The sequence below is a fragment of the Sceloporus undulatus genome, chromosome 1, assembly GCF_019175285.1.
Source record: "Sceloporus undulatus isolate JIND9_A2432 ecotype Alabama chromosome 1, SceUnd_v1.1, whole genome shotgun sequence".
Taxonomy (NCBI): domain Eukaryota; kingdom Metazoa; phylum Chordata; class Lepidosauria; order Squamata; family Phrynosomatidae; genus Sceloporus; species Sceloporus undulatus.
The window spans coordinates 248,064,081-248,115,628 of NC_056522.1; the positions used below are offsets into that span (position 1 = coordinate 248,064,081).

Sequence of the window (51,548 nt, forward strand, 5' to 3'; positions counted from 1 at the left end):
AAAAAATTTTCGTAACCCAAAAAACTTACGTAACCGGAACAGTTTTTTGAAAGGGATTTTTTTCGTAACCCGAAATTAGAGGTCGAAGCGGCCGCATCATATCCCGGGGACCACTGTAATAGATTTCTGAAGTTAAAAGGAATTTAATTTTTTAATGTTTCTGTCTTTTCTATATTTCCCTCCAGTATCCTTTGGCCTTCTAACACTTCCACCCATATGGTAGAAAGGCCATTTGTTTGCTCACTTTCTTGTTTTTGGCTTATTATATTTTTGGCTGGCTCATTAGTGTTAAATGCTGTCTATAAAGAGCTTTATAATAATTTTTCTTTAAGGTCATGGTTTCTGAGAGAATTTGTTTCTAGGCCCAGTATAGACGGCGCAGAAGCTGGGGCCAAAAGTAGGGATGGGGAGTGCGCAGCAACTGCATGCCACCACCCTCTTACGTATAGAGGCCCATCTTGGCAATGGCGCCGTCCAATACTCAGCAAGAGATTGATGCCTTCACACACGCGCGCATGTCAAAGGCCCGGCACGCACCCTGACATCATTGCACCACTGGAGGGTGCTTAGAAGGCCCGTATTTTCGGACGAGAAGGGCTCCGAATGGAGGTGCCCTTGTTTCCCATGGCAACTAGATGGCGGGAAGAAGCCAGGGAGAAAGTGGCCCGAGCGCGACTCCTTTCTCCGCTGGCTGCGCTGTCAGGGTGTCCATGGGCATGAAGCCCCATGGGACACCCCTTCCAGGCCACAGAGAAGCGGCGTTTTGTGCTGCTTCTCAGTGGCCTGAAAAAGCAGCAGATTGGGGCGTCTGGGGCTGCCATATGGCTGCCCTGGTCCCAATCGCACGTGGAAAGATGTGCTGGACCGCCCCTTTTCTGGGGTATGTACCAGGCCTTAGTCCTTCATGATTTCATCCATTGGCTAAATGTATGGATGGCCAATGTCTTGTGCCTGTGTGTTACTATATGTTGCTTATTGTTTCTATTCCTCATTTCATATGACATTAATAGGTTATAGAATATTTTTTTGATAATTTGTTCATTTTATGAGCCGAGTATTTGTTCCATTCGGATTTTTTTTGTCTCAATGCCTTCAAGTTTCTCATCTCTTTAAATCTTTCTTTAGTCGAATGGCATAAAAATCAGTGGCAGATTTTATCTCTTCGTCGAGCTCTTTTCCATAGTTTTCATTTGGTGTTCCCTTTTTGTAAATAGTATTTGTTAATTTTAGCCACTTATCCTATATAGGTTTTTCTTTTTTATGGATTGTATCATGTGGGGAGGTCCAGAGTGGTATGTATTGGACACAACTTTTTTTATAACATCATCGATACTACATACCAATTTCCTATATAATGGTTCCAAATTCTTTGTTTGATTTCATTTTGTTATGCATAGGAAGGCATGCTATCTGAGATGTATATTGAAACCTTCCAATTGCAGCAGTCTTTTGTTATCTAACATTATCCATTCTCTTACCAGACATTCCACACACGTGGTATAAATGTTTCACGATGGTAGTCCCCATACTTCCTCTTTCCCTTTTTGTCCTGTAATACTTTGAATTTAATACGGGGGTTTCTTCCGTTGCAAAGAAATTTAGATATTCCTTATTAATTGAACAAATGGCTTATCATACAATTATTGGCAAATTCTGGAAGAGGTTGGGGATCTTGATAACACGTTCATTTGAACTGTTGAAAACTTGTCCCATAAATGATAAGTTAATTTAATCGATTTATTGAGATCTCTTTTAACTGTGTTCCAAGTCTCTATAATTTGTTACCAGATAATTCAGGAGTTCATTTTTTGTTATTATTAATCCCAGGTATTTTTTATTTTCCATTTTGGAAGCCAGATTTTTTGCCCTAGTTCTTCGTCCCTCTTTTGTCATGTTTTTCATTAATAAACTCCTCTTAGATGGTTTAATTCTGAGGCCATGAAAGATCACCAGATCCCTAATAGTTTATCAGATTGGTTATACCTTTGTTTGGATCATCCAGGAATGACACCATGTCATCTGTGAGAGGCTCTTATCTAAACGATGCACTTGTATCGTTAAACCTGTTTGTCTTTCCTGATCTTTCTTGCCAATACCTCCAAAACGCTTAAAGAGCAAAGGGAGAGTGGGTCCTTGACACATGCCTTTGTTTAATCACAGTTTTTTTTTCTCCATTAACTAGAATCTGTGTATTTGACTTTCATAATATTGTATCAAACTAAAAAGGCTTACCTAAGTTCAGTGCTACAACACTCCTTCATAAAACCCCTCTACCATTATCAAAATGCTTTTTCCATGTCGAGTAATGCCCACCCATTTCCTTTCTTTAGGTTTCTCATAAATTCGATTACATCCAATACTGTTCTTACATCTCCTTTGTAAGAACTGTTTGTGCAAGGATTCGGTTTGATCTTCATTATCTTATAATCTAGTGCATAGAGAGATCAGTCTTTAATGGCCACTTCTTTTGGGTCCGGTCTTCTTTAGGATTACGTGATACCACACTTTTTCCATGTATTGGGGATGATCCTTTGTCTGCTTCTTTTATTGTTTATAGAATGGTAAGGCAATTCGACCTCAATGTTTCACTGAATTAGGCTGCGAGTCCTCACGGTCCTGGTGCCTTCCCTGTTTTCATCTTGCAATTACTTGGTTTATTTCATGCATTGATATTGGTTGGTTCAATTCTTTCTTTGTTCTTCAGTTTTGTGGGATTTCCTTTTTTAGGTATCATATGGTTTGTCTGTGGCTTCTGACATTACGGTATAGTTTTTTTTTGAATAATTTTGAATAAAATTTTTGGAAAACGTCCTTATTGATCTATTGTGTTTGATAGTTTCTTGTGTAGTAACAACCGAATATTATTTTTCTTTCTTTCCTTTCTTAGCCGTGGAGAAGAAGCACTTTTCGTAGTTTATTAGCATTTTCGAAATACTTTTGTAATAAAGTTATTTCTTTGCAATTTTTGTGACTTGTCTTGGGAAGAGATTTTGTGTAGAATCTCGATCTCTTTTTTAAACTTTGCATATCTGGGTGTTGTTTTAAAATCTTGTGCTTTGTTGCTTAGTTCTCCACTATCCTTCTCTTTTTTTCTTTTTTTTATTTTTCATTTTCTTTCTTGTTGAAGTAAGAACCTCTAACCATGGCTTTACTTGCATCTCAAACTACAGTTGTTGGGGTGCCTCTATCCAATTTTCCTAGAAATACGTTTTAACTGTCTCTCATTTTGTGGACTATTTCTTCATTGTCTAGTAATATATCATTAATTTCCATGAATACTCCTGCTTCTTTGCTTTTAAAGTGAGTATAATGGTTGTGTCTGACATTACTCTCAGCAGTGATTCCATTTTTTATTTTTTGTTTTGGCTCCTCATACAGGATTGTGAGTCAGGAAAAACATATATGTCTACAGCCATTCAATATCTCTCTGAGAAAAAGGTATAGTCTTTCTCCTTGTTGTTTTTCTGTATGTCACCATATAGCTACCAGATTAAACCTTGGTATTAAATCAAATGTTTGTTGGGCTAATTTCTCTTGATTCTTCTTGTTTCTATTTTTGTAGTTTGATCTAGGTTTGGTTCAGTGACTAAGTCCAGGTTCCCTGTGATGATTATTTTCCTTAGATCAATTCTATATTGTCTTAAATAGGTGTTTGTAAAAGAATGCTTGTTTCTCTGTTGATGCATATATTCTGATTAAGAGTGTTTTCCTTTCTTGCAATTGCAGTTCAACTGCTACATTGACCCTTCTGTATCCTGAAAATTTCTTAGCCCAATCCATTATTTACGTGTATAGAGACTCCTTTTTTATGTTCTCATTTGCTCGCTATAAATACTTCTAGTTTGTTATTCTCAAATATTTTATTCTTTTGTTTTAATATGTGTCTCTTGTGACAACTGTGTTCAATTAGTTTTTCTAAATGGTGGAATATTTTCCTTCTTTAATTTGGAGTTCCATTTACATTCCAGAGAAATTTTTATTGATCATTGTCTTATTTTGATTTGTTCTCCCACTTTTTTGTCTACTCATACAAGATAGATGGTCTTTCTCTGAGTTGTACTCTCTTTCTTCTTCCTTTTTCAAGTCTTAGCGTTTTTCTTGTTCTCTTGTCTTTCTTTCCCTTCTTCATTTTGTTTAGAAGTGGGGTGGAGGACATTTAGCCTAAGGCAGAAGAAAACAAGTTGGACTCCTTTCTGTTCGTCAGTCCATCCATTCTTCTTTCTTTTCCCTAATTGGGACTGGGAACGAAATGGAACTTTAGCGGGGTTCTCTGGACCTCTTTTCATCAAAGAGATATTGCCCTGTAGAATAGAAGATTTCTCTTACCAAGGATTACACAGGTTCTAACCCGTTTCCGTGGTTACAGTCACATCTCCATTCGCCACCCTAAATCACCTACTTTGCTGTGACTGCTGGTACGAAAAAGGGCTGATTTGATGCCTCTCCGTCTGAGCTCTCTCTGCCTCTGCTGTGGCTGTGGGTTGGGGAGAGGCTGGTTTAAAGTCTTCTCTTCTGAGCTTCCTTCCTCTGCTGTGGCGGCTATGTTGGGGAGAGGCTACTTTGATGGCCTTCTTTCTGAGCTCTCTCTGCGCTCTGGGTGGCTGCTGGTATTGAGGTATGGGTGCTTTGAAGCCTTTCTCCTTCTGAGCTCTCGTACTTGCATATGTTTGTGAAATGTGTGGCAACATCTATACTTATTGTGTGAATGTATATAACCCTAGGGCATGCCTAACAAAGAGCAAGTCACTGAAACCAGTAACACTTATTTTGAGGCAACTAGCTAGGACACAATCAGTCTAAAGAAACAATTCTTCATGAGAACATCAGGAAAGGATTACCTTAATGTGGAACATGTACTTGTAACAGGTACTTGCGATCCTTAAGGTGGAAAATATGGCCTTCCAGATATTCAAATGGACTACAATTCATCCAGAAATTAGATAGCTGAGTCTGTGGAGCAGATGATGAGAGATGCTTTCCAGTACCCATGGGCAGTTGAAAGTTGCCCATCTCGCTCAAGTACTGTTTTGACCGAGATCATCCTTTAACACCAGGCGTGCTATGTATCTCCTATGTAGAGAGAGAGCATCATTTACTGTTGTTCCTCAAATCATAGACCATAGAGCTTCCCGGCAGCAGAGCTTACGGCATGAAGACAATGAAGAGAACGCAAAGAGCTGTTTCCTCTGGAGTTCGAGGAGACTTATGAAAACGCCAAGCCATGAACAACAGCTGAGTCATGCGAGCTGGTAATAAAATAGGTGGCAGGATGCCAGGTCAGTTGTCAGAAATAATCTGAGTTTGCTGGTGAAAGCATGCTGTCTCTCACCTTTTCTTTGTCTCCTGACTGAACCTTGACCCCAGACTGCTTATTCCATCTTGACTATCTGAAACCCTGTGACCTTGGACTGCCTTGTTTAATCTACTCATCATAATCTAGACCTTGAGACTGCGTTGACTATTCTCTGGCTAGAACTTTGCTTTAATCCTATTTTATTTGGCAATGGATTTTGCTTTGCTTTAAAACTGCACCAGCCTCCATGAGCAGTTTTCTCTTGTTTAAGCAGGCTATCAGCATTCTTGGCTGCTTTTCTGGACAATGTCCTAGTCCTGGAACAGCAGAAACAAGCTTTCCACCCTCAGTATGGCATCCCTTCAATATGACATGGATTGGTCTAGCTCTGATAGTAGATCTTCAGCTACAGCCTTGTCCATCTAGTCACAGCCTACCTAACATGGGACCAGTTTTATCCCTAATGCCTCGAGGACCACATCTCCCACACCAAGCCCAAATACCTTAGATTTCTTCTGCAGTCCCCTCAAAATGGTGTGAGAGGAAGTGAAAATGAGTGACTCATCTCACCATGGAGAGGGACTGGCAAGGAGTACTGAAGTAGTTGAGTGTTGCAAGTGGGTTCTAGGGAGTTTGTAGGAGTGGGGTGGGAATGTGTGTGTGTGTGTGTTTTGCCATACATTTGGAGCTTTCTTTTTTATTTAAAGGCAAAACTTGCCTAAGAGCTAGAATACCCACTTCTACTTCCCATCCTATACTACCTGCGGTGGTGGCCCGCGCCTCCACAGAGTAAGGTGTGCTCTACCCACCCACTCAACTGCAGAAAGGTTCTCTGAAGTTAGCAAAGGGTTTGAGGTGGAACTATTCCTGCCAAACTGGGACACTTGGAGGGCAGGGATGGAATAGTCTGTCTTTTCCATGGAGGAGTAAGAAGGTTCTCTGAAACCATGCGCTCTATTTCCTATCACCCCATGCCTCTATAGTTTCATAACTGGAACCTTAAGAACCTTACCTTAAGAATCATGCAAGTGGTAGTAAAAGTCTGTCTTCGCAGTGGAGAAAGAAGAAGCCCATACACTACAGCATTTCACAGAGACAACCAGGACACATGTGGCCAAGTACATCAGATTGCTATCAAGATAGCATAAATTAGGAATGATGAAGATGTACAAGCTAGGAAGGCAGCAGTTTGGCAGCAGTTTGCTTTTGCCTTAGTCTACGGGAGGGCAAGGTTCCAGCTCTCTTCACTCCTCTCCCCCTTGCTATTTATTTGAGTGCAAACCTTTCAATTTTGAATACAGTTTTGCACCAATGAGTAAGAGGGGAAGTGGGAGGAGAAGAGGGAACCCAGTTAGTAGAGCAGCTGAAAAAAGTGGGAAGGCAGAGGGTTATTTGGAACTGTCCCGCCAAAATGGGACAGTTGGAGGGTATGCGCTAGTGATCGGAGGGAAGAGTCTGTTTTTTTTCCAGTGGAGAAATAAGAAGCTTCTCGGAAGTTAGCATCCCCCAAGGTCTTAGCACTGCAAAAAGTGCCAACCACAAACATTAATTTCAAATGTCATGCTGACAAGCTTACCTATAAGTTCCACAGCAAAAACATTTCAGTCCTTTGTTTCTCATTTTCACATTTTCATCTCTCGTGGTAGAACGGCTTTAGTTCCAGTTCGTAATCAGAACACTGTTGAAAAGCTCATGAGATGACTGATTACAGGCTATTTTGATTTCCTAATGAAACTTTTGTTTCTCCTCTCAGAAAACAAATAGAACATTGGAACATTGGGACTTCATCTGAGATGTTAGTCAGTCAACCTTCAGATTGCTGTTGAGCCTGATATATATTTGGAACTGGCTCTCAGAATGAAATGAAGGAAATGTGTCACTTTCCTATTAGTAGGAAATGAAGTCCTCACGAAGACCTGCATGGAGAAATGATATGTATAACAGATGTTTGAACAGAGGGAGTGGGTAGAAACAAGCTGGCTCGTGCAAACACAACAAAAACACAAGAAAAATGTTAAAAACCGTGTTCTCTTTGACATTTTACTCAGCTGCCTCCCAAATCTTCAAGGAAAACATTTTTTTTTCTAATTTAGTTTATTCGGACTAATCTTGATTTGCTGTTTATCTCAAATTATGTGCATTTTAACAATCTGCACTTTATTTTGGAAACACACTTACATGTTGTTGCTTGGGGGAAACTCAAATCACTTTGGAGAAGTCGTGTCATGGCTGTGGAGAGGCTTCTAAGAATCTTGTGCTGGGAGAATTGTGATCCTTCAAGGTTATGCAACTGGCATGGTTTTAAGTGAGTGGAATTGGTGTGTTCCCAACTTAGTGGGGGGGGGGAGGATGCAAAGCATCTCAAAGTAAGAAGTTGGAGAGGCCGTGAAAGCAGCCTGCAATAGCATGGATGTAGAGCTTGCCACTTTAGAAGGCAAGATATATGACATTGACATGCATAGCGTTAAAGGCAAGTTGTTGTTTTGTTTAACTTATCTGTGCAAGAAAACAAGTGGGTTCAGGGAGGTTCTTAAGTTTCTACTCTATTCCGGTGTCAATTAGAATCTGCATCCCCTAGGGTTATGGTACATCCAGGCATCGCCTTCAACTTTGGCTGATTTCTTTATTCGGAGCCTTCACACAGGCCTTCTCTGCACAGGCAAGGGTACTCCTGAGGCAGCCCCGATAATTAGGCCCCATGGCTGCCCTCACTTGACCCAATTACCTTGGCCCCATTCCATACCCTCTGTTCCATACAGCCTTCATTAGGCCTCAGTTCCCATATCGCCATTACTGTGTGTATGTGCTATAATGTAAAGTCTTTGTGATCACCCAGTAATCAACAACTAGAGCCACTGCTCTGCCAGCATCCCTACAAAAATTAGTCAAACAGGTCATGCTGTCATTGTCATGGCTATCACACAGGGCTATCACACATGGCCATCATACTTTCCACAGGGCCTTGCCCTTAATGGCTTCCAAACTCCTCCTGGCCTTAGAAAAGAGGAAGTAAATGAACTCTCCTTCTGGGATGCTCCTCTCCAGAAAATGTGCCAGCCAGGACAAACCACCACATTTGGCTGGTATCTCCCCTCATACAAAATGATGCAATGCTTTTAGACTTCCTCTCATTTTATGCTGGGCAGAGGCCAGGTTTTCCATCAAGATACTGGCAGTAATGACATCAGGTCCAGGCTGAAAGAGGGCATTTTTCCCTCGTGCAGTGAGCCCATGAGTTCCTTGATATCTGATGGTAAGACTGGAAGAATGTTCCCAGCACAAATAAAATGGAAACATTTGAGACATTCTTTGATCTGGTTTGCCATCTGGTTTATTCCAGAACTTAATTTCCTCACTCAAAACCACCTGTCCAGAAGATGCAAATCAAGAAGGAATGTGCTATTTTACCACCTTTTGCTTTCACCAATTCCACGTGTTTTTGAATATTCAGGTATTGGGCAGGTGTGGAGAATGATCTGGCAATATGAAGTATGATGGAAACAGAGGAAATGTGGGGATGCAAGTTCAGCAATGGTGATGATGCATTTTGGTTGGGAGGGATGGTCTGACTTGAGACCATCCCTGGGAAGAAAAGAAAGAATGAAACGCTAATCTTTGTCTGCACAGACCAAAAGGCCCATTTCCCCCCTACCTTCGGCTGTCATTTAGAACTATAGGTGGTTGGTGAGGAGTGTCATGATTCATGGTAGTCCCTGCCAAGGATGCATCATAAAATTATAGTGTCTAGATCAGGGGTAGGCAACCCTTTTTGAGCCGGGGGCCGGGTTGCTGTCCCTCAGACAACCGGGGGCGAAGCCAAAAAATAAATAATTAAATATTTTTTAAAAAAATTAAATAACTAAATAAACCGGGACAAATGTAGGACAAAATTTTCAAATGGAGGGCACTTTTTAAATAAAAATGGAGGACACGTGAAAAATTGCTGATTTTAAAAAATGTTAAGATAATGCATGTTTCTGAGGCTTCTATAGACATTGCCCCCAAAGGCCCTGGCGGCATTGGCGGCGGACCGGGCTGGGCCGTCCCAAGGCTCACCGGGCCGCATTCGGCCCACGGGCCGAGTTTGCCTACCCCTGGTCTAGATCAAGGAAGTAATGTGCCACCCTATTCTGCTTTGGTCAGCCCCCACCTGGAATACTATGTCCAGTTCTGGGCACCAATCCAAGGATTGTATAACTGGACGTGTCCAAAGGAGGGTGACTAAAATGGTAGGGTCTAGGAACCAGGCCCTATGAGGAAGACTTAGGGCTGGTGGTTTAGCCTGTTAAGAAGGTTAAAAGGTGATAATAGCCCTGTTGAAATTTTGAAGGGATGTCTACGAGGAGGGAGAAAGCTTGTTTTCTGCTGCTCCAGAGAGCAGGACCCGGACAATGGATGCAAGCAACAGGAAAAGAGATTCCACTCAACATTAGGAGGAACTTCCTGTCAGTAAGGGCTGTTCGACACTGGTACACATTCTCCAAGATTTTGGTGGAGTCTCCATCCTTGGTGGTCCTAACAGAGGCTGGATGGCCATTTGTCGGGATGCTTTGATTAGATTTCCTGCATAGCAAGGGGTTTGCCTGGATGGCCCTTGTGGTCTCTTCCAACTCTACGATTCTATGATTCTAAGGCATGGCCCCTGAGGAATGTTTCACCAAGCCAGTCAACAATGACGAGCCTGCCTAATGGAGCTATCATAGAGATCAGTAGGTTCTGTAATCTGAATGGGTGGTGGTAGGGGGGAGAGACAGAATATGCTCACTTTTCTAGCTGCACTTCACTTTAGACAATGAATGAGAAGACTTCACTTGCCCGGCCAAAGGCCCTAGTGCTAAAAGGGTCTGCCAAGAGTGCATGGGGGAAATGGGAGGAGGAAACAGATGTTAGTGTGCAAGTGCAGATGTGAGGATCAAGATCAAGGCCAGATGGGCCATTCAGGAACTTGGACAAACACCGGACAAAGATCAGCTTCTGGAACATTAATCAAAGATTTCAGTCCTAAAATACATGCCCTTTAGGGTCTCCTTAAGTGCCTTTGCAGACTGTGGGATTTTTCTCAGTCTGTTCCAGAATAAACTGGTTGAGGATCTTAGCCAAAGGCATCAAATAATGCATCCTTGAAAGCAAATACAGAGTTAATTACGTAATAAGAGGGTTTGATTTTCAGATAAAGAGTAATCAGTCTAACGCCTTTGTTACTTGTTTCCATATGGAATTGGAGGGATTTCATCTGTAGGTGTTTGTAGAGATCAAAAGAATTTCTGTAATAGTTTTTACAGTCGAAAAGAAAGCAATGATGGATTATACTTGGAGCCAGGATGTAACTAGGGACTGGCCTAGACCCCTTAAGAATTAAGCATTTCCATCCTGTATTGCGGTACAAAGATCAGACTTGATCCAACGTCTACAGCTAATCCAGCCAGCCCTGGGCAACATGAATCTTTCATATGCTTTAACATATAGTTTAGAGGCCACATAATTGTTCAGACCTGTTGAGCCTCAGAATTATGTGGGGTTTAATAAAATGGCAGTGGGCTGTCTGTCCTTGTGGTTTAATCTGGAACCTCGCATCTATCGCGCTAAGGAAATGAAGCGTTAAGGAGGAAATCCAGGCACAATGGAGAATGTGTGAAGACATAGTCAGGGAATGGCTGTCCTAGGTAAATAGACAAAAGCAATTTGGAGATAAAAGAAGAGTTAACGCTGAAACAAAATTATTTATACCTTATTCTTGAAAAATGTTTGTTCATTGTTTGTGGTTCAAAGAAAGCTCCTGAGAATCATGGAAAGAGTCAACAGGTCCTAAAGATGCAAAGAAATCTTAAATCCATCAGCTCTCTTGCATCCAATCTGGGTAGACATCTGTCAAGTAGTGAAAATTGATCCTGGAACGTTCTTGTTTTCTTGTACTGGGAGTCTGTTTTGTTTTGTTTGTTTGTTTTGCTGTAGCTTTAGTTTTTATCGTGCAAAACCACCATGGCAAAAAAGGTAATTTACAGAATTTTTCAATTTCTTTCAAAGTCGAAGCCAGCATTCTGATACTTTTGATGTATCGGATTCCTATGCATGGTCTGGTTAGGGAAATCACAACAAGAGAAAAAAAACTTTCTGAACTACAACTCTCAGAATATTCATATTGGCAAGGGAATTCAAAAGATATAGTCAGTTAAAGTGGCTGTTTTAAGCTGGTGGGGCAACACAACTCTGGGCAATGTGTTCTTTTATGTAATTATTTATGCCATTATTACCAGCTAAAGCAGAAGATAATATTCCAAGAGAGGAGGAGATTCACCCAGAATGGTAGTGAGCCCTTGTATCCTCTGGTTCATGGAACCAAAATCCATGAATGCTGAAGTTCCATTATAGAGTAGGTAGGTAGGTAGTAGGTAGAATCAAATTTGATTTTTTTAAATTTTGTTGTTATTGTTGAATATTTTTCAGTCATGGATGGCGGACTCCATGGGTGGAGAATCCGACTAATTTTAATTTCAAATACTAGTTGCTATGAGTGACAAAAAGGAATTCAAACATCTCTCCTGGTAACTCAGTACCTTGTGGTTTGCACAAACTCTACATCACCACCTGTTAGAGAACCTCTCGACTGCAGACTGATTCAGCCCATTCTGCTCTTCATCTGACTCATGAAGACCTAACCTTCCACCCATCCCTTCCCTCACAAAAAAAAAGTGGACAGAAAATAGCAGCCTTCAAGACACCAAGAGTTCTGCTATATGCTTGGTTGGTATAATCCAGGGGGCCATGCTTTGGAGTGACTGGAAATGATCAATGTTATCCCAAGTGCCTTTGGGGCCCTTTGACATATGTAGAGGTGGTTTGTTGTAAACATTTTTAAGCAACATAGAACTTTTTTGAGCCCCAAAGTTTGGGTATGTGTATGATTGCCATATCTTGGTTTTGGCCAGGAATCCTGGTTTTCCAGCCTTTGAGAACATCCAGGCCAGTTTTAGAAGATTGTCCTGATGGCTGCCACCCGCTTTGGCAAAGCAGCTTGGCCTTCGATGCCTGGTAAGGCCACCAGGCCTCACTGGGGGGGGGGGGGTTGGGCCTCCTCAGCTGCTGCCACCACCTTCCTAATCCTGATGCACAGTGCAGCAAGGCCAGGGAAATCATAGAATATAGAGTGTAGGGACCGCAAAGGCTATCCAGTCCAACTCCCTGCCATGGGAAATCTAAATCAAAGCATCCCCGACAGATGGCCATCCGGCTCTGTTTAAAGACCTCCAAGGAAGGAGACTCCACTAAACTCGGAGGGAGTTGTTCCACTGTCGAACAGCCCTTACTGGTCAGAAAGTTTCCTCCTAAGTGTTGAGGTGGAATCTCTTTTCCGGAGCTTGCATCCAGTATTCTGGGTCTTAACCTTCTCTTCTCCAGGCTAAACACCCCATCTTCCTAAGTCATTCCTCATAGGGAATGTGTTCAGACCCTTCACCATCTGGCCTCCTTTGGACATGCTCAACATCCTTTTAAATTGTGGGTGCCCAGAAACCCAGAACTGGACACAATATTCTAGGTGGGGCCTGACCAGAGCAGAATAGAGTGGCACTATTACTTCTCTTGATCTAGACACTATACTTCTATTGATGCAGCCTAAAATCGTATTGGCCTTGTTAGCTGCTGCCTCCTGGGCCTGAGGCACTGGTGGTGCTGCAAGGCCTCTCTGGGGCTGGAGGTGAGGCGCAGCATAGATTTGTCTTAATGTTTTTATTTCATAATGTTTTTTATTAAGGTTTTTGGGTTTTACTTGGTCATGTCCTCCATCTTTCTTGAATGTCCTACACTTTTTCCTACATTTTGGAATTATGGCAACCCTAGGTTTGTGTGTTGGGATTGTAGAGTCAGTGTGAAAGATCCAATGGACCATATTACATTCCCTCAAAGGTTGCCCACAGCCCAGAGGCTGCACAATTCCTACTCCAATAATTGGGACTGTAAACTGGATTGTATGTATGATGAACTGACCCTGGATCCTTCAAAGTCTAATAAGCTATTCAGGATATGGCATATGCTGATCTGTGAAATAAAGGAGTCATGTCTCAAGATGCTGATGAATGATGTTCACATATTACAAAGTCCAATATGTTTTGGCCTTGAGATATTTTAAAGCCCTCTTGAGTGACTGAAGGAAAAAAATTTGTCAAAAATTTTGATCTGAAAAACTACAGCATTGTATGCTGACAAGCTTTTTAGTCACCAGCATATGCTATTGGACAGATTTTAGGTCCCAGGATATGATATCAGATCAAAAAATTCCTTAACCCCCTAAAGAAGGCCTTAAAATATCTACAGACCAAAACATGTATGTATGTATGTATATCCCACCTTTCTCAAGAGAAACTCAAGGAAGCTCATAGCAAATTTAAAACCATGGAAATTAAAACCAATACAAAGACATTAACAAATATAAATATAACATTTAAAAACATTAAACAATGTATAATATTAAAAACATTAAATAATAAAATGTTATATATATATATATATATATATATATATAAAACATAAAACTCCATAGAAAACTTTGAATTGCACAGCCTTAAAAGCCCCACCATCATCAATATGAAAAAGCCTTATGGAACAAAAATCTTTTTACCTGCCACAGAAAGGAGAGCAGGGATGGGGCCATCCTGGCTTCTCTAGGGAATGATTCCAAAATCTATGAGCAGCCACTGAGAAGGCCCTCTCTCTTGTTTCCACCAAATGAACCTGAAAGGATGGTGGGAGAGTAAGAAGGGCCTCTACAGAAAATCTTAGGTGTTGGGCTTTCCATTGATCAAACATGATTTTCAGTCCTCTTGACACACCTCTCCTTATATGCTCATCTCTAAGATCTCTTCAACTTCAGGCACATAAAGGAATAGAAACATAGAGATGATGATGATCGATGATGATGATGATGATGATGATGATGATGATGATGATGATGATGATATTTATAGCCCACTTTTTCAAAAAAAAATGGGACACAAAGCAGCTCACAATCTTTTTTTTAAATACATTTAAAAAGGATATTAATGCCTGAGATCAGCAAGCTGTATGAAGCTTCGGATTGGCTATATAGAAGTGTTATTTGTTTGATCTTTTCTTGTTTGGTCAACAGAAGAGACAACTCCAACTTTTATATTCAAGCCCCAGGAACTTGATATGCACACTTTGATTTTAAGAATTTATATTCTTGACTTTGTATCACTGGAAATGTTATTTTTTGGAGGCTACAACTCCTAGGCACTATGGCCAGTTCATCTGTTCCAGACATAGCTGCTCATAGGCCAGGTTGATTTTAGTAGTGACCTTCAGTATGATAGAAAATGTGACCATATGCAATTTTCCTAATTAGACCAGTCAGATATCTGTTATTGTCCCTTGGGAAACTTAGTGAGACAGAAAAGCCATGTCCTCATTATGTAGTCACCAGCACTCCTTCCCACTTGAAGGAGCATATTATGGAGTCAAACTATAGCCTAGTTTCTAGTTTTTCTATTATAAGTTGAATATTATAAATTAAGTGAAATGTTCAGATTTCAATCAAGTTCTCCCCACCCCCCACACACATATCTGGGCACAGAAAAGACATAAATAGGAAATAAATCAGGGGTATGAACTTTACCACTCTTGTTTTTTGTTCTACAGTTGGTTTCCTTACCCTGCTTCTTGAAATAAGGCAGCACACTCTTTTACTGCAGAAGTTGGTTTTTTTTTTTTATTATTATTACTACACATGGCCATGCCCCATCACTGTAAAAGCTGTGTGGTCTAGGAGTTCAGTGGGGAAATAAAGCAGGAAGGAAAATACTGATTTATAATTCCACAGATGCTATGTGCAACCTCAAGCAACCCATATTACCTCTTTTTGACCTGTTCCCTCTGATCTGGGGAAATGCAAGATAGCCTTAATTCCACAACAGTTTTTTCCCCCCAAGAGATCTCACAAGTGAATTGGCCCTGCTAGAGCATACAGTTTATTGTGTTCCCTTAGATGCTGGAGTTAGTAAATGCAGTGTTGTGCTTTTACAAGTCACTTCCTTGCCAAACAACTGGGACTTAATTGAAGAGAATTGGCAGTAGAGCTATACCACACAACCAGAACTTATGGATGAACCATGAAGATGCAAGTACACTAAATACTCAGGCAGAAGGGGCAGACAGGTAGCCCCAAGACTTTGAAACATTTCCATCACCCTCTACATGTAAGGAAGCCATATGTTAAGGGAGCCCTAGTGGTGCAGTGGTTAAATGCCTGTACTGCAAGCCACAAAGTTGAGAGTTCGATCCCAGGGGCTCCAAGGTTCACTCAGCCTTGCATCCTTCCATAGGTCACTAAAATGAGTACCCAGCTTGTTGTGGGCAATTAGCTTACACACTGTAAACTGCTTAAGGAATGCTTAGTTCACTGATAAGCAATATAGAAATGTACTTGCTATTGATATTGCTATAATAATAATAATAATAATAATAATAATAAGTTTTATTTATAGACCGCTATTCCACAATGATCATAGTGGTGTACAATAAAAATTGCAATACAAAATTAGCCCCTACCCACCCCTCACTCCCTCCAGGCTGGACGATGACAGTTGGCCATGGAGGGAGGGCTCTGTCCCTTCAGGGCAGTCCCGATGGTGTTGGACCCGCCCTCTCACTCCCTCCAGGCTGGACAATGACAGTTGGCCTTGGATATAGAGTGATAGTCTAAAAAAGAGAGCATCTGGAAATGTTATGGATGATATGGAAAGGCTCCCATCTTCAGAACATCACCAATCACACATACAGGGCAATGGAAATATGCAAGAAAGGAACAGAGCAAATATTCCCTACATTTGTTTAGTTTTGTAAGCTTGCTATTTAGTATCATCCCAGATTCTGAAATTAAAGGACTAAAACCTGAGACCTAGGGATGGCCCCTAATGATGTCACAGAATACAGGCCCTGGTTATGGTTAAGCATCCAACAAAGTAGTTCAGAGCATGTCATTCAAAATGAAATGAAATAAAATTAAACTTGTCTAACAAAGGAGAATGCCTACACACACACTATTTAAGGCAGAGGTCTTGCACTGAGGACTAGAGAAGAGGGTCCAGGACGTACAGTAAGACTCAGGATGAAGACTAAAGAACTAGAAGTCTATCTAGTATACACATTCAATTAAAAAATGAATTGGTATTGGTCAGTGGTGAGTAATCTGGTGCCTTGCAGATGCTTCAGACTAATACTTCTATACGTTCACTGCCTATGATGGTTGGGCTGATAGCAGTTGTAGTCCTAAACATCTGGAGAGAACGAGATAGCCTCTTCCTGCACTACAAGATTACTATTTTAATGTTGACTTATTTCTTAGGCTGGCCCTTTTGGTATAAAAAAGGCCATAAAAACAATGTTGACCACAATAAAGCAATGTACCAGTTTTATTACAGTTTTGGATGTTTCTGGTGAACACTACAATTGGAACGTACATGAAAACATAAAGCATATTGTCAGGTTGAAGGCTTTCATGGCTGGCATCCATAGGTTTTTTTTGTGGGTTTTTCGGGCTATGTGGCCATCTTCTAGAAGAGTTTCTTCCTGACGTTTCGCCAGCATCTGTGGCTGGCATCTTGAAGATGCCAGCCACAGATGCTGGCGAAACACCAGGAAGAAACTCTTCTAGAACATGGCCACATAGCCCAAAAAACCCACAAAAAATATAAAGCATATTGTACCTCAGCCTTTTGGCTGGTGAACATCTACTGGGTTGTAATTCTTCTGTAGACATGGAATGTTGTGTGTTTCCAGGTTTGGTCTGTCACCCATAGAATGATAATGGTTATGGTGGCATGATTTTTTTTTAATGGGGCTAACTGGTCAATTAAAATATTGGAGGAGACATAACCTTTCTTACATAAGGCCCAACTTCAGTGTTTGGCACCTCCATGTACATGATTAGATGACAACTCAAAGTCACAATAGTCAAAACAACCAAGCTAGATGGACCACTGGTTTGGAAGCATATTGCCTAATTGAAAAGGAGAAGCTGGCTGTGTCATCATCATTCAGGTGCAAGTGGAGATCATGCACATTTCCATGGACAGAGTGTGCAAAATGTATTTTCATACTGTACATCAGGCAGTGAAAAAATAGCAAGTATTCTGCACATCTTAGTATTTTTCCTGCTGCATAAAGGCAATGAGATGACAAAGGAGCTTATCACATTACTAATAAATCTCATTTACCTCTTCCGAGTTACATCTAAATTCAGGATGCAGCCAGATATTATCACATGGATTTTGCTGCTGTTTCCACTTTCCAAATACATCCAGGCAAAAATCCGGCTAAAATCCACCCTCAGCTGGCCGATTTGCAAAGCTGGGAAGTTCCCGAAAGAGAAAAGTGACTGGTTGAGGATGGATTTTAGCCAGATTTTTGCCTGGATGCAATCAGGAGGTGGCAAAATCCATGCAGTAATACCCGGCTGCATCCCAAATTGAAATGTAACTGAGAAGAGGTAAATCGGGTTTATTAGTAATGTGATACGCTCCTAGGTATGATACAGAGCAATATCCCAACTGCCCGTCCATTTGTTTCCCACCTGGAAGGTAGCTAGTGCAATGGCTTACTTCTCTAGAAGTATTGAAAGTTCAATATTAATTGAACCAAAGGTGAAGAGGAGGCCACTTTTATGAAACATTTTGCGGCAGCAAAAGATACCCCCTTTTGTGATTTTTTAAAGAGCGAAAGGCCCGAACAGATGAGCCTTTGAGGTGCCCTCGTCACATGTGAGTGCTGCCTGGTGGGCAGAGTGCCCACATGCCTAGCAGCCCTCGCACGTGATGAGGGCGCCACAGCTGCGGCGCACCCACACAACGTGGTGCATAACGGTGACATCGCAGCTGCGCAGCCCCCAGACAGGGTGGCGCAGCTGCGATGTCATCATGACATCCCTCGTGCTTTGCAGCATCGCAGCGATGCCACAAAGAGGAGCCGCTTCCGGGCACCCTTTTTTGCTCCACAGGAGCGCCGCATAATTTGGTTGCAGCAGTGCTCCTGCGAAGCAAAGAGAGGCACCGGGGAGGTGCCTCTTTCTGGCGGTGTGTACCCCATCAAAGTTAGCCTAAATGGGAGTAAAAATGTCTACACATTCACTTGGAGGGTAGTTATAATCCAAGACATTGTGCTCTTACTCTCTGTTGTCTTTACCCCTTCTTCAATGGTGACCTATATCCGAATCTCACTGCCTAGATGACATTCATTAATTCATACCATATTTGCTAGGATTACATAGGATCTACTCACAAAATAAGACTCAAGAAAAATATATCGTCAAGCAGGAAGAGGAAGTAGGCAGTAAATGCTGCAAGGAGACACATACAGTGCTCAGGGTTTTCATCATTTGACTCCCCACATACTCTGTTTGCCCTTGCAAGAGTAGTATTTTTAATCCACCAAAGCAAAAGCAGAAGAGTATCATCCCAAAGGGAAGGTATCAAGGAAGTTTTTCATTGCATTTCACTATATATACTTGCCTGATCATTAAAAACTTTGGGGGGGATGTCCTCTTTGTTTTATCACACAGTATGTCATGTGGTGTTCAGGAGGAAATTTTTCTCCACCATAGCATCTCCCCTGTGGAATTCTCATTCTTTGGGAGGCCAGTCAACTATTAATCAAGTGCCAAGTTAAAACCAGTCTGTTCACCCAGGCATTTCAGGCCTAATGTGATCATGGCTTAGTTTTGGTCTCTTTGAGTCATTTGGAATATATTAAAGTGTTTGGATTTATTTAGACAATTTCAATAGAATTTGGTGGATTGTCTTCCACCTGGAGATCTACTGATATAGGACCAGTTTGAAATACAGTGTGCCCGCACCATACGCAGGTGCACTATGCAGCTTTTAGCTTATGCTGAAGCTACACTGCAATAGAATGAATGGCATGTGTGCCTGTGGAACGCATGCACCACCACGCCACTGTGCACAAGCCCCTGATGTTATATTCAATGGGGTGCAAGCATACGCATTATTTGCCTTATGCGGGGCAGGGGAGGTCCGGAACAGATCACCCACATAAGCCAAGGGTCCACTGTACTTTAATAAATATATCCATAATAAATAAAGCAATAGAAGGATCAGGCAGTACTGCTCATTTTTTAAAAAAATGTCCTATACTTTTGCATTATCACCCTAAAGTCCCTTATATTTTTATTGACAGTGATCCTTTTTGAATTTGTACAGCAACTGGCCTGATGTGAAAGTCTGAAGAGAAACTGTGCTTTTTCTAGATAAAGAAAACACTTAAATCTTCTCAGGGAGGAGTGTCTTTTCCCCCCAGGGCATCTTTTCCCATGATGCAAAATTAAATTTGTTCAAAATTTCCAACCATGGAAGCAAGGAGAAAATATGAGACGTTTTCCATGAAATGCCAGATTGTGTGATACGAACCATCAACAGCCCTCCCTACAGCCACAGCTGCTTCCATTTAGTCATAGTGCAAGTGAAGAGACAGTCAAATAGCTCACATTCACTGAAACATCAACTGTTACAACAGCATACGTTTACTGAAGCTGGAGCTACATCAAACTCCAGGATCCTGCATGGAAAGCAATTACCCACTGGAAAAAGTGGTGGAATGAAAGAATCTGTGACAATACTTGTCGTTCTTGAACTGATACTGATTACAGTGAGAGGAGACTCAAGTCATCATCTTGTTGTGGCAATGATTGTTATTGTTAAAAATTGGCTCTACGTATTAAAAAGCTGCAACAGAATAAAAGGTTATGCCAAGAGGACAGAGATTTTCTTGCTATATCAACACAACTAGTTTATTAATTATTATTATTATTATTAGTTATAAGACAGAGTCAAAAATGTCTTCCACCTTTGAAAGCCCATTCTCAAATATTTTTAAAAAGTCTCTTTCAGCCATTTAGAGAGCTAATAAATATAAGTAAAGTTTTGTCCATGTTATATCAGAGGAAAAAATGGCCTGTACTCTGAACTGGCTATATTAGCCCACAGTTATGTCACAGCGTCATTCTAAAATGGCTAATTAGCCTTTTTGCCTCATCAGATTCAAAAACGCGGTGGAATCACAGAGTTAGGACTAAGAGAAAATAACAAGAGTGTCAAAGGATTTACCAGCATTAGAACAGACATAGCAATGGTCCAAAACACACTGCAGAAAAAAATGCAGTTTGAGATTGATATTAACTACCCTGTTTCAATGCTAGGGAATTCTGGGAACTGTAGTTTTGTGAGACATTTAGCTTCTCTTTCAGAGAGCTCTGTCACCACAATAAACTACAATTCATAGAATCATAGAGTCATAGAGTTGGAAGAGACGACAAGGGCCATCCAGTCCAACCCCCTGCCATGCAGGAAATCTAAATCAAAGCATCTCTGACAGATGGTCATCAAGCCTCTGTTTAAAGACCTCCAGGGAAGGAGACTCCACTACACTCCGATGGAGTGTGTTCCACTGTCGAACAGCCCTTACTTTCAGGAAGCTCTTCCTAATGTTGAGGTGGAATCTCTTTTCCTGTAGCTTGCATCCATTGTTCCGGGTCCTGTTCTCTGGAGCAGCAGAAAACAAGTTGGCTCCTTCCTCAATATGACATCCCTTCAAATATTTAAACAAGGCTATTATATCACCTCTTAACCTTTGCTTCTCCAGGTTAAACATCCCCAGCTCCCTAAGTCATTCCTCATAGAGCATGGTTTCCAGGCCCTTTACCATTTTGGACACGCTTGTTTCTCAACATCCTTTTTAAATTGCGGTGCCCAGAACTGAACACAGTATTCCAGGTGGGGCCTGACCAAAGCAGAATAGAGTGGCACTATTACTTCCCTTGATCTAGACACTATACTTTTATTTTAATTCTCAGGATTCCCTAGCACTGAACTGGGACAGTTAAAGTGGCCTCAAACTGGATTATTTCTGCAGTGTGTTTTGGACCTATGTAGTCTTTCGGCAGACAATTGTGGACATGCATGTCCCTTTTTGATGTAAAAAAAAAATCAGAAAAAAAAGGCTGAATATTTTGAGATGCCTTCACACATTACTGGGGCAGCCCAAATGATAACTTGGTAAGAGTGAGTGAGTGACGAGGGTACAAGTATGTGCATATGTAACTAGGTGAATGTGAGGCAAAAGATATGGAAGTACACTAGACGAATGGCAGGCAAGGAAGTCACATCCTGACATCACCCAATTTGCTATCTGTTTTATTCTGTCTCCATATTTTTAAAGTTCACAATAGTCAAAAGTGTATACCGTTGTTATGCAAAGCTCAGTTTGTAAGTGAACTGGTGAAGTGTGAATTCCTTGAATCTCCTTAGGAATGCTCAAGTAATTTGGCTTTTTATCTCCTGCACTAATATGTAGTTAGGAATGTCAATTTCATGCTTATACTGTACATATATTTCAGAGATAAGACATCCAACCAATCATAACTTCCCACTGCCATGTAGATATTTTGACGTACATACATGCATCTAATATTATTGCATATAACAATCTGAACAGCATTTTGATGTTTGATTTGGTTTTTTCTTACACAGAAACACTTTCTCTATACTAATGTGGAACATGTGAAGTGACCTGCAGAAAATAATATAAGCTTTTTTGAATTTCCAACACCACTACTTTTTTTAACTTGATAGTCTAATGGCTGAATAGAAAGAATCCATATGGAACAGTTTCTGCAGATGTCCAGATTAGTGTTGGATGGCCCAAGAAAGGAACACCCTGTGAAGCAATTACGTTTGCTTATGTGTTGAGCCAGGAGCAGCTGTATTGTGGCTTTATGGATGGTACATAAATAATTCTGTTTTGGTGACAGAAACAGACTCCAGAGGGGTCCTGCAGTATCTGTTGAGCAAATCTCTCACACAGCCACAGGGGCCTACTAACTTGGAGGGCATACGTTTGAAATAACTGGGAGATGTGAGACACATTCTATTTGGAACCAGCTGGTGGCCAGACAAAACATAGTTGTAACATTCTGAAATTCTTGAGATTTCAGTAGGGGATTTAGGAGACATGAAATGAAGGCACATATGCAACAAAGGGTAAATAATAAAGCATGTTTTTCAGAACACTGCTAAAGCAAAGTACACCCATGCAAACTGAATGTTTCAGGCATAGGATGAAAAACACAAATGTATACATGCATGCTGCACAGAATTTATCAGATTACAGGCTGGGATGAAGGAAATGGATGTTCTTTCACATCTATACATGTTAAAATAAAATCAAAAACAGGGTATATGACCATAGGCAAGAGGGGAAAATAGATCCATGTACTGTTGATTCACTTCAAGGAATTTGAAGCTCTCTACTTATGCATCTGTTCTTTTAAAGAAACTTTGGGGGCCACAGCAACCACACACCACAGCCTCGATCCAACCTTTCCAGGGCATGAAATGAAGCTGCAAAAAGCAGCTCCTTTTTGTGCCCTGGAAAGGGTGCCATAGCTACGGCAGTGCGGCTCTATGGGGTTCCTTCGGTGCTGCGTCATATGCACACAGCACCAGAAGAGCACTGTGATGCTGCACGCTGTGTGGAGAGATACATGGCGTCATGGTACCCTAGGCAGAGCCAGGGCATGGGTTGTGGAGACACTACACCCCAACTCCACCCCCCAGCCAGCCCAAAGTGCCGATCTGTACAGGGCCTTTGTAAGGACCTTGAGCTTCAAGTTAGAAGCTGAGTGTCCTACTACAAATTACACAGAGACCTGTTCACTTTAGTATTCACTGCAAATATTACCTGGGAGAGGGAAACTGATAGTAGAGAAATTATATGTAGATGGAGGAAGGAGTATATCTTTTAGTTAATTCACATTGCACGTATTGTTCTTGAAACCCTTCTTTGGAGGAGGGCATACTTCTGGAGAGTTTAGAATCAAATGTGGTGAAAGGAGAAAGGACTGCCTTCCTAACTCCTTCTCCATTTTCAATCACCCCTCACAGTGCAGCTTTTCATGTTAAAAATACAAAAACACCAGTTGCACATTTGAGTATGAATGTGCGCTACAAGATCTTCCACGGTTCAGCTGGAAACCCTATGACAACTTTAATTTGCCTATATTAGTTCTAGTGATGCTGGGTAAGAAATCACAGTATGAAAACAATAAAAGTAGTAAAGGAAACAATATTGTAAATGTTGCAATATTAGTTTGAGGCAAAGGGGCTTTCTCCCTCCACAACTGTCCCACTTACCTAAAAATAAGACAGATGAGGTGAACACCCGGGACACCTCTAGGCACCCTCCTAAGGAGTCTCCATTAGGCTCCATATGTTTGCAAAGAGTGCTTCCCAGGTTTGGAGAAAGGTGAGCTCAGACAGGAAGTGACTCATTAATATATGAAAACCAGGTCAAACAGAATGCCCCCATGCTAACAGCAGCCAACAACTACGGAGAGGAAGAAAAACTGGCGTCGTGCACCCCGCAATAAACATTGGGATACCTCAGATCATACACTCATACATTATGTGGCACCTCCTCTATAAAAAGGCACGGAATTGTATCTGTCTGAATATTATTTTGGGTGCACTGTCAAATATGGTGTCCCCAAGCCATCTATGGCCAATGTATTTAAAATTTATATCTTCAATGAGAAGGCACAGAACAGAATCATACCTCACAAGGCTCTGGAAATAGAGTTCAAGCTGACTGATAGTGTCTGTTTCCACTTAGGATCACATGGCCTTGTTACTGTTCTGAATGTGTCCTGTTGTCTGAGTGTTAGTGACACTACTTTTCATTAATGGGAAATATGTGTGAATAGCCATCAATATCATTTTTTTCTCCACAATTATGTACATGTGAATGAACATTGCCACAGCAGTTCCGAGATCACAGAAGTCATGCAGTGTAAAGTGGATGCAACCACAACAGCGTGCCTTCTCTGCCTCTCCTGCCTCATCAATATACTTCCCAAACCAGGAGAAATCTCCCTTTCCCACCTAGCAAGCAGATCCACCAGACCCAGAAAGGCTGTGGGGCAGCAAGAGCAGCCCACTCTCACCTTCTGATACGACTGGGCTGCCTTCCATGTCTGAGGACTTTATTGGTTGGGTGGTAAAGAGAGTTGTAGCCCTTTGCCCCCTGGTCAGCAGCTCCGCCAAACCTGAAAAAGGCTGTAGAAGAGAGAGGTATTAAGGCACTGAAGATGGAGCTCTTCTGGCAAGCCTACCCACCAAACCTGCTGTAAAATTCTCACCTCTGTCAGTATTGTATGTTTTTTACGGAGAGTCAACCAGCTGTATTGTATTGATCGTAATGTATATATATATTTTATGCTATGTATTTAATATTGTTGAAATATGTTTTTATTGTTGAAATTTGCTGACTGCTGTAATCCTGCCTGGCGGGCAATAGAAATTTATTATTATTATTATTATTATTATATTAAAAAATGGTCCAGACCAGGTGTCATATTAGGTACCCAGCTGTCTCCAGCTGTCCTTCTCAGTTCTTCCAAGGCTGGTAATAATAATAATAATAATAATAATAATAATAATAATAATAATAATAATTCCAGCTAGACAGAGGTTAAGGAAGAAAGATGGGCAGGGAAGGCATAAAAGGACTGTTAAAAGGAGCTTCTTTGGCAGAAGCTTTATTAACTGAGGTGCACCTGTATTACTGTGCTGACAATAAACTTTTCAGTGTTAAAAAAGCTAAGTTCTTTCACAAACATAACATCTCACCTTATAGAGGAAGAGGTATTATAGCATCAAATAACTTCTTCAGTTACAACTGAGGATGAGGGAGAAACCTCTTTTACATCAAACAGAATAGTGCAGCTTTTTGTATCTTGTTTCATTTACTAACCTTTATTATCTCAATAATATTTTTTAAAATCTTTTGCAAAATATGTTGAAGTTCAACATCATACTGTGAAGAAGAAAGAGGAAAAGAAGAGAAGAGAAGGAATCTATAACCTCTCTTTTTCATATAGTCTTATGAAATTAGATCACAGACATTTGGGTCTCTTAGACATCTGGGTCTCAGTGCAAGTTAACATTTCTCTCATTACTGAGCACCTCACAGTTACTGAGGCAAAACTGATGTTAATTCAGCAAAGCTACACATGTGGGGAGACACGGGAGCAGAGTTTCTCTTTGGAAATCCTGACTCTGAGGAACCTCCTAGCAAATGCTTGGCAAGAAACATAATCTCACCTTGGGGGCAAAAGGAAGGAACTGAGAGAACAAGCTGCAAAAGCCCCAAGCACTGATGCTGGAAGATCACAACAACCATGAACACAGAGGACGGCTAAGAGGCAAATGCCCAGGAGAAAGAAAGGCAAGGAACAAGGGTGTTAATGAAGAAAGCAGCAAAGCAAATATGAAATGAAATGTTAGCATCAGAGCAGGGGGGAGGGAGTTCACTTAGCCCTCTGTTTGGCAGGACAGAAAGTATTTTACCAGAGTCTTGAGTTGCAGCTGCAAGGAGCAGGTGCAAAGCAGACAAGAGCCTGTGCTGAAGCCGAAGGCAGGAAGGAAATTGAATTTTCCCAAGTTCCAAACAGTACACGAGAGAGAGAGAGAGAGAGAAGGAGGGAGAGGGAGAGAGTTTGACTTAGGAGAAAAGGGAGAGTAAGGCAGTGTCATTCTCTGCTTCAAGTACTTGATGGGCAGATGAAAGATGGATCGCCTCCCAGGCCTGTGGGATTTGTCAGCTGTCAAAGGAGAAAGGAATAAGCTAAACAAAATGTCTCCCTCACCCCTCCCAATGTCTATGGGTCACAGTGTCTTAGTGAGGGGGCAGGTCAGCAGAACCTTTCTCACTGATTTCTTGAACTGCTACTAATACATTTTTGTCTTTTCCCCAGCCCCCTAGTATTTTCTCCCAGACATCTGGAGGTGATCCAGGCGGCTGGAGATGGAATCACAGAAGAGAGGGAAAATGGCTATCTGAAAATATTGGTACAATAAGATGGAGGGGAGGTTTCACCCAGTGATTTTGATGAGAAGGTAAAGAATGATACTGACAGATAAGTTCTTTAAAGAAATGCTAAAACATTCTGCTTGCAGTATAAAGTCTAGGAAGAACTTTAAAAAGTCACTTGTAGGACTAGACATTACAGAATTCCCCAGCTAACAACATCACTGGCTTATACTGTGTTTTTTGTTTTTTAAAGTGACAGTTTCAAGCTTTGGATCTAGGTTTGATGAAGGATTTGACTAATAGTGAATTTGCCCCAAATGTTGATTTGAAAATTTTCATTCTCTATCTAAATTCAAGTATTGATTGATTGATTACACTTCTTGGTTCTCCAGTAACCAGAGTTCTCTGAACAACATATAAATACATGTAATAGGGTTTCACCTGGCACCAAAAAAATCCATGTCAGCATCATGAAAGCTTCACTGGCACATATTCCAACTGGTCCACTACAGCTGCTACATCTAAATAGGGTGCTGCTGTAGCTATGCCACAGTGCTATTTCATAAATAATAATAATAATAATAATAATAATAATAATAATAATAATAATTATTACTTTTATGGTAATATATACATATTTCACAGCACTTGATAAGGTTATCTTTTGGACTACAACATTCAAGCCAGAGGTGCACTGGGGATTCTGGAAAAGAAAGTTCAGAAACGTAGCTTTTCATTTACCCTGGCTTTGACTGGCTTTGACTTTGGTGTAATAATGTTATACACTAACTTGACATAAGCTAAGTCTGTGATGGAAGACCGCTGCTGATATATCAAGAAAGACACATACGATCAGCAATCACTACTAATGATGGGTGAACCCTGAATACTTCTCTTTGGATTAATCTGGAAGTTTAGAGTTTGCCTTTTTAAAAAGCAATGAGAGAGAGAGAGAGAGAGAGAGAGACTTATCGTAGTCCATCTCCCTGCACCTTTCTTCCCTTCCCAGGCTAGTGTTCAGTGAAGTTATTTCAATAGATTGTACAGGAGAAGTGAAACTGGAAAAGCCAGTTTCCCAAAGATGGGAGAGGGAAGCCCTGACCTTTAGAAGATATGCACATATGGACTTCCCTCTCCAAGCCCCAGTTTAGGGCCCCATTCCCACTCGCCCATTTGCCCTGAATGGAACTGGGCAGATCCGGGTCTCCCCAGATCGAATCTGCTTGGAAACAAGTTCGTACTACCCTTTACCTCAATCGGGGCAATTTGCCCCTCTGAAAGTTCACATTTGCAGTACCGCTTAAAAATGGAGCCTCCTTTGCTGTTAATCAAATTCACTTCCGCTTTTGTCAGAGGTGACGTTTCCTACAACCTTTGGCCAACAGAATGGGGGCTTTTGCATATTCTGTCAACTGTCAGATTCCCTCCCTGCTTTAACTCTTTGTCCGGCTTTTTGCTATGGAATTCTGGGAGTTGGAGTTTGTTTGCATGCTTTTGGGTGATGCTCCAAATGGGGGAGCTTTTGGGGGTTCCCTCCTGGAAAGAATGAGGAGAGAGTCCTGGGCATTCCCCCCTCCCCTGTCCTCCCAAGGTTATTCCCACCTTCAGGAGCCATGCAGATCCTGTCCGTGGAATGCCACCCGTGGGCTCCCTCTCCTCTGCGGGCCTCAGAACCCAGCTGCTGGCTTCCGCCTTCCCTCCTTGAGATGGGCCAGGGCTGTCAATGATGCGGGGGCTGCTGTTGCCTCCTGCATGCTGACAGAACAGGAGCCCCACTGGACACAACACCAGAGGCCCCGCAGAAGCAGCCAGACCTGCACCACCAGGCCACGAGCCTCCTCTCCCTTTCTTCCCTGGCCCCCTCCTTTCCTTCCTTTTCTCTTTTCCCTCTGTTTTGCCCTCCTCCTTCCCTCGCTTTCTCGCTGCTTATCCCTCCTTCCTTCTCTCTCCCTCTTTCCATGTTCACCTTCCCTCTCTCTTTCTCTCCTTTCCTCTTCTCTCCCCTGTCCCAGCTTCCCTACCTTTTTCCCTCTCCCATTCACTTCATCTGCTTTTCCTCTGTCTGTTTCCCAGAATGCAATCCCTCTTTCTCTCCTATTCGTATCTTCTGCTTTCCCTCCCACGAATGTAGCACAAAGCATTCACATTGTATCCATATATGTATCCACATCCACATTGTATCCATATATGTATCCATCTTTCTCATAATCTGTCAAAAATAGAATCAGGAAAAAAAGGGAAAAAGCCACTTGCAAAGCGACCTGCGAGAGGGGAGGCATGATCCTCCCACTGCCCGTTCTCTGACCGAAATCCCTCCCTGAAGTTGAACCGGGGCGCTGAGTTAATAATAATAATAATAATAATAATAAGTTTATTTGTATTTTCCTGCTTCTCCCAATGGATCGAAGCGGGATTACAATCAAAAATCTCCATACAGGCAATCATGTGCAAAAAGTTCTCATTTGCCGGCAGCAGGAAAGAGATGGTTTTTTCAGAAAGGGCCCACTCAGACTATACTTTACCCCAGATCAGGAATCGATTCTAACACGTGAAGTTCATATTGGCCCCGATTCTGTCACAATCCAGTTCGAGGCATGCACAAGCAAATGCCCTTTGCTTCATCCAGATTCGGGGTAAAATCCATCTTTTTTGAAAAAAACCGGGTTCCGCAAAATATGAACTTGCCCCCGATCATGATTGGGTCAAGTTCAGGGGAGGGATTAAGGTCAGAGGGCGGGCAGAGGGCGAGCATTCCCTCCCCTCATCGGAGAAGGAGGAAGAGGAGAAGAAAGGAGCCAGAGGAAAGATGCAAAAAAGGGGAATCTGACAGGAGGCAAAAGGGTGGCAGGAGGCAAAAAGGGGGTGACTGACGGGGTCAGTTCAGGGCAGGTCAGATGCCCAGAACAAGACAAGGCTCTGCTCTCCATCAGGGACCTTTTCCCTTTGATTTTGATTTTTTTTTTACATTCTTTTTCTCCGTCTATGTGCATGTTTTTTGCAATAGGTATATAGATAGAATGTGAGATGGAGGAAGGGTCAATTCAGGGCAGGTCAGAGGGCCACAGCAAGCCAAGGCTCTGGTCGCCAGCAGAGAACGTTTCCCTTTGATTTTCATTTTTTAAAATTATTTTTCTCCGTTTACGCACATGTTTTTTGCAATAGGTGGATCTATATTTAGATAGAATGTGGCTAGCTGCTTGTTCACTTTCCCTTTCATTTCCTAGCTTCCTTGCTGAAAGGAGCCCTTTGCAAGAGGCTTTGAAGCATGCGAATGAATGCTATAATGCGAATGTTACAATATGTTTCTCTTTCCAATTTGGCAAACTGGAAAATTGATACACAGAATGCTTTTGCTACTGTCTCAAAGGGGTAGCCTAGGAAAAGCATGCATGGCATTGCTTCCTTTTCTGGCTTTTCCGAGGTGAGGAATTTTGTTGTTGTTGTTGTTGTTGTTGTTGTTGTTGTTGTTGTTACATGTGTATGAGGCATTTTGCAGTGGCAAGGAGGGGGATACAGGATGCAGAGATGGCATTAGCTTGCATTTTGGGGTTGAAAATGGGGCCTAGGGCAGATCATAACCTGCACTGACCCAAATACCAATAACACACACAGACACACACACACACACACACACACACAGAGGAGGTTTTTAAATTTGACAAAATGTGTACATTTTGGTGCCTGGTCCTTTTAAAAAAAAGGAGAGGGGAAGCACACTGCAGATGCCCCAATGAGTGCAGGAAACATCACCTATGACGATTGCGGAAGTGAAAGTTGATTGACAGCATGCGCCTTCATTTTAACCCCCGATTTCTCAAGAGGGCATTCAGGGCAAAATACCCCTGATTAGGTAGTGAGCACTTGCTTCCGGAGGGATTCGGGGAGGGGGAAACCGAAGCTCCCCAGTTCCTTCCAGGGCAAAACCGCCAGTGAGAATGGGGCCAAAGAAACAGGAAATAGTCCGCTTTCAGAACAACCACGCTAAGGGGGATTTGCCATGGATCTGGTGTGCAAACCCCTGATCAGTTAGTGTAAAAATCAGCACGAGTGAGAAATTCCAGCTTTTAAACCGGTTTAGGAACTGGGGTAAAAGGTCTGAATGGGCCCTTTGTATCTTTATATTCCACTTCTATCCTGGAAACCATGACAGCCAATGGAAGCAGACTGCATAGATTCATGAGCAAAAAATTACATGGAAGTGTAGATAGTAGGCAATTCGCTGTTGAGAGGAACAGACGCGATGGTGTGTGGTCCTGATCAGATGTCTCTAGAGTATGTTGTCTCCTAGAGGCAAAGATACATGAATTAACAGAGGGGTTGATAAGACTCAAACCATGTCCTATGAGGAACAACTTAGCAAGCTGGGGATGTTTAGCCTGGAGAAAAGAAGGTTAAGAGGTGATATGATAGCCCTGTTTAAATACTTGAAGGGATGTCATATTGAAGAGGGAGCAAGCTTGTTTTCTGCTGCTCCAGAGAACAGGACCCGGAACAATGAATGCAAGCTACAGGAAAAGAGATTCCACCTCAACATTAGGAGGAACCTCCTGACAGTAAGGGCTGTTCAACAGTGGGACACACTCCTTCCTCAGAGTGCAGTGGAGACTCCTTCCTTAGAAGTCTTTGAACAGAGGCTGGATGGCCATCTATCGGGGATGCTTTGATTTAGATTTCCTGCATGGAAGGGAGTTGGACTGGATGGTCCTTGTGGTCTCTTCTAACTCTTCGATTCTATGATTCTATGAGCAAGCTCCCAACCATTAGCCCTTTTTTCTGATACACACTGGGATAAATAATACTGTAAGATATAGTCTTGAAGATATACGTATATTGAAGGAGACTGGGAGGCTCTAGGGAGGAAGCTAAAGGACCTTGGGGTACAAATTATTCTAAGTGTTGGGTAGCCAAGACTTATAGGGAGAAAGACAGAAAAGCTAAAGCTCAGAATGATCTTAAGGCTTACTAAAGAGGCTAAAAATAATGAAAAGGGTTTTTTGGGGGGGCGGGTTCTGGAGGGTCTATGTTCAGAGCAAGGGGAAGAACATGCAAAAAGTATGGCCAGTGCATAGAAAAGATGGTGAAACAGTGCTCTAACTGGTAAAAATAAAATAAATCATGCAGTAAGATGACTAAAGACCAGAACAGGAAAAGAGGTAGTAAATGAGTACCTCATTTCAATGAATTCATGTCTGCAGATCCAGATGAGCTACATCCAAGAATACTAAGGAACCTGCAGATGTGTTCTCAGAGCCAGTCAGTAATCTTTGAGTATTCCTGGAGGACAGGACAGGTCCCAGCAGAATGGAGGAGAGCAAAGGTTGTTCCCATCTTTATTTAAAAAGGAGGCAAATATCAACCAGTCAATACCAGAAAGGTTTCCTGAATGAATAATTAAACTATCTGTGTGCACATAAAAAAGAATGCTGTAATTACTAAGAATCTTCATGGGTTTCTCAGAAACTAGTCATGCCAAACTAATCTTATTTCATTTTTACTGGAGTTGCATGCTTGGTAAATCAGGGGAGTGTTGTGGATGTAGCATATCTTGATTTCAGTAAGGCTTTTGACAAGGTCTCCCATAATATTCTTTCAGGCAAGCTGGTGAACTGTGGGTTATGCCACGTTAAGGTTAGGTTCTGTAATTGATTGATAGACCAAATCCAGAGAATATTTGCCAATGGTTGATCTTCTTCCTGGAGAGAAGTGATGAGTAAGGTCCCTCAGAATTCTGTCCTGTGTTTAGTGCTGTTTAATATCTATATCAATCAATTCAATGATGGAAAAGAGGGCATGCTTATAGAATTTGCAGATGACCACACGTCAGGGGAAATAGCTAATGCCCCAGGGACAGAATTCAAAATGATCATAATAGATTGAAAAATTGGGGGTAACTAGCACAATACATTCCAACAGGAATAAATGTAAGGTGCTACATCTAGGCAGGAAAAATAAAACTGACAACTATAGGAAGGGTGATACCTGGCTTGAAAACTGTTCGTGTTAAAAGGACCTAGAGGTCTTAGTGGACCCCAAGCTAAGCATGAGTCAACAACATGATGAGGCAACTTAAAAAGCCAATGTAATTTTGGGTTGTATCAAGAGGAGTGTAGTATACAGAGTGAGGGAAGTAGTAGTGCCACTCTATTCTGCTTTGGTCAAATCTCACCTGGACTACTGTGTATGGTTCTGAACACCACAGTCTGAGAAAAATATTGACAATGTGTCCAGAGAACAGCAACCAAGGTGACCAACAGTCTGGAAATGAAGAAGTGTGAGGAACAGCTTAAGGAGTTGGGTACGCTTAGCTTGGAGAAGGGAAGGTTACAGGGTGACATGATAGTCACATTTAAATACTTGAAGAGATATCATATTGAGGAGGGAGCAAACTTTGTTTTCTGCTGCTCCAAAGACTAGGACATAGATCAATGAATTCAAGCTATAAGGAAAAAAAAGTTCCACTAAATATTAGGAATACCTTTTTATAGTAAGAACTGTTCAAAAGTGAAACAGATTGCCCCATAGGATGGTGGACTCTCTGTCTGTAGACATCTTTAAACAGAGATTGAATGGCCACCTTTGAGGAATGCTGTAGTTGCTTGGCAAGGAGTTAGACTAGATGGCCCCTGTATTCCCCCCCCCCCTTCTAATTCTGACAATTCTTCTCCAGTCCAGAATTCTACATGAACAAGAGATGTCTTTGTTGGACATGTAAATCTCACCTCTCCTTTGAGATGGACTATAATGAGCCCCCAAAGACCTTTTCTGAGTCTCGATCAGGAAAATGTTACCAGCATCTTTAATGACTGCTTAAGGCGAGAGCTTCAAAAGAAAGACAAACACCTGTAGATCTGGGATGGTTGCCAGGTGAATCTAGCTACTTTTTTTTCTACCAAGCAACAAGTGTTAACATTGACCTAATAAGGACAGAATGTTCATCTTACTAAATACCCTTAAAGTGCTTGCTTCTGTCTCAGATTTTAGAAATCACCCTGTTCCTTCCTTCGTCTCCCTGCAGGTGATTTCCTCTCAAAATACTGAATATCGGGTTAGAGCTAGATCTAACTAAGCAAAAAGGAACATTCTAGGCTGAAAACACACTGATTGGTAAACATAGGGGTTGGATCCAGGCTTAGTCATACTTAAGAAGAGATACAGTGCAACCACAATTTCAATGAGTCCATTGGGCTCATTGAAATTATGGTTGCAATGTGTCTCCTGTGTTTGGGTCGAAAATAGATGGGGTGAGTGGGATGAGGCTCTGTGGGAGAATGCACTGGTGGTAGTTGTTTTTTAATTAAATTAATATTTTAATTTTTTAAAAAGGTTTTTTTAATTAAAATCATTTTTTAAAAATATATATATATTATTTTTAAAATTTAAAACATCACCTTTTACCAAATTTCATTTCAACCCCATGAAACTTTGTAAATGTAAATGCATTGAGGCTGTACCAATAATATTGTAATTTAAAGGTGCAATTTTAATTTTGCTAGTTGCTAGTTGCCATGGCAATCAGTAATATGGAAGCGATAATGAGTAACATAGTCCAAAACCCATGATTAAAGTTTCTGTGTGGTGTAGTAATGGAGGGGGGGTGACACCATGAGTTACCTCACCAGGTGACACCGACCCTAGTGATGTGACTTAAGATATGTGAAGGGTCTGAAACCCATACTTTATAAGGAGTGACTTAGGGTATATGGGTATGTTGAGTCTGGAGAAGAGATAGTTAAGAGGTGATATGATAACCCTGTTTAAGTATTTGAAGGGGTGTCACACTGAGGATGGAGCAAGCTTGTTTTCTGCTGCTCCAGAGACTAGAACACAGAACAATGGATGCAAGCTACAGGAAAAGGGATTCCACCTCAACATTAGGAGGACAGTAAGAGCTGTTTGGCAATGGAACACACTCCCTCAAAATGTGGTGGAATCTCCCTCTTTTGAGGTCTTTAAACAGAGGACAGATGGCCTTCTGTCAGGGATGCTTTAATTGAGATTTCCTGCATGGCAGGGGGTTGAACTGTATGACACCATATTGCTAGAAGAATATAACAAAAACTTGGAACTAAACTGTCCTAAACTGGTGTCTGGCAGCTGTAATGGACTGAAGAAACTCAAGGAAGAAAGTACAGAGGCAGGTTGAACATTATGAAAACACAAATCATGACCACATAACTTTTAAAACAGGCAATGAATAATTTGAGATAGTGAAAAATTGTCCATACCTTGGCTCAGTAATTAATAAAAATGGAGACTGTTGTCAAGAAATAAAAGATTATTAGAACTTTCTGAGAAGAACTCTCAACAAATCTTGCCAAAAATTCCCCACAATAGGTTTGTTCAGAAATGACTTGAGTAGACACAACAAACAGCAACAGATACCACCTATACTTGACTATAACCAAAATAATAATAATAATAATAATAATAATAATAATAATAATAATAATTTGTTTTATTTATATACCGCTATTCCAAAGATCATAGCGGTGAACAGCAAGTAAACTAATTAGCAAGTAAGCTAATAAAGGGAAAGTGAACAAAAAATAGAATTTTCACTATAGAAGACGGGCAGACCAGGCAGAGTGAGATCCCCTCCTTCTGGGTCCACAAACCACTACTGGTTCCCAGCCCATTCTGAGGAAATGCTTTAGTAAGGAAAACTTTTAAACTTTATAATGTCCTCTAATGTATTTTGTGTACTCCACATTAACCAATTGTTCCATTCTCATAATCCTCTGTTCTTTTAACACTAGGACCTCGTATATTTTAATGGACACAATGTAGGAAACAGTATCCATAACTTTAGTACCAGTGGTGGCTAATCTGAGTCCAATTGATATCAATGGAATTCAGTCACGGTGATTAAAGTTTGCTGGATTGTGCTCTCTACATGCTGTATCTTACACTGTGATCAATAAAATGTATCTGTCATAGCCTTTTTGCTAACATTGCCAATCTGGAGATCTAGGAATATCCCTGACAATTTACTGAAGAGAGAAGCATGAGGTAATCTCTGACCCACTGATATACTGTCTTCTGGTATTTTTGTTTTCTAAAAAGGCTAAATGGCTGAAACCCAAGTACCTTTACTTAATTGGGTTGGAGAACAAGACGCCTGTTAGCAAATGCGATAGAATTGCAAACAGGGATGTCAAAATATGCTAGTCCCCACTCATTTCATTTCTCTGAATCCTCCTTGTATTTCCTTAAAGTCCTTATTCTGTACTGGGGTCCATGGTGTTTGCTTTATTTCTTCTTGCACTGATATTCGTATGAGTATTTTGGTAAGTACACTCATCCCTCCCAATTTGCAGACTTGGGGTCAGTGGTTATGGTCCTTCACAGATGGCAAGTAAGGAAGGACAAAATGGCATGCGTGCCCACAGCACACCCTCTGCAGCGTGCGCAGGAGTGTGCTGCCATTATAACCAATGGGGCTTGAATAGTCGTGATATTTTCGATTCACCAGGGGTTCTGGAATGGTTCACCCGCGAATCAGGAGGGACAAGTGTACTTTTCCTCACTAAAGTATGCACTTTTAAATGCATTTTTAGTACATATAGTTTTTACATATTTTCCCCACTGATTAAAATAAATTTCTGTGCTCCCCCCGCCAAAAAATACATATTTTTTAGTTATGCCCAATCATTTGTGTATGGCTTTAAAAAAGGGAAAAGAGAAAAAAAGAATCTCATATTTGCCATTTTCACATGGTTACAGGAAAGGAAAAAGCAGGTGTGTCTTTTTCTTAATAGTCCTGCAGATTCTGAATTGGATAAATTTATTGAAAGTTTGATTAATGCAATTTCTTTTCTATCTTTAGGTGTAAATAACATAATCATATGTTGCCATCTTGGATCTTGTTGCTAGGGGGGCTGAGATGTAAAATGGTCCAGGAAGACAGCCTGCTTATTCTATCACGTCAGGAAAGAATAGTCCCAGTTTTGCATCTGAGCATGTTTATGCTGTGGTTTAACTAGATTAATAATCTGTTTTAATTTTGTGAATAGATATGTGATTAAACATACCTATACTTTCTTTGTAACATGGAAAATTTAATTAAGAGAGAATTAGGAGGGAATCTCTGATCAGGTGATACTCTGTCCGCTTTACCTGTGTATATGTAAAATAAATTAGAATAAAACATAACCAAAAATCTTGTTCTTCAGCTCTTAAATATCCTATGTTTATTTCTGTAATACACTTTCCTTTAATTATTGTAGTCACCTTTAAAGAAAGCAAGATGAGCTTGAAGAATCAAATCTATAAAAGTTACATGTTCAAATAATGTCAGCTATATATCCGCATGTGGATTTGGTTACCAAGTATATATTATGTCATAATCCTTTTGAGAGAAAATAGATAGATGGGTGGATAGATACATAACCCTTTTTCAGGCATTCAGTAAGCATGCTGATTAAACACATAGGGTTGAGAGCCTGCTAGCCTTTCCCCACTTTATGATTTCTCTGTTGTCATTGTTACTGTATGTGTCTTCAAGTCATTTCTGACTTATGAAATTCCTACAGTGAACCTAGCACAGGGTTTTTCTCGGAAGATTTATTGAGAGGGGATTTGCTATTGCCCTCCTCTGATGCTGAGAGAGTGAGATTTACCCAAAGTCACTCAATGGGTTTCCATGGCTGAACAGAGTTCCAGAACACAAGCCATTATACCTGGCTGTCTTATGCAGACACTTTACTGATGTGAAAGTGTCATGTCTGAAGAGGAGAGCCTCTCCTTCTCATGGACACTTGCTACAAAAGCAAGAACATGGAAACATTCGAGATCCTCTAAATGAAGAAAGCCTACACAATTAGAAAAGATATCCTCCTTGCATAGCAAACAACTAGAGGAGGGTGAGCTATTATATTCCATTCCTTACAGGTTTAAATAACACATGAATATAGATGGACAGATGAATGATTAGCTGTGTGGATGACTGGGTGGAGATGTATAATATCTGTAGTAACACAAAATATTAGAAATATTAGAACAAACATGGCTTCTCTACCCCAGGCATTTCTGGATGACATGGATTATCTATATCCAGGTCAGTCTGGTTTTAGGCCTGGCTATGGGACAGAAACAGATTTGGTCACCTTGGTGGATGGCCTATATACAGGGAACTAGACAGGGGGGATGTGTCCCTGTTGGTTTCGCTGGACCTCTCAGCAGCTTTCGATACCATCGACCATGGTATCCTTCTGAGTCACTTCTCTGGGATAGGGCTTGGAGATACTGTTCTACAGTGGCGCTGTTCTTTTCTGGAGGGGCATTCTCAAAAAGTGGTGCTGGGGGATTCCTTTTTGACTCTTTGGTCATTGGTCTGTTGTCTCCTCTCAGTGTTGTCTCCTATGCTATTCGGTGTTGTCTCCTAGGCTATTAATATCTATATGAAAACTCCAGGAGAGGTTGTCTGGAGTTTTGGAATAAGGTGTCACCAATATGTTGATGATCGCCAGCTCTATCACTCTTTTCCATGTAATTCCAAGGAAGCTGTTCCTGTCCTAAACGGGTGTCTGGCAGCTGTAATGGACTGGAGTAGGGCAAACAAACTGAAGCTTAATCCAGACAAGACAGAGGTGCTCCTGGTCAATCAAAAGACAGAACTGGGAATAGGGATTCAGCCTGTGTTAGATGGGGTTACACTCCCCCTGAAAACATAAGTTGACAGTTTGGGCGTACTCCTGGATTCTGCACAGAGCCTGGAGTCCCAGATATCAGCAGTGACCAAGAGTGCGTTTGAACAGGTAAAACTTGTGTGCCAACTGTGCCTATTCCTGGAGAAGTCAGATCTGGCCACAGTGGTATATGCTTTGGTTACACACTATTTGCATTCCTGAAATGCACTTTACATGGGTCTGCCTTTGAAAAGTGCTCAGAAACTACAGTTGGCCCAAAGAGCTGCAGCCAGGTTGCTAATTGGAGCTAGCTACATGGAGCATACAACTCCCTTATTGGAACAGCTCATTTGGCTGCCACTCTATTTCCAGGTACATTTCAAAGTGCTGGTTTTGACCTATAAAGTCCTATACAACTTGGGTCCCAGCTATTTGAAGGAGTGTATTTGCCTTTATGAACCCACTAGAACACTGAGATTGTCTGGAGAGGCCCTCCTCTCTGTCCCACCACCTTCTCAGATACATGTAGTGAGAACAAGAGACAGGGACTTCTTGGTGGCTGCTTCCAGATTCTGGAACTCCCTCCCTAGAAAGGCCAATATGGCTCCACCTCTGCTTTAATTTTGATGACAGATAAAAACATTTGCATGCCTCCAGGATTTTTCACACTGACATGAGTACTGTAAGAGTTTTAGAAAGAGTTTTTAAATTTTATGTTTGAGCATGTAATGTTTTTAACTTTTGAAATTGTTTAATTGTTTAATTGTTTTTAAAACTTTATATTTTTAATGGTTTGTATTGTTTTAATTTAGACTGTTTTAATTTTGTTAGATGCCTTGAGTCCCTGTACTGGGAGGAAAGTGGGATGTGAATGAATGAATGAATAAATTATTATTATTATTATTATTATTATTATTATTATTATTATTATATAAATAAATCCAGATTAGCCTACAAGATAAGGAGCATATTGACACCATGCAGTGTCATCTCATCTCTGCCACTGCTTCCTAGTGTGCCTCCAAAGTAGTGATTGTAGGTAGACTAGAGTTTATCAGTTACGTTTTAGTAAGGTTTTAGTAGGGAGACTAGCATTGGAATTTAATTATATTATAAGGTTGTTTTAAGAAACAAGTGTAAAGGAAGATACATTCCTCCTGATGAAAGGCTAGTAACATGTCAGTCTTATTCTCAGCATGCACTAAATGGTATAGTCATTTTTTATCAATAATGTGAAAACAAAGGCCATATTTTAGGTCACTCTCTCCAAGAAGAAAAAAATCTCTGTTGGGATACATCTAAACTGTAGAAATAATGCAGTTTGACACCACTTTAGGTGCTATAGCTCCATGCTATGAAATCCTGGGCTTTTTAGTTTTACAAGGTTTTTAGACTTCTCTACCAAAGAGTGCTGGTGCCTTGCAAACCTACGAATCCCAAGATTCTGTAGGATGGAGCCATGGCAATTAAATAATGTCCACACTGTCAATTATTTCTACAATGTAGATGCACCCTTAAAAATGGAAAGATTTCTAACAATTTTAATCTTGATGGTACTGGGTAGACAGCTAAATGAACAGCTATACCATATGGACTCTAGCAACTGTTGCTTTAATTTGGCTGCGTAAGGGGACATCTACTTATGAAACAAAAACCTTGATGAAGCTAGGAAAGTGAAATGATGTATTAACAGGGACCAACATTATTTCCATCTATATTGCATCTTTGAGCAGCTTCTAGTGTAGTGTGTAATTTATTCTCAAATCAGATTTTAAGCTTGGCCACCCCAGACATTTGGCTTACAGCCAACACCCAGCTCAGATTCTCTTCTCCACTTCATCATCTTCTTCTTTTTGGAGAATTATTTTCAGTGGGCAAGTGATATGTCTCATGAATCGCATGCTAGATTCTGCATGTGAACCGCTGTTGGCCAAGACAAGAGAAAAAACTCTTCTTAGAAGGCACAGTAATTCTCATCCTGGGGCATTGAAGCAGCTGGGCTCCATCACTCTCCTTTTACCAAGCTAAGAAGTCTCCATACTGCATTTGACACACTAAATAGGACCCCTGCATTCAAAATACGTTCTGAGGTTCACAAAATTTCACAGCTGGCTCTTATCCTTCGCTTTTTGTCTCAGCTGGCATAGGCCTGGGAGAGACATCTGCATCCTCCTGCGGCCAGTACAAGAATTCTCCAGGCTTCTCTGTAAGGCACTATAGAAATAATAGTTTGCTCTTTCACATTTATGCACTTATGAAATATTTCAGTCAGGACTAGGCAGCTCCTCAGGTTGGGGAGGCCACATTACTTTCCTTCATGACATTGCAGGACCATCCCACTGCACCTTATGTCTGATATTTAAAGATTTTTTACTTTGGCCCAAAACACTCAGGACATAAAGGAGCATTTTGGGAAGATGTTTTAAAAACACAGAAATTCAGGGGATACTTCAAACCTTAGAAATCATATCTGTCATTGATACTCACAACAGTTCCTGCAGTACAGGTCAGTACTGTTGCTGGTTTAAAAGTATACATAGGGGATAGACAGGAGGAGGGCAAGAAGAAGATGAATTTTAAGATAATCAGATATGTCTTTTTTTTCTCCTTTGGAATATTGTATTGTTATATATGCTGGATTTATTCTCAATAATGTTAATAAATTTTATTTTTTAATTTAATTTTTTTTAAAAAAAAGTTGAGATGTAACACCAAGAGCATGCTTTTCACACACACACACAACCTTCTTCCAGAAGTAAAACCAGTTTAATTCAATGTTAGCACAGAAGCATAGAGAATTTTCCTACCTTAATGATGTTCCTACAGGAAAGCCTTTAGTATGTTTCTTCAGCCACTGGTGTTTCCTTTGCTCCATAATCAGGATTTGTGGATCCATCAAGATGCACATGTACAACTATAATATTCTAAATCAAAGTGGACATTTGATTCAACTGGTGCAAAATATGGCAGCCAGATTGATTACAGGAACAACTAGAAGTGACCATATTACACGTATATTGAAATTACTCCACTGGCTGCCTATTCATTTCCGGGCACAGTACAAGGTGTTGGTCATTACATTTAAAGCCCTCCATGGCTTGGGCCCAACCTACTTAAGGGATTGCCTCCTTCCATATAATCCGCCCCTACCCTCAGATCCTCTGGGAGGAATTTGTTGCAGTCCACAAAGACCAGATTGACGGTGACCTCCCAGAGGACTTTTTCCGTGATCGCTCCCACTTTATGGAATGGCCTGATGGACGAGATCCGTCAAATTGCCAACCTTGAGAGTTTCAAGAAAGCTATCAAGATGAATCTCTTCTGGAAGGCCCTCCTGGAATAGATCCCGGCCATGTAACACTCCCCCCACAGTCGTATACAAGCAAAGACTCTGCCCACCATTATTTTATTATTGTAGCATTGTTGTTACATTTTTATCATCTGTAATTTTAATGGATGGAATTGTTTAATCCTTTTTTAAGGGGGGGAATTGTATATATTGGTGTGTTTTTTTATAAAGATTGCACACCGCTTTGATTGTGGAAACAAAAAGTGGGATATAAATTAAAGTTTTATTATTTATTTATTTTATGACATTGGACAGAGCCCAGAAGGTTGCACTGCCCTTTTGGAGCTCTTGAGATCCACTGTAGACCATCATAGCTGCCATTTTGGATGATCACAGGGGACAACATATCACTTTCAGTTACCTCTCAAGCAATTTGGAGGGCTGGCAGTTTGTGAATGGGAAAATGCAGGGTATGTGCCTTTTGTGGTTAATGTTTCAAAAACTCTTCAATAAGCCAAAGATATAGCCATGTTAGTCTGTAGAAACAGTATGTAGAGAGAACTTGTAGCACCTTTGAGACTAACAGCTTTGCTAGTCTGAAAGGTGCTACAAGATCTCTCTAAATACATATCCGATAAACCTTTCACCAACTCCCATATTAGCTTAAAATTAGAGAACCTAAACAACACACTGTGAAATGCTGGCAATTACATAATATATATCAAGCCAATGCATTCACAGGTGCAGATACAGCTTTGCAAAAACCATTAATATCACATTGAGCTAGTAACATTTTTAAGGAGAAAATGTTCTTCCTGAGTTTCAACTCTGAGATCTCTCCTGTAAGTCGTTTCCTTATTCTGAATGCAAAGCATCCCCAAAGTTTGGAAGCCAGTCATTTCTTTGTTGCTTTAAAAAAAACCCAACAACCCAAAATCTTCCCCACAGGGTTGAACCTTTGGCTTTCCAATGCCCAGCCATGCTGATTAATGAGCTGTCGTCCCGGGTAAATGAGGTTCTCAGAGGTATGAAGGCTGTCCTAAGTAATAGCTACTTCTCGGTGAGAAAAGTTTCAGGTTGCTTTGCATCATTAAACATAGAGCTCACTGCAGACTTAGTTTATCACATGGGAGCTGAGGATAATGACTTTTCAGGAATCAATGAGGCTGATACACTATGAAAGGATCCACAACGGATGTAACGGCTGAAGGGAAATGGAGCTTAGGTTGCATTTACATTCCATTGAAATTGGGATGCAAAACTATATTCAAAAAGAGGAGAGTCTAATGAAGGGTTCAGAGTGTGTGTTTCAGGATAACTGATGTGTAAATTTTGCATCCCAATGTCTGTTCTCCCTAGATGTACAATCCTGTGCCCTCACTCACATCAGTAACTGAGTCTACTGAGCCTGCCATTTATAAATTCAACATATAGTTTTTACTATTGTGAAGTCGAAGGCTTTCATGGCCGGCATCCATGATTTTTTGTGGGTTTTTTGGGCTATGTGGTCATGTTCTAGAAGATTTTCTTCCTGACGTTTCCCCAGCATCTGTGGCTGGCATCTTCAGAGAATGCTTGCCTGGAAAAATTGGGTGTGTATATATATATACTGTGTGAGCCTGGGAATGCAGGAGTAATTTGCATATGTATTGTTCTGTGCTGATGGCAGGCCTCAGGCTGGGAGGCTAATGCAAAAGAGGATTAGTGTCTGCTAGTTGTTGATCATTATCTGCTGGGAAAGCCCCTGACTCTGAGTGGTTTCCCATAAATAGCCTGAGCCAGAGAAGATCCTAGCTCCTCAGATATTCTCAAGTCTTACTCTGGAATATTCAGAGTATGATGGTACTTCATGTAAAAGCAATAGTTATGTGCATCACACTGTTTGGTTCCATGACCTTTTCAATCTCTCTCCACACTTTCCTGAGGTACTTCCAGCCTGTGAGCTCCAAGTTTGAAAAGCAGCCAGGGATATCCTTAGAGGCAGAAACTGATGGAAAGACTCAAGGTATTGCTCATGTGAAACTGGTCTGTGTGCATTCATACATCACAGTTCACATTTTCAAACCTCAGCCATTTTTCTAGCAGCATCAGTAAAAATCAACAAGAGATGGCCTGTTTGGCAGTCCATTTTCCTCCATAAACAGGAGAGAGGCACTTGAGGCTTCAGTTCTTCCTGTTGTGATATCAGCTGCCCCCAGCAACCAATTTTCCAGAAAACAGAAAATACACAATACACCCTTTGTACAAATAAAAGTGTTCTGACATCAATGGGAAGTTTGGCCGAAATATGTTCCAATTTAGCCATGGGAGAAAATCCCAAGAACACCCATAACAACACTAGTCAGGATTTCACTGGCAACATTTTGGAAATAGCTTCCTTTTTCCATATTACCAGTGAACAAATCTGTTCTTCATCAATGGCTTAATCTAGAAGAAGCTAATTACATTTTTTTGTGGGAATGAAACAAATTTCTTTCTGCCAATATTAAATACATGAGACTTTGAAGAAAAAAAATCAAAGTTGAAATATCAGAATGACTGTGTCCACATTTTAAAGGGCACGAATGAGGCAATGAAGTATATTGCTAGAGCAATAAGATGATATGTATACTGTTCAGAGGGGGCAGAGCAGTTGAAAATTGTAAAACTTGGGAGTGAATACTGTAATGGTAATGATTCACTTTATTCACTTAACTGATTGGTATCCTACTATTTCTCCAAAAGAGAGTCTCAGTGTGATTCACCAGAAGATTAAAACCAGGTAAAGATAAAAAGTTGTAATGTTAAAACACAAGTAAACACACTACAGTGTTAAAATACAAGTTAATTAAAATCAATGTAAAATCTCACGTATTTATTTTAAAAAGCAGTCACTTGTTAAAAGCCCTTCTTAGCAGTCAGTCAGTTGCCAATAGTCCCACCTGAATAAAAAAAATTGACTGATGGTGGAATGACAGAAGGTATAGGAGCAACTACCAAGAAGGCCCTCTCTCACATCCTCACTGCATATACCTCTCAGGGTGGTAGGACTGAGAAAAGGGTCTATCTCAAAGATCTTGGAGACTGGGTAGGCATGAATAGGAAAGTTTGATCCTTCAGATAGTTTGGCGCAATGTTGTGTGTGTGTGTGTGTGTTACAACCAACATGTAAGATTTATTCATATTCCATCCTTCCTCTGAAGATTCAAAGGCTGCATCTGCATTGCAAAAATAATTCAGGTTGACATCACTTTAACTGCCATGTTATGGAATTCTAGAAATTGTAGTGAGACATTTAGACTTCTCTGTCAGAGAGCTCTGACGCCACAACAAACTACATTTCCCAGAATTCCATAGTAATGACCCATGGCAGTAAAAGTGGCATGAATCTGGATTATTTCTGTAGTGCAAGTGCAACCAAAGTGGCAGACATGGGGCTCTTTGGTAATACTGAGTGTAGCCAAAACCATAGCAGATTTGCCCAGCTTTGGAGATTTAAACACTATAAAGTTTCTCATTACTGTTTTATGAATTACAAGATATAAAGCTCCAATATATCAATAGTTTCTTTCAGCAAGAAAGAAGGATTTGGTTGGTCAGGAAATTTCTCAAAGTTAAATATGTCTCAGTGCACATAATGGAGGCAAATCATGATCAAAAGACTGAAAATTAAAACCAATCAGGGAGACTAGAAATAATATTCACTTTTTTCTGTCTTATTTCCACCAGTACTAACATAGAAACAGGCTTGCTGGATCAAAAAAACGTTCTGGCATCCTTCTGAATCCAACCATAGCCATCCTTGGAAAGCTTACAAGCAGGATGTGAAGGCACCAATCTTCTTATGTTATTTCTCTCCAGTATGTGATAGGCTTGCATTCGGTTTGCCATAACCCAGAAACAACTTGAAGGTACACAACAACAACAACAACAACAACAATCGGATATAAAGGTTTGAACATGGAGACAGTTGTGGATAATTGCTGTTAACGAATCTTTCCTCCATTAACTGATCTGTTTCTTTTTAAAAGTCCTTGGATTTATAGCTATCACCACTGTATTGGAGTTTTTTAGTTGTGGGGGAGATAAATTTGTAACCTTTTCTGGGCCTGAGGTTTTAGTGAGCCAAAGCTAAAGGGGGAAAAGCCTTGTATATGAAAACAATTTGTTAATTTGAATTATGGATGAAAAGAGTACTTGGGAATATTTATTTATTTATTTATTTATTTCCCCATCTTCCTCCTTATACGGGATCCATGGCAGCTGATAGGTATTAATGGATCTTTCCTCCATTATGTGTTGGTAGTTATCAAAATGATCCAACAATATATTTTGAATCTCAAGAAACTCTGATAAAATTATTTTTGAGCTTAAGCTGTTCAAAATTGGCAAAGCAGTGGAGAGAACCATGCGTGAATTTTTGAACACAATAATCCTGAACTACAAATAGTCTTTCTAAAATTCTCACAGCAGAAAGGAAATTGCTAACATTATAGTTGTTTCCTTCAAGAACTTAGGCCCGTTACATACCTTCCTTGTTGTCTGGGCTGGCGGTGGCCTTTTTTCCTCCGGAGGGAAGCCATGGCCGCCAAACCACACGGCTTCCCTCTGCAGGAAAAAGAACCCACAAAAAGTGGGTTCTTTTAAAGCCGCAGGGGTGGCGTAACAAGTGTGCCACTGGCGCACTCGTTACGTAAGCGCTGCATGGCAACATGTAGATGCTACGCAGCGCTTACGTAATAATGGTGGTGCCCTTGTATACAGGCACTGCACCATTCTAGGGTTAGAGACCAGGCAGTTGCTGCACAGTCCCTTAACCCTAGTACGGCGCCAGCACAGTGCTTTAGCAACATCTGTACCGTGCCTAATATAGTGCAGAATTACATTCCTAATTTCAACAACAACAGCAAACATCAGTAACATCAAAAGTTTAAAATCACATTCCTCCCCCTCACATACTATATCCACCAAACAAACAAAAAAACAAAGACAAAATTCTGCTTCTCAAAATAGCCACATTTTGGGCTTTGTCGAATGGCTGACTAATGGAAGAGAATTCCTTGTATGATGTAGCCACTGGGAGACCAATGTGGTATAGTGGTTTGAACACTGGATGAGGACTGGAGAACAGGATTTGAATACCTACTCAGCTATCTCGGCCCCAAAAATGTGGAACAACCTTCCCGACGAGCTCCGTTCCACCACCTCTCTAGATCTTTTCAAAAAGAACCTTAAGACTTTTTTCTTTCACCAAGCTTTCCCCCCATGAGATGTGATATTATGCCCTTCCCCCTACTTTGTAGTGATTTTGTAATGTTTTTTGAATCTTTAACTCAGCTGGCTGTGTAATTGTTTTTAATATGATACTTTTACATTGTTTTTTATTGACATGTATGTATTTTTATGTTGGAATTTTAATCTGTACGCCGCTTTGATCATCACGGAAAAGCGGGACAAAAATAAAATTTATTATTATTATTATTATTATTATTATTATTATTGAAATCCACTGGGTGACCTTGGGCAAGTCACACACTCTCAACTTCAAAGGATGGCAATAGCAAACCCCTCTAAAGTTGCTAAGAAAACACCATGATAGAACTGCCTTAGGGTCACCATAAATTGGAAATGGAGGGCACACAACAACAACAACAACAACAACAACAACAGTACTTCTCTGCTTCCTCATATTATGAACCTTGTGCATGCGTGGGATGAAGATGTTCTCCATTGATCTAAAAAGTTGTGATGAGGCACAGTGGAAGTAACAGTCTTTTACTTTACACAGCATCAAAGATGCCCAAAGAGATTCAAGGCCTTGTTCAACTCTTTGTGAAACATAAATCATAAGTATATCCAAATAAAACTTTATGAAATGACTTTAACTGCCATGGCTCTGTCTTGTGGAATTCTAGAATATATAGCTTGGTCAGTGATACTTAGAATTTTATGCTAGATAGCTCTAGTGCAATGGTTCTCCAGTTCTAGTCCTCCACGTGTTTTGGACTTCAAATTCGAGAGTCCCTGACCACTGGCCAAACTGGCTCAGGTTCCTGGGAGCTTATGTCTAAAACACCTGGAGACCGAATGTTGGAGAACCAGGGCTCTAGTGCACTTATTCCCCTTAGCTATAACACTACACAGGGTATTAGTAGAGAATTTTAAATACCTTTCACCAAACTAAAAGTTCCAGGAATCCATAGTTTGAAGTCAAGGCAATTAAAGTGGGATCAAACTGCTATTATTGTGTAGTGTAGAAACACTTTCTGTCTGTATCTGGACCATAACACTTTCTGACAGATTAATTCTTAAGATCATTACACTAGTTTTCTATATTATTCTAAAGTTTGGTTTGGTATGGTTCTTAACCCCGCACAAAAATGTCATTTATTTTCCTACTTAATATCCCTTAAACCTACACATTTATATCCAACCATTCCTAATATGCACATTTTTTACACAATTTTTAGAATAAAGAATTGCATTATAAAATTTGAAGGCATGTGTCATCTGTAGGGTAACTTAGGACAGTTTGACACCGTTTAAATTGCCATGGATCAATGATATAGAATTTTGGAATTTGTAGTTTTGTGAGATATTTTACTTTCACTGTCAGAGAGTTCTGGTGCCTCAATAAATTATAAATCCCAGGATTTCATTGGCGCCATGTTAGTGATGTCAAACTGCATTAATTCTGCATTAAAACTTTAGTGACACTAAAGTAGTGTCAAATTGCATTAATTCTGAAGCATGGCAGCAGCCGATGTTCCAATCAGTATATCGGTCTGAGTTTGAGTTTCTTTATTTGTGGTGGTAATCTGGGACATGTGATTTAATTTGGTTGACTGACAAATCCACATCAAATAAAGTTTGCATCCCTCCACCTGTATAATTACAGTACCTTCATTAGACTAGGCTGACTACATGGAGAATACAGTATGCTAAAATCGTGTGGAAGAAGCACCTAACTGGTCTGAAGACCCAGAAACCAATTTCAAAAATGTATATGGAGCACAAAGAAAGGAGCAGCAGCAGGAGGAAGAGCAGCCCTAAGTAGAATATTTGCTGTGTAAGGCTGCATTTTAGTTCAGGATGTAACATGTTTTGCTGCTTCTTTCATTTTATTGAATCAAGAAATAACAAAGCTGCACATTCCACAGCAGCAAGTAAGGACAGGGACAGGACTGACAGCATGTCAGCAAATATGATGCAATGAAATTATACAGACTAAAAGTCCATTTATTAATTTATAAGCAACATTAAAAGAGAGAACACATTAGCAAAGCACAGAGGGCAGACCTAATATTGTGGAGCAAGTAAAGGCACAATGGAACAGTAGTTCTAAAATCCAGTTTAAGGACAAACATTCCTGCAGATACTGTCAATGAACCCCAGCTCTTTCTCCTGAGCTGTACAAACATAGGCTTACCTCCTGATGTACACCTACTTGCAACATGCATTTTGGTGGCTACTCTCTGACTGTGGAACTCCCTCTCTAAAGGAGCTAGGCTGGCATACTCCCTGTTGTTCTGGCAGGCAAAGACCTCTTTATTCAAGGGACTTTGGCAATAAAACCAAGTAACTGCAAAACAAGGACTTTAAAACTGACAGGGTGCACAAGATATAAAAGAATCCTGTGTGGCACCTTTGAGACTTGTGTGTGTGTGTGTGTGTGGTGTTCTGATATAGCCTTTTGAGGAATTCTGGATTCCACAAACGTGAGTACTTATTTGTTTTTCGGATTGTTATTTTTCCCTTATTCTGATTGTTAGCATTAAATGAAGCTGACTGGGTTCCACAAAAGCTTGCATTAGAAACTTCTTTTTCTTAGTCTGAAAGGTGCCACACACAATTCCTTTATATCTTTTGGTTTGCTTTTATTTGCTTTTGAAAGATCTTATATTACAAAATTAATATGCTTTATGTTTTCTTATATCCTGCTTGCAGCATTTGCTTCTTTAACACCATTTCTGAGGATGGAGAAAGGAGAAAGGAAGGGTACAGAGCAAATAAACCAACCTTGTTCCCAGCAAGAACCACTTCAGCATGAAATGTCCAAAAGTTCTTACATAATATCTTAGCTGAACACCTATAAACATGTTGGGAAGGTCCCCATGTTGAGCAGAAATGTTTGTGGTGGTTATTCCTGCTAAGTTTTCACAATCACTCCTGCTCCGTGTCCAAGTCCCTGCCTCGCAGGCTTACTCTTTTTACCCTGTTACAGTCACTCTTGCCTTACACAACCAGACTTTTCTTGTCTTGACCTAGTGGGACTATCTATTTTATTTTATTTTTATTTTATTTTATTTTTATTTTTTGCTCTTTAACTTTTATATGCTGTAATATTTTATTTACCTATCTGCTTTGACTTTTGTAAGCTGCCTTGAGTCCTGAACTGGGCCAGTATTCGGACTGGCCACCAATCTGTTGGCCACATTCGTGAGTTATGAACACATACCCACCATAGTTACAGAGCTACACAGTGACTTCTGACCTGGCCCCTGCAGTCCCCACTTACCAGCAGCCAGTGTGATCGACAGGAATCTGTTTCACAATCACTCAGGAAATAGCTGACTGATATTCCTACCCAAAATGATCTCTTTTGCACCAGAGATGGGGAGTGGATATGTCACTCAGCTGTTTCCTGAGCAAAAGTGGAATGGGGAGACCCCTGTCAATTGTAGCTGCTTCTGCCTGGTAAGAGGAGATTGGGGAATTTTCATGGTCCCTACATAGCCCCCATGAGGGATGCAGTGGCTTAGTGGTTAAGACACCAATTCTGATTACTAGAAAATCAGAAGGTCGGCAGTTTGAGGCCTTAGTGATGTGTGATGGGGTGAGCTCCTGTCACTAGTCCCAGCTTCTGCTAATCTAGCAGTTTGAAAACATGCAAATGCAAGTAGAAAAAAAGCTACCACTTCAGTGGAAAGGTAACAGCATTCAGTGCAGTCATGCTGGCCACATGGCTGCCAGATCAGTCCTCAGACAACACTGGTTCTTCGGTTTAGAAACAGAAATGAGAACCACCCTGTGCAGTCGATTACAACTAGACATTAATGTCATGGGATTACCGTTTACCTTTATATAGCCCCTGAACTAAGGAATACATAAAGATTGTGAATATGAAACTCTAGCCACATGAATATCATAAAGATGATGATGATGATGATGATGATGATGATGATGATGATGATGATGATATTAATGTCAACACTATCTTTGTTTTGTTTTGTTTTTTCTGAACTTAATCACACAGTCTAGTCCTTGGAGAGGGCTGGCTTTTTTCTTCACGTTCCACAGCCAATTTTTTTCCAGTCATCTAACAGCTCTAGCTCATTGTAGCAATACTCTAGATATAAAAGATAGTTCATACATTACTCAGCAGCACACCAGACTTCTCAGTAGTATAATACATCCCTTAAGCCAAGCCTTGGTCTCTGACTGGTGTTCCAGAAGGAGCATATATATTTGGTGACACATTTTCATTGCATTTAGTCTAAAAATGTTTTAGATAGGGATGGAGTAAATGCGATCCTCTACATGTTTTTATTTCAGTAAGGCCTTTGACAAGGTCCCCCTTGACATTCTTGCAAACAAGGAAGTTTTTAGTTTATTTTTAAAGTTTTAAAGGCTAAGTTTTGATACATATATTTAAAGTTTTAAGTGGTTTTAGACATTATACATCCCTTTGGGGGGCTCTGGCGGGTTAAAAGTTGGTGCATAAATGCAATAAATAAATAAAATTGAAAGTTTTTAAATAAATAAATTAATAAAAATAACATCAACCCTCATATGTTACATTGCTTACTGCTCAGAATTAAATAGTAACATATTACTCATGGAGAGCTGATCTGACCTGGCTGCTGCTACATTCAGAATTAATTCAGTTTGACTCTGCTTTAACGGTCATGACTCTGGGGTGACTCCTGGTTCAGTTATGCAAATTCATGTTATAATGCACATGTTTTATCTCATGTGGTTGCCCTTCTGTTGCCCTTCTGAATCGAGCAGGAATGGAATCCAAGGCAAGTCACGTGATGCGGATTCATGCAAAGTGGAGTGAGTCCACATTGTATTACCACACCAGTGCATGCCATGCGGATTCAACTATTCGAATTGGGACCCTTGCGCATGCTCAGTGGGGGTCTGAATGCCTCCTGTACCTTTGCACTTCCGGGGTGAAGAAGGGAGCCTGGTTCCACTTTCACGTGAATGCTAGCCTCATGTGAATGACTGCTTCAAGTTTCTTCCTCCCTTCTATTTTCCCATCCCTGGCAGCCAAATTCAAACGGGGTCCTCCGTGTCAGAGCCCGCATACATTTCAGCCACATCTACATCTATTCTCCTGTCATTCTCCTCATCCATTTCAGTCACATCTACATCTATTCTCCTGTCATTCTCCTCATCCATTTCAGCCACATCTACATCTATTCTCCTGTCATTCTCCTCATCCATTTCAGCCACATCTACA

General features: G+C 40.7%; 1 long non-coding RNA gene across 1 annotated transcript; it reads left to right on the plus strand.

Annotated features, from left to right (window-relative positions):
* The first annotated feature begins 26,132 nt into the window (after window positions 1-26,132).
* LOC121917379 lies at window positions 26,133-36,296 on the plus strand. The gene is made up of 3 exons (XR_006101015.1): window positions 26,133-26,268; window positions 32,850-33,046; window positions 36,009-36,296. It is a non-coding gene; the product is annotated as an uncharacterized LOC121917379 (long non-coding RNA).
* Window positions 36,297-51,548: the final 15,252 nt, after the last annotated feature.